General features: G+C 31.5%; 3 protein-coding genes and 1 pseudogene across 4 annotated transcripts; all 4 read right to left on the reverse strand.

Moving 5' to 3' along the window:
- Positions 1–6882: 6882 nt before the first annotated feature.
- On the reverse strand, positions 6883–14041 carry LOC123214247 (annotated as a pseudogene).
- A 2039-nt stretch (positions 14042–16080) lies between these two features.
- Positions 16081–17319, reverse strand: LOC123214673. The gene is made up of 3 exons (XM_044634611.1): positions 17212–17319; positions 16631–17106; positions 16081–16293 (listed from the first exon to the last, which is right to left on the reverse strand). Exons 1-3 carry the CDS (start codon positions 17281–17283, stop codon positions 16251–16253), a joined length of 591 nt encoding a protein of 196 aa, XP_044490546.1. The 5' UTR covers positions 17284–17319; the 3' UTR covers positions 16081–16250.
- A 14353-nt stretch (positions 17320–31672) lies between these two features.
- Positions 31673–35800, reverse strand: LOC123214672 (metacaspase-1-like). The gene is made up of 5 exons (XM_044634610.1): positions 35438–35800; positions 32623–32953; positions 32406–32532; positions 32165–32311; positions 31673–31986 (listed from the first exon to the last, which is right to left on the reverse strand). Exons 1-5 carry the CDS (start codon positions 35757–35759, stop codon positions 31927–31929), a joined length of 987 nt encoding a protein of 328 aa, XP_044490545.1. The 5' UTR covers positions 35760–35800; the 3' UTR covers positions 31673–31926.
- Positions 35801–52926: 17126 nt separating this feature from the next.
- Positions 52927–60126, reverse strand: LOC123214671. Of its 2 annotated transcripts, none has more exons than XM_044634608.1 (4): positions 59172–60126; positions 56944–57082; positions 55785–56876; positions 52927–53507 (listed from the first exon to the last, which is right to left on the reverse strand). In XM_044634608.1, the coding sequence occupies exons 1-4, from the start codon at positions 59930–59932 to the stop codon at positions 53163–53165; spliced, it is 2337 nt and encodes a 778-aa protein (XP_044490543.1). In that variant the 5' UTR covers positions 59933–60126; the 3' UTR covers positions 52927–53162. The 2 variants fall into 2 exon arrangements, with proteins under 2 accessions (XP_044490543.1, XP_044490544.1); XM_044634609.1 differs by having other exon boundaries at positions 55785–56873; positions 59172–60125.
- Positions 60127–72089: the final 11963 nt, after the last annotated feature.

A 72089-nucleotide genomic window follows, 5' to 3' on the forward strand; every position in this document is an offset into this window, starting at 1 on the left:
AAACAACATCTATTTAATCATTTCCAGACCAAAGACTTGGGAACACTTAAATACTTTCTTGGGATAGAAGTTGCTCAGTCTAAGACAGGTATTATTATCTCTCAGAGGAAGTATGCTTTAGATATTTTGGAGGAGACTGGGATGTTGGATTATAAACCTATTGATTCTCCTATGGACCCTAATACTAGACTTGTGCCAGGACAGGGGGAGCCACTTGTAGACCCTGGGAAATATCAGAGGTTAGTAGGTAAACTCAACTATTTGACTATCACAAGACCAGATATCTCTTTTCCAGTTAGTGTTGTCAGTCAATTTCTTCAGTCTCTATGCGATTCTCATTAGGATGCAGCTATTCGGATCCTGAGATACATTAAGAAAGCACCAGTAAAAGGATTACTCTATGAAGATAAAGGTCATACTCAGATTATTAGATATTCTAATGCTGATTGGGCAGGATCTCCGTCTGATAGGCGCTCGACTTCTGGATATTGTATTCTTGTTGGTGGTAACTTGGTTTCATGGAAAAGTAAAAAGCAAGATGTTGTGGCTAGATCAAGTGCAGAGGCAGAATATCGCGCTATGACATTGGCTACCTGTGAGCTTGTATGGTTGAAACAATTGGTTCAAGAGTTAAAATTTACAGATATATCACAAATGAAGCTATTGTGTGATAACCAAACAGCACTTCATATTGCTTCTAATCCAGTATTCCATGAGAGAACGAAACATATAGAAATAGATTGTCATTTCATTCGAGAAAAGATTTTATCAGGGTGTATAACTACCAACCATGTCAGCTCTAATGATTAGCTTGCAGATATCCTTACTAAGTCTCTTAGGAGTCCTCGTATTGAATTCATTTGTAACAAGCTTGGTGCATATGATTTGTATGCTCCAGCTTGAGGGGGAATGTTGAGTTGTATATGAGTTGTATCTTTAAATTAGGAAAGATATAATTAGGGATAATTAAGGATATAGTTAGGGATAATTAAGGAGATTGTATCTTAGTAAAACTAGGAAAGTACATATACTATTTCCTACTCTAGGATTTAGAAATTCACATAAGTATTGATGTAAATTTACTTTTCAATAAAGAATATTTCTCTCAAGGTTATTTCATATGGTGAGATCCTATTAGGTGTGGTAATAATAAATAGAATGTAACAGACGTATTTAAAATCATAAGTTTATAATTGTATTGTAATATAATTACTTGATATAAAACTCTAATACAATATGAAAAAGAATTGGAGAAAGGCTTCAAGAGTTAAATCTTAGCCCAACATCTTACCTTACAACCTATAGGTCTCATCCTAAGACTTGACATAACAAGTATCTTTGCAATCTTTGGTCTTGCTTTTCTCAAATGTCTACCTTGGCATTTTCCAACATATGAACATGGATCTCTGTACAAATTTCTCTTATGAAGGTAATTTATTGTTCAGGGATTCAAAGCATACTGGAAACTAAAAAATGTGGTGTAGTCATGCATGTTTCAATCCACTTACCCATCTGATCTAGAATGCCTACTTTTTGTAAAGCCAAAAGAAGAAAATCCCAACTCACTATGTCAAAGTCTTTACAAATATCACCTTTAAAGCACATTGAGCTAAGGAACCCCAATATGGTAATTACACATAAGCTCTTGAGTCAACAAAATATTATCTAAAATTTGCCTCCTCATAATAAATGTTAACTATGAACTCCTTATTATACAGGCAAGACAATCTTAATCTGAGTAACAATCACCTTAGAAATGAACTTATATATTGTAATAGAAGATCAATCTAAAGTCACTCATGTTCCTTGGACACCCCTCTAGGTAATCTACTGAAGGTTTTATCATCAAGAATAGAGAATAATGCATCTCTAATTTTTACATCTATAATAAGAGCAATCAAACTATCCATCATGTCCACAAAATTATGACTAGAAAAATACCTAGATGCATCGTTAATAAATAGTAATGTTAGGGCTCTAAGTAAACCCTAAAATATTACACAGCCAAATTATCAAACTCTCTTTAATTAGAAATGAGGGAACCACTCTCATCCTTTAGTCTCTTAATCTTATTCTTGATCTACTTTTGAATCAAAGACTTATGAAAACTTTGTATTTCGATCCCCCAAATAAAGCCACTAAATCTTAGACCATTATTTGTAATTAGTCTCCACATCCTCGCAAAGCTCATAGTACTACATAGCAACATACTCAGTAGATAACAAATGTGCATTTAAAATAGTATGTGCCTCAGCTTATTACCTTCAAGCCTTTCTCACCTCAGTTGAAATATTGCTAGAATCCTTTATGTGTAAAGATTTTAGCTCACATTTTAACTTCTTCAATTTCTATGTGAGACATAACATAGGATTACCCTTTACAGTTAACTCCTACACTAATTAAACAATATCCAAAAAATTTTATGATCAACCTTAAAGTTTATAAATTTGAAAGTAATGGGCTTCTTATCATACAAAGGCCCAAATTGAACCACCATAACATGATGATCAAAAACATCTTTGGCCAAAAATTCTGACATTGTATTCGAACATGTCATAAACCATAAGGAGCTACAAACTACCCCATTCTACCTTTTCAAGATTAGTACCATCATCCTATCAGCCATTATGCCAAGCATATCGTAATCTTGTGTAACGAATCTTGACTAGCTCAATATCATGTACATACTGACCAAACTCATCTATAAATCCGTATCATCATATGTCACCCTTACTTTATCATAAGACCAAAGAATAATATTAAAATTCCTATTATAAGCCATGGTGCATAGTCAAATGTCTTAAAAAATGTTTGAAGTAAATCCTATAACTATAGTCAATTACATATATTAGAGGAACCATAAATGAAAGTGATAGCAAATAAAGATGTATCAAGTAACCTTGTAACCCTATAAATGAACTCTTAGAAAAATGCATTAATCTTGTTAACATTGTACATGGTAGGGTCCAAACATACTAGTACTCTATAAGTAACTAAATATAAAACATTAGACAAATACCCCTAAGACAGACATATTGTTGATACTATTGAATCCAAGTGCAATAAATCAACCTTAGTCTCCAAAAGACCAACCAAACCTAACGAGAAATTTAAAATCCATCTCCTCACTACTATTTGGTTTTGGGAAGCTATTAAGGCTCTTAATATTCTAACTTCCTATCTTATGAAAGTGGAATAATCTTTAATCATACTATTTTTGGGGTTGAAACCTAGTACTCCTCTTGCCCTTTTCCTTTAACTTGAGATACAGTAAGAGGTGGGATGACACCCTTAGAACCACTAACTAAAGTAGAAGAGGTAACCTCAGTTAAAGATATTGACTTGTTTAACATGCAACCATTCATACCTAAAATGTGGTCATAATCCTCCTCAATAGCCTTTTAGGTGTTAAAGTCTAAGTTAGATCTTGAAGAAGTCTTGTGATCACCCCAAGTTGCTAATACCAATGTTATAGTATTAACATCTCCTCAAATTAAATGAGAATGCCCCGTAGCATTATGACCTTTATGAAACACCATTTGTACCTCTAGATGTGTTACTAGGTTAATTGCTAAGTTCCCTGACACTTGAAAAGTGTTTGGTTGTGAATTAATTTTATTTCACCTATCTTAAAGACTCCTCTTTTGAAACCTTTATGAAACACCATTTGTAGTCTCTCTTAGTTGCAACCTTTGTCAACTCTGAAACTCTTATTAAAGTTTGACAAAAATTCTCAAAAAAACAGTATTTGAACACCTCTTAAGCTTTTACTTATACTTTATCCTCACCTTAATTGGATCCAGAGATAACTTACACTCTAGCTCAAACCAATATATAAAAGTCATTATACTATTCAATTTAACACATACTCAAGCATAGGAAAGTTAGGTACACTTATAAGTCATCTTGTTGTAAGATAAACATTGACTAACCATGCTAGAAGCCATGCTCAAACCCTTAGCAGTCTATAAAGGAAAAGGAAATCCATGTAACCTAATCTAGACAAGTACCTCAGGGATACGGTTCTTGGTAAAAGTGAAATGTGTGTGCCATTGCTAGAGAATGATTGTTTTGACCCTAAATATCCAAGGCCCATTCTCTAAGATTAAATGGATACCTTACTCATCTCAAAACCTAAATATCAAAACACCAGTGTTTGTTGACAATAAATTCTTAAGTCCAAAATATACTATTTTAGTTATAGATCGAACTGCATAAAACAACATATTATACCTAAGAAGGAACCCCGCAATTCAACTATTTATGTCAGTAATGTTATCATTAATCACATCATCTAGAATATGAAGTTTGTTATTTGAAACTATAAGCTTTACAGAATCTAAAATAAGCCTCATGCTAGAGTTTATATCTTTAACTTTATTCGCCCAAGATCCTTGTGTAGGAGTTGAACTGGCATATCTCTAGTCATAGGCTTCTTGCCTTTAAAAGTAAATGTTGTGGAAATCAGAACATTTTGTAAGTGGTTGGAGATAATTGAAGGCTCTGTTGATCAAGTGGTCATGATGCCTTGCTAGAGACTAATCTTGGTTAATGTTTGGATTCAACCTAAATCTGAATACTATCAACTTAATAGATAGTCTATAAGTCACACATAATAAGAGTTGATCAAATTCCAAAGGAATTGGATTATTTGAGTCAAATGCAGTTCAAATTTTGAATTAAGGGTTTGGATGACTCAAGTTTGGTTTGAACTCAAACACATGAGAAATCATGTTTTGAACCAAACTCTTGTTTAAATTATCTATTGGAATCATGTGTTAATTTAAACTCTAATAATCGTGAGGTATTTGAATAAAACTGAAAGTCTAAAGTGACTACAATATCCATTGGATTAGGATTTACTTTAATTGGATAATGTTCAAATCATATATGGGTTTGACTGAAACTCTAGCTCCCAAAAATTTCGTGCTTCATATGGATTGTAATTATTGGGTGTATAAGTCTTTTCTATATAAATACCATTGTGTTTACAATTTTAAGTACACCTATTTTTACACACTCAAATACCTATCCTCTCTATATAGTGAATTCCTAGTTGGTTTTTGGCATATAGAGCCACCTTCCATTTATGCTTTATGAATACACCAAGGTTCCTCCTTTATATGGATTAAAATGTGATATTCGTGCCATGTAAAGACTGAAAGAGTTGTCCAATGCATTTATATGGTTCTTGAACTTTCTTTGAATGTTTTATTCATCATTCATGAATCATTATTCCTATAATGAGATTTGCCCTAGGTTATTTGGGTTTCAAAAATTTTTGTTTCATCTTCTACTATCCTTGCCAATTTTCAGTGCCTTGAAAACCTAACCAAGTTTTGATTCTCTTAATTGTTGTCTCAGTTTATCTAACTATGAATAATATGATGATTTCTTTTGCAAATATGTCCTTGCAATCGCTAACTTCCTTTTAACCCAATTTTATGAATCTTAGGATGAGTTATCACCCTAACGGGTCAATTCTCTCTTTGTAGTCTAGCTGGCAAGACAGAAACATCCTTTTGTTAATGATAGGAGCAAGAAAAAGGAAGGGGAAGTTACAGGTAGGAAAAAGCCACATAGAAATCTTCCCTTGATGGTTTCCAATAATGGACAAGCCTATACCTTTTTTGCATAACCAGATAAACTCCATTGACATTCTTATTGTTTAATGAGGTATTTATTGCAACATGGTGGGATCTCGAGTAGGGGCAAGGTCCTACTAATCAATTACTACATTACATGTGTCGTAAATGCTCTTTCCCTCCTTTGCTTTCTTTTTGTGTTGCACAGTTGTTTATTCCTTGTTTCCTTTCTTTCAAGTTCTCAATCAAACAACTATCTTTTATAATTTGTTTCTCACTCTTCTTCAATGTGACAATCAAGAAGAGGTTGCTCAACTCAAGGAGTCACTGTCAGAGGTTACAAGCCACAAAGGAAAAGCTTTAGGTTGTAGAAGAAAGTTCACAAGCTACTGTGACTAGAGTTATGGAACATAATCACGCGATGATTATCATTGGATCATGTGGTAACTATTGAAAGTCTTCACTAAGCTATGAGAGAATAGTTAAAAATCTTTATCTCAAATTGGAGGAGAAGACTCTTGAGACGTCAAAACAAAAGAAAGATTTTGAACAAGCAATAAGGCAATGACAAAATTAAGTGGACTTTGAGTCTAGTGTCTAAGAGGGGGTATCAAATTTGGTGAGCTGCATTGTTTATGCACTATAGTATGAGAATCTTGGGCTTAAGTATTCTCATCTTGGAGTGGGATTGTGCTTCAAGAGAGATCAATGAAGTTAAGTAGGGGACAGAGGAAGGATTTTAGGAAAAATTAGGATTTGTTCTTAAGGTAGTTTATGTTCCTTGTAGGGTTCTGGTTCAATTATGAAGTCCAGAGTCCTTTTTGAAGAAGCCCTCAAGGAGCCTTCTCCTCAAGGTCCCCTTTTGCCTTCGCAACCAGGCTGTAGTGATTAATATTTGTTTTTTTGTCATAGCAGACATTGTATTTGTAACCCTCCATGTTAATAAAATTTTGATTTCACAACAGTTTGATGTGAATATTTGTTAATATTTTGTTCATGTTTCTTGCCTTATTTGCTTGTCTTGATCAATCTACATGTTTGATTGCCTTGTTAATATGCTTCATGTGTACCCCCTAGTTTTTTAATCGCTTTCTGAGAAACCAAAAAAAAAAGACGTAATATTGAGTTTCTCAACTTGTTGTTGATAATGTTTTCCTAAGTATTCCAAGCTCATAGCTCGTGGGACTTTTGTTACATCTAATTGCTTCAAATGATATGTTACAGATCGCAACACCTGGACCGTCTAACATAGGCCTTCCCATTTAGGTTTAATTGACCCATCATGCTGCACTTTGCGTTTGGCAAAAACTTTTAGTTTTATTAGACGTTTCCGTTGAAAATGACCGACACTTCGCACGTAAATTGTATACAATAATTTAACAAAGTAGTTCATTAGGTTTCAATAATCTTAGAAATTTAATAATTAATAAAAATCTCACAAATTGACTTATCTTCCAACTATAAATGAAAAAAATTGCTAAAAATGGAAAGCATACTGAATTTCATGGGCTAAGCACTGCCCGGTTCATTAAGCTACCCAGAATCTTTGGCCTTGCAGGTTGGACACATGTAACCAACAGAATCTGATTGCAACTCAGAATCAACACCCTCATTACTAAATTCCATTCCGCACCAAACACATGTAGTAAGTTGTCGGCTTGCCATATTTAACACTACTTCTGATCCAACCGGAACTGAGGAACCATATGACCCTTCCATTCCACCATTACTCGCCATATGTATTGGCACCTCCGCCAGCGAAAAAGATTCTTGTCCTGTCCCAAAATTGAATTGCAGAGCTTCTATATCATCAAACCTCATCTCCTCAAATTTTATGACTACATTGTAATTTGACCGGTTCAAACGGTTCAACTGACCGGTTCAAACAGTTCAATCGGTCTAACCGAAACCAGTATTTAAAACGGTTTTTATCTCGGTCCGGTTTTGAAAACCTCGACTCGACCCTACAAACTTCGCCTTCCCCCTGGCAATGGATATAAGAAACATCAAATTATTTTGCACAACATTCAATTATATTTGAGTACAAATAATCATTTTTATCACAAAAATTACTAGCACGTTAATGAGAAGAAAGCAACAAGAACCCTAGAACTCCATTATCCCCACGATGTGGAACATAAGACTTAACACAAGCAAGCAAGAAGTTCAATTACATACAGAGCTTTTTAAATTCACCTATAAAATTGCAATCAGCCATTGAACTCCAATGTAAACATGTGTATCTTATTTCATCAAAGACGATTTAAGCAAATAGCTGATTCAAAAACCACTAATAGGATATAATGCCAAATACATTGTTCAAGAACAGGAAGTTTAAAAAATAGGGAGTCAGTTTCAAATTGAAAGGATTCAAACATGACAATAGATGGCACATGCAGCTTATGTGGACTGAAATAATATTTATTGTTGAGTTGTATTTTGTTATATTATAAAAGCTATCAGACCATATTAGGATAGAATATAAATTTTAGAGATTTGATTTGATTTATTTCTTTCTATATCTTTCCTATAATTGTATATATTGTAATATTTTGCTCTTTGAATAAAATAAGAAAACAATATTCTAAATTCACATCTATGAAAAGAAGAACAAGAAGCGGAAAATTGATTCAGAGATTTAAAAACCTAAAAATTCAGCAGAGCAAGAAGAATATCAGAGAAGACCATTTCAGGAGGCGAGTTATGAATTTCATCTATTTCCTTTCTACAAACTTCTACAATAATTCCCATACTTACGAGGGGTTGTTGCCAGCACAACTCAACACCCTTTCACTTCTCTCATTACACGGAACTTTCCTCTCTTCTCAATTTGCTACATAAGAACTACATTATTGTTAAATAACGTTGTCATGGGGCTATAGTAATACACGCCTTTCATTAATGTTTCTTCTTCATTCCAAAAGTCATTTTTCTTTATTCCTTCAATTCAGTTTGCAACAACAACCAAGAAATGCACAAAAGAAAATCAATTAGTTTCATCTCCCCCTCTAGAATTTATTTCGTGTTTTCTCACTAGTCTTGAAGTTGTACTCCGGGAATTTCTTTTATAATTTTATTGTCATTTGGCTATTACTGTAAAATAGTAATTATTGCTATTATAAAGTGAAAAACTTTACAGAATTGTACAAAATAATTGTATGCTTCTTGATGTACTCAAAGCATGATGACCTGACATGAAAATCTGAAAGGGAAAGAGAGACAGGATTGCCATAAAATAACTCTAATACTCGTAAGGTTTATGCCCAATTTACTCACACAAATCATGTGTATTCCTACATAAAGCTGACAAGTAGAATGATAGGCTAACGTAATAAGACTAGGGCTGGATCTGAATTGAGCCAACTTGGCTTTGGTTCAGCTTAGTTTGACATTGTTTAATTCAAATTCGAACCGAATGAGTTTGAAGATTCAGCTTGCTTTTGAAACTAAGACAAACTCGAGGTTGAAGATATTTAATTTGATTCTGCTTAAGTTCAATTCAAATTTATTATTCAAATTCATGGTTCAGTCAACTCAAATTCATAGTTTAAATTATTGATTCAAATTTGTTACTCGATTTAGTTTAAATTTATGACTCATAATTAATTGTCTACTATTTGGATAAAACGACATTATTTTGTCAATGAAACACGAACTTGAACCATGAATTCAAACCGAATCAAGTCATGAATTTAAACCATTAATTTGAGCCGAACTCAAACTAAATTGAACCAAATCATTTTTTATTCAAGTCAAACTTAAACCACTTTTATTTTTTGTTCAACGAACTCAAACCAAATCATTTTCTATTCAAATTGAAATTGAGCCAAGGGGTTTTTGAGCTCGACATGGTTCATATCCACCCCTATACATATTTCTTTATGAGAAATACAAAAATATTTAATATAAGAGTTGGAATATATAACATTATTGTTGTATTGGTGAAATTGAAACAGAAGAAAAACAGGAAAAAATAGCAAAGTTGACAGCTTGTCAACATTTTAAATTTAAATAAAACATGGTTGGGAATCTTCCTAAATAAATATGTTGAGGCAATATCCATCCCTCACTTCTGTTGCTAATGGCAAAGATAACAAAATGTACAAGTTCTTCTTCAGAAGCCTATTGAATTTAGATCTAACCATGTAAATGCAAAGAGCTAATGATCATCTTATATGAGCATTGGAAAATTCAGAAACCCTTTTCAAATTAATCATAATTAAACCATGAAAACAAAAAAAGAATACTAATGATAACAATATCACAATACCTTATTTGAGATAGTGTTTGATGTGGAAGACCACCTGATGGTTGCAACAAGGAAATCAAAGACTCGGAATCTCCATACTGAACTAAATTATCTTTCAAACTTGGCAACTCAGAACTTCCATGTTTGCTCCCAAAATCACTTTGTAACCCAATATCATTATTGTTATTCACTTCATTTAGCTCCTTGTGCTCAACTGCATTAGTGCAAACCAAATTCTCATTACTCTCGATAGGTTCAACATTCAAATCACTAGATGCAGTCAGTGTGCGACCCGACAGACTTGTCAATTTCATCAGCGATGAATGACAGACCATCTTTCACACAAAATTTTTCACAGGAATAACCATTTTGCTCAGCAGTAGTTAGGTCACTTGCAAAATCCACGCAGGAATGTATCTTAACATCCATAACATTGCCAGCATCAACATCATCAGCCTCCATCTTTTCATCAGTAATCTTTGGCTTGCTAATTTGTTGATATGATTCTTTGTCCATATTTCTATCATCCATGTCGGGTTCGCTGAAAGCAGAGTCAGAGTTCAGTTCATGGTCAGAAATGGAAGCAACAGGTATGGCAGTAGACCTAGCAGAGGACGTTTCAAGAATAGAATTTTGAGCAATTTCTATCAAAGCATCCATTTTAGAGATCCTTGTAGGAAACTCCTCCCTAGCAGGAGACTCAATTCTTTTCTGAAGAATCGACCGACCAGGGGTATCTTCTATTCCCCTCACATAATTCCTCACATGAATCCCTACATGACCATTGTATCGACGTCTTTCATGGAATACCTTATGACAGAACTGGCATTCAAATTTCCCATCTTTTATTATAACACCATCCCCAACTGAAGAACCAAGTCTGTACCTCCTTGTAGTCCTCTGATGAAATGACAAAAGGTGTTGTAAATATGTATCCTTCTCATCAAATGTCATGTCACATTTATGGCATTCAAAAAGGTCCTGTATTTGAACCTCCGCAAGATTGTCAATACCCAATAATGTTACTTCCTTCTCCTGATCATTAGACTGCCTTTGTTCATTATCCAACTGGGTAGCACCTGCATGCTGCTGGATGACATATATCAAATCGAATTAAAGCTAAATAGACAAAACTGCTTCGCAAATATTTTCTTACATTTCCAGAAGCAACTCTATAATCTTTCTGAACAATGTCAGCCCCATGATCTATTGACAGGTGAGCATCATGAAGTCCAAAATAGGATTGCAAATATTCAGAAACTTCCCCGCATGATAGAAAATGTTGTCCACCAGGGCTGCAAAAATAAGAGAATGGGTAAGGCCAGCATAAAAACACACAAGCATGGGATAAGAGTAAATAAATTATCATCTGCAAAGTCGAACAGACAAGAGACCTCTCCACATTTCATATTAGAGTCCTCTAAAACATGTAACCATACACGAAGAATAAGCAAAGGTGCATTAATTGACCCATTAAACCCCCTCCATCTTCACACACTAATTAAAGCCAACATCTCAACCACTATTTTTAGACTTCCAAAGGGCATTAGGAATGCTGCTTCAATCACCTGACGTGAAGTAGGACAGCCTTGATTTATTTGGAATAAATTCTACTTTCCTATGTTCTATGTTAGAGTTTATTATTTCAAAGGGAGGTTTCACTTTATTTAAATATTAAGGTCTTGCTCTCCTAGTAGTAGGAGACTAAGTAGATAATTTTGACAGACATGATAAATTATTCAACGTGAATTTTGGTTTTCTCCTCTAGTGTTCCCTGTCTTTTTTCAAGTTCTTGTAGATTTTCTGCCCTTTCTGATTCTGCGGTTCAAAGTAAGTCCTGCTCTAATTCTGATTCAATCAGAAAGCTTTACAAATATTACGCCTGGTTCAGTCCCAGTTTCACACCCTAACCCTAAATTGTTAGTCCAAGCACATTACCAACTCAACCCCATTGTCTACAAAAGAAAAAGAAAAAAAAATAAAATCACAACCCATCCTCTTCATACGAAGGCTTCAGTTACCATGTGTGCTATCACCACTAGTTTCCTCTCCAGTCAATCTGTCAATTTCCCCAAAGAGCACCATCCCAAAATACACTGCATAGCACCATGATGCATAGCTGAAACTCATTGCTCTGGCCTCTTTTCTCCATCACTATGCAGTGGATAAAACCAGGCCGCCACCACCACAATAGGACTTCTCCTGTGATCTATTACAACATGGGACAGTCTTCCAACATCTTCTCTGCTTCAGTCTTGCTTTATCAGTCATTTGGCACATCATCAGAGATCATTAACATCAACAGGCAACATATCTATTAGTTATTTGTTTTTAACTTACTGTTCTATGGTTATTTTGCTAATATTGAAGTTTGTATAATTGATCCGTGGCATAATATCATAAAGCTTGGCAAGCATCCATGGTGTATGATCCCTAAGCATGTGAAACAAGATTTGAAACTTCCCAATCTAATAGCAAATTAGATAAACTTATCACCATCAGACACATCTTTGTTTCATCTCTCCACCACCCAATAGATTAGGTATAAAACTTGAAGAGATTCCCACTGAGACAAGCTCAACCCTAAAACTACCTTGTCAAAACTTTCAACCACCCAAGATATCCCCTAGCCTTATGAAACTTCCCCAAACAATTAACTCATCATGTTCTATAAGATTTAATAACTCCAATCCCAAGGATCAAACTTCCCAAAAGTGAAAGGAGACTATGTGTGAATATATAATTAAAATTGAAGATGGAATTCAGTGTGTTTGTACTAAAATCGATAATCATTCTAGTGATGTGGAGCCAAATTCTGAGGACAGTCTTAGCAGACTGCCACATTTCTCAAGCTTATACTAAACAAAATGTTGGTGTTCAGAACAATTTCATAGGTTATGAATCTCTTTTGAAAAATTATTTCCTTGGTCAATGAATCAATTGGACATGAACTATATTATGAGTCTTTGTTTTCATTTTTTTCCAAAAAAGAACAACCAAAGCCTCAAGGGAACATGTTATTGCATGCAAGCACAGTTACAGTGAATTAAAAGGCAAGAGCAAACGATAATGCATTTCAAAGAGAATAACTTGGAAATTCTTTTAGAAGTTCAAAGTGGATGACTTGGACTAACATCTTAATTTCTCCCAATAAAAAAAAGAGAGACTTGGACTAACATCCCCATACAATGAATAAACACACCATACGTAGATTAATATTGTAAGCTGTAACATCAGAAGCACATGATTACGTACAACGCATGAACAAGCATAATGATCTTAAGAAACCCACTTTGAAAGTTCTTATTTAACTTAAAAACATATATAAAAATGTATGTATTGGCTATAACTAACAACATATACAAATAACAATCTCAATATTGCACACAATACACTTAATCATAAAGAAGTTAAGAAAATAACAAGTAAACGAAAAGCATAACCTTATATATCGGCGACAATAAATAGAGGCGCCGCCCTCTCTCCTTCTAAGGCCAAGCAAGAGCTTCCAACCAACAGGCAAAATATCACCGAGCAAATTAGCATCAACAATCTTCCTCTTCTTCCTTCAACTACACCACTGTCCACCCAAATCCCACATAAAACTTAACAATTCCTCTTCACTCCCAATCATTCCTTCAGTTCTTCTCCTCAATTCTTCCCCATAAGGATCCTCCAAACTCCCTAATGCCACAATATCCACCACCCCTCCATTCTTGTTGACAATTTCCAAATTCTCCTCCAATGATTTAACTTTTGTTTTTGGCTTCCTTCCCTTGTTTCTTTTTCTGAAAATCTGATCCTTTTCTCTCGAAAAGCTGAACAAAGACACGACATCGTTAAAGTGAGGGCTTTAGGGAAGGGATTTCCGAAGGGAGTTAAGAATGGAACGGTTTTCTAAATGTTCAGGGTCGAGATGAGGAGGAAGAGAAGATGATTAGGGTAGTTGTTTAGAAGAGGGGAGAAGACCGGCCATGCGGTGGCGGAGATGGTGGTGGTGGTGGTAGGTGGTGTTAGTAGGACAAGAGAAGGTTTGTTTTCGGGAGTCGGCGTTTTCGTTGAATAGGGAATGATCAACGATGAGAATGACGAGGTCGTCAAGGCAGTTGAGATCAAAAGCGGAGGTTGAGCAAAGAGACGAAGTACGAAGTTCAGACTGGGTTAGGGTTGACATGTCTATGAATGGGAGAGAATCGATGGTCCCCATGTTTGAGAGTGAGTGAGTGAGTGAGAGATTTGCTGATAGTTTTGATTTCTTACAAAAATTTGAGAAATTGTGGAGAAAGGGAAGCACAAGTATGGCTATTTGTGACTGGGAACAAGTTCGCAACAGGCTATAACCTTAGAATGGTTATCACAGGCCATAATTATATTGTAACCTTAAATTTTTCATAATCAAAGAAAAACATATTATTGGAGACTGGGATTTCATATAACTGTTTAGGTATGACAGTATGATAACTGTTTTTGTGATCTCAGTATAATATAAGAGTAATTATGCTTAGTTATAGTTGTTAAAATACTTGAAAGTAATTCCAATATAACAAAATATTGCAACTTAATGTTAGTGAGATTGTGAGAGTTCTGGCAGAATAGTAATTCTTGCTTCTTGTTTGTACTTTTTAGATGAAATTGTGCCTTATCCAAGTCTCCTTCTCAAGTTGCTGGTTGGTGTACCGTCTGTTTGCTAGTGGTTGATCTTCTCCACCCACATTATATTCAAGAGTTTGGTTGAAGAGTTTTGATGACACAATAACTGCTTACTAGTTTATGGAGTACTAGTAGATACCCTTCGCCTCTCTTCATGGATGAATGGCATATAGGCAGTTAAGATCTTTTGGTTGCTAATATGATGGTTTGTTTTAAGCATTTACCGTGTCATATATGAGTTGTGTTTCTATCAAGTAGATTCAAACACTCAAAATATCTTATGGGTTGTGTTTCATGCCCATAGAATAAATCAGTGACATGTGTCATCATGATCTCTTATATTAATTTAATTAATTCCTACATTTTCCTGAAATATTTATAAGGAAGCTATTGAATCCATAAGTGGGTTATTAAACTTCAAATATTTTCTTTCCCTTTGCAAAATCCCTAATCAACTTGAGAAAGTTTTCTAATATACGTGTCTAGTTTTGCATTTATCTATATAGGTTTGTTTTAGGGTGAGTTCTTTTGACTTTTTGTTGTGTTTTTATTTTGTGAGTAATGTTTTTTAGGGAAAGTTGGTTAGGGTTTACATTTCAAGTAGTCTCAATGTTCTTCACTCTTTTATTTACAATTGATCTCCTAAGGTCAACTTTAATGGCTTCCCATAAAAATTGGATCAAAAAGTTTTATTAGCATTTCAAAGGCAACTGCAACCTTGACAAGTTACCTGTTATTGCAATTGGTCTTGTCCTTGTTACGATTGTAGTTATGCAACCAATTGAAAAGATTTTTAGTACAACATTTTTTAATATTAATTTTATTCCTTTTTCGCGATGTCATTACACTACACCATAAAAGGTCTAATGTAACAATTAAATTTCGTTGTTAAAAACCCATAAAACTGTAACTTTAGACTTTAGACAACGAAATCATAGCCGCCACAAATGTCTCCGCTGCATTAGGTAAAAGGCAACGGTTTATACCCGTTTAGCCAACAGTAAAAATAACCGTTGCATTAATAATTCAAATGCAACGGTTTTGGTGCAATTTAAGTTAATGATTTGCTTAGTCCCAAATGCAACAGTTTCAATTACTAAAGGCAACAATTATAAAGAACTTTAGACAACGGCTATAAGTTATTTTAAGCAACGGATTGTGTCATTTTTAAGCAACGACTATTTTACTAAAGCAACAATTATTAAAGAGATTAGGTGACGATTATATGCTACTTTAAGTAACAGATTGTATTGTTTTTAAGCAACGGTTATTAAGCTAATGCAACGATTATTAAAAACCATTAAGCAACAGTTTCAAATATTTTAGACGACAGATTGTGTCATGCTTAAGCAACAACTATTTAGTTATTGCAACGATTTGTAATATTGTAAAGACAACAATTTTAATGGTTAAGTAACTGTTATATATTTGTTGTTGCATTAGCTGTATGTATTTAATACAACAGTTTGTGTACATGATGCAATGGTATTTTTATATATATTTTTCCTTTGGACCTATTTTAAATAAATAATATATAACCTAAAGATAATAAACTAAGTAATCAAATAAGAAATAAAAGGATATAACACAAAGTCATGTATTGTAACAAAAGTATTTTTAATTCAAAGTCAAGAAATTCAAATTTGTATAATAAGTACTTAACATAAACACATTTAACATATCTCATCATAATCAATAAAGAGAATTTATGTCCTTAAATAAAAGACGTCCTCAAAAGAAGCCTAAATCACAAGCCTCCTCTGTAATCATAAAATGTTTACTCTTTTTCCAGCATCATCAATCACCATCCTTAAACAAAAAAAAAAACCATTAAATTATTATTTAACCGAATATTAGAATATAAATTAACAAACTATTATATGCTCACATATCACAAAATCTATAACCCACCTTATATCTAAACTAAAAGCTTGTAAATATGATCCACTATGGTCAAATTCCACTACAACAACCAACAAAATTGAGGAAAAAACAATTACATTACAACTTCCCATTAGTAAAAACAAGTTAAATTGCAATTGGAAAAAAAATTATATTAAAGTGTCTAAATAATTGTCAAACAAGTTTATCATAATTATTTTATAAAATAAATGATATTTACTTTTAAAGAAAATAACATTTTTACCTTTTGTTGTTTTGTACAGTTGAACCACCTTGAAGTGAATTAAGTCCTGTAATCAATGAACCAAGTGCATCCACATTCATAGTTGGGTTAACTTGTGCTATTTGATTCACAAGCACTGACAAGATCTGTTGTGCCATTGTTGCACTTTCAGCTTCCATCTTTTCTTTCATTTCAGTAATTTCTTTAGTCATTTTTTCCTTCTCAACTTCTAATTCTTCTTTCATTTGGGCAATTATTGCCCTTTCTACTTCTAACTTCTCCTCTACTTCTTTTTCCAATGTTGATTTTATGGATTCAATGCACTCCTCTGGAAATTTATAGTTATCCTTTGATGGTCCTTTTCCTCTCAAGTCAATTGGTGTAACACCTCTCCCCATTAATAACACACGACCAGGTCGTTCTTGCCCCAATTCAGTTATAACTTCTTCCAACATTTCACCACTTTCTCCTCTGGATTGCAACTCTTCAATTCGAGCCTATAAACCATAAAAAAGTTAAATTGCAAGTGTTATAATAACTTATGTTTGTAAATAAAAAAAAAAAAAGGTTGCTCTAACAATTTTGTTTTATGCTAAACATACTATTTTTTCTCTAATACTGTTATCGTCTTGATATGCACGTCCTTCTTTTCTTTTCCGAGTAACTAGATACATTTCAACTTTGGTAGGAGGTTCTTTGTTCTCCTTGGAATTTTGCTAAGATGTAATAACAAAAACAAGTTACAAGCAACACATTAAAACTCAAATTCAAGTGAATCAATAACAAATTTTACAACACTTACCAAATTATGGTAGATACTAGCAAAACTTTTTGGACCAGTAGTGTGCATATCATGTTGTTTTTTGCGATTTTCAATATTGATGTTAGCTATTTTCTGCATAAAATCTAGGAAGATTCATCCAACTCTTATCTCTTTTATCCGTGCCTTAATAAACTGCAAATATATATAATACACAAAAAATTAACTTTTAATGATCCTATGATAAATAACTCAAACCTATGAAGCAAAAAGTTGTCATGATAAATAATTAAATAAAACCTTTATGAATGAATGCATGTATTTGACCTGTTTTGACTAACAATGATAATATGAATATGAAATATTAATAATGCAACAGTTGTCATGTTTTTCATAATGAAGTAAAAAAGTCTAAGCAACTAATTAGTGCAACATAACTATATGAATGGAGCAAAAAAGTCTAAGTAGTTGTATTTGACATTAAAAAAGATTGATCTAACAATTGTCATGTTTTTTTATGTTTGATATGAAGGGGTCCCTATTGATGGATGTGTTATGATAGTGTTGCTAGAACTTACCAATTAATATAAGGCCAAATAAATTACAATATTTAAAAGAGGAAATAGTGCAGTATGTTAATAAATTACAATATGTTACTTGTTTCAATATAATTTGTCCTTAAGAAAGATATTTTTGCATTATTAAATAATCCAATTACACAAGTGATACAAAAGCATCATCACTTATTGATTGCCAAGATGTGTTTGACCTAGACAATTAATAACATCTACCAAAACAAACTTTTAGTAAATAAGAATTCACAAAAGCATTTTAGAAATTAAACAAAAAAAAAATTAAAAAATGAGAAACTTTATTATTCATAAAGTATATAATAGAAAATTAGAAGTCCTATGAAAAAGAAGCAATGATGTAGAAAATAAGGTAGAAGAGGAGAAAAAGAGAGAGATTCTAGCACAAATTACAAGACAATAGGCAAAGGATTAGCAAGAAGATAGCTAAAAGAGTGATCAAATTTCCAGCATAGTTTCCAGCATAAAATTTACAAATTTCCAGCATAGTATCCTTTGATAGTCCTCAATTTTTAAAGGAACTTTGACAATGTAATGCGACCCAAGTATTATATGACTGAAAACAAAACGCATGTAAAGCTAAGCTGCAAAAAAAGAAAAGCTTTCCCTTTCTACTTGAACCTTGGAGAAAGAGTTGGTTACCATTTATGCTTGAATTGATTTGTTAATTAAGTGAACCTACTATTTAATTTTGCATGTTACTGACACTACCTCTTGAAACAGTTTCACTCTTTTTATCTTTATGAAGTCAGGTCTTCCATTTTTTTTTTTAAATTTGGAGCTCTAGTTTTTTAGGTTTTTCTAGATCTATTTTTCTTTTTTTAAACAATTCATCTGAAGTGGGAAGGGTTTTGGGTAGATATTCAATAGTTTTTTAGCTTTTTTGTTCAGGGAAGAATGGTTACTAGCTAGAATAGGCATTGACTTTACTCCCTTCTTTTTCTTTTTTAATTCTTTGTGGACACTTGGTCTCTGGTTGTATTTCTTTTTTTTTTTAAATTTTATTTTAAAAGAGAGTTTACAATTACTTTGAGCAGATAGTTGTTGCTCTTCTTTTCAGCATAGAATCAATTTCTATATCAAAACATGACTTAAGGCCTATGTGATACATGTCAAGTGCTAAACAGATACAAACTCAAAATCATAATCTAATAAGAAAAGAAATCTTTTCCTAACATGAAAAATAAATACCCCTAAGTTTTTAATTGGAAAATAACTTCAACTCTAAATAATTTCGTGAATCTCAAATAACAAAATCCTTGTAATTTAATATTAAATCTTGATTCCTACATTATGTGGTCCAATAGTGAAAAGAATAATAGAAAGACTAGAGACATTCAAAATAGCATAACCAATCATAGGAGATCTAAACTACAACTACATTAGAAAGAAGCCAATGATAAAAGATATTAAACCAAGAGAAGCAAACACAACTGCAAGCCTATTGGGACCCTCCTCCTTTGTTGTAGATAAATATATGTAAACTAACCCATCAAGTGAATGAAAGCCCACAAACAAATACACAAACCCTATTGTAAAGTTTTGTAATCAATCAAATAAAATTACAAAATATTCATATTTATATTAACAAAATTGATGTTATCTACAGATGTTACTGCAATTGCTATTCTCTTAAACCCATCTTGACCAAGTTTAAGAAAAACCCAGAAAAAATTGAATCAAATAAATAAATTTTGCAAATAAACAAGTGAAAGGTGAGTACCGGAGTGAAGATACGAGCAGCAGCAAGATGAACTTTCCCTTTCACAACCCTTGCACACCATATTGTTAAACGACAGCAAAATCAATTAGAAATATAGAGATTTTTTTTTGGTAAGCTAAGATAATGGTATTTTTTTTTGGTAAGCTGAGATAATGGAATTGTTGTTAAGTTAGGAGATGGCACTTGCGGAATGGTTTCTGAGTGGGTGGCAATGATTTATGAATGGCTTGACAAAATAATTTAGTTTGTTGGCCTGACTTGAAATGGGCCATTCATTTAAGAAATTATGAGCCCTTAAAGAAATGTTAATTGGTATCTAAAAATAGAAGGGTAGCTTCAGTTCTACATACTCAATCAAATTAAAATTGGTTTAGTTTGGGATAGATTTATTATTTAGATTTGTAATTTATGCATAGAACAATGATGCCTTAACAATTGTTTTAAGAGTGGATACGAACTGAATTAAACCCGTAGATCTCTAACTCAAATCAATTCGAATAAAAAATAATTCGATTCGAGTTTTGCTTGAGTTTATCAAATCAAAATTAAAGACGACAATTAATTTGACTCATAAATTTAAGTCAAATAAAAGTCAAGCCAAACATAACACCTTTTAACTTAAGTTTGGTTTAAAAAACGAATCGAATCTTTCAACTTCCTAAAATGTCATAGTTTTGATGTACTATAACATTTTTTATCTAATTAAATTATAGTTAAAATTTTGATATATTAAAACAGTTATTAAAGTCAATGTTTTATATCTCATAATGCTACAGTTTTTTTTCAACTGTAATTTATTGTTAATTTCCTAGTACGACACTACTAATTCGTTGTTTTATATGTCATAATGTCAGTTTCTTTTTCAACCGTTGCTTATTATTAATTTTTTAATACAACACTATTAAATCCGTTATTTTATATCTCATAATACAATGGTTTTTTTGCAACCGTCGCTTATTGTTAATTTTTTAATACAACACTATTAAATTCATTGTTTTATATCCCATAATACAACGGTTTTTTTTCAACCGTTGCTTATTGTTAATTTTTTAATACAACACTATTAAAACCGTTGCTTATTTTATTTTAGACAACGGTTTAAAAAGTGTAGTCAAAATAAGTGTCGCCTTAAGCCCAATATGTGGTTAACATAATGGTTTTATTATGGTGTTGTTATAGTCGAAGCTACCCTTGACTATAGCCTATTAAGATTGGTTTGGGGACAAGTTCTTATTCTAGTCCTTAGGGTATTAGCCTTTCCTTCATAGGCCAATGGGTAAGGTAAAATTGTCCCTTTGCTCATGACATGGGCAATAAGGAAAAGAAGGAAGTCACTAGTGGGAAGAAGCAACAAATGAGTCTCTTTTTGGTGGCTTCAAGCCAAGAGTATACTTATACTTCTTTTGTTCCTTCTCAAAAAGGTGACCTAGTGGTTGGTGTAATTATAGGTCATTTTGCTATGTTTTCCTTGAGGAAGGAAGCTCTTTGAATAATGTGGTAAGACCCTAAGTGTGACTTTGTTGCTTCTAAGTGGGTAGGCGAATTACCTTGGACAAGTTTCGAGTACATCACTCTTTATTGTTGCTTATATCTTATTGAATAGCTATTCAACTTAATAGGTTACTCATGAAGTTTAAGGACAAGTTATTTGCCATGGGGGCTAAACTCTAGGCCAAAAAAGAGAAAGCTTCAGGCTATGAAGGTAAGGTGTCTGGATGCAAAGGCGAGACCTAAGGCTAATGAGTATAGTCACTTTGTAGCTTACAAGAGCCTTCATTGCGAGTTAAAAGGAAAGATACTCAAAGCCTTTAAGTGCAAGAGGGCATTCAAGCTAGCTAAGAAGCATACTTGACAAATGGAAGAGTGTAGGGCTATGTGATAAGCTTATATTTATATACATTTTATATTTCCAATTATGTTATTTTGATTTAATTTTGGTGTAACCTTGATACTACCCTAATTTTGGTTATATGTTGTTTTGTAGGAGAATGGGTAAGATTAAGGTAAAAGCAAGAAAGACGCTCTTTGATTGGATTGATTATAGCAAAAATCGAATGTTTTAGGAGAAATAGGCATTCAAAACTATGATAGTCTTATATGATTATGCCCTTGCTCATAATGATACTAAGGTTACATGTGTTTCTAGATCGGTCACCATATATGCTTGCTTATAAGGTTTTCATGATCACGTTAAATGTTTATCCTCTTATCACAATTTTACCAATCTAAGGGCATGCATCATACATACATGTATACATATATATGTTACAAAAGATGAATAAATGCTACTTTTATTAATAATAAAATATGATGCAATATTTGGAAAAAAAATTATATAATTAGCCTTAAATGATTGGCTTCAGACTCTAGAGCCCTACTCCAACAAAAAATGTCTTTTAATTAAATTAAAATTACCCAAACCCCAATCAACCACTACAATGCGAAGAAGGCAAAGACAACTGAATCTTGTCATCATGCAAAAAATGTGAAAAGGGTTGAAGCTTATTATCACACCCCTTAAATCCAAAGGAGCACAGATACATCAAGTTGGTGCATTGGGCTCGATGATAGACCTTGAAGTGGCATGCCATGACAGTGGAAGAGCAAAGCGATATGAGAAGACTAAGGATTTAAGAAGTTAAGAGAGTTGATTGGAATGTTGTTGGTTGAGATGGATGCCAAAGATAAGACGGGTTGTTAATTTTCACACGAATGTGTGAGCAAGCATATGCGTAAGCGCATAGGAGTTTTGGAGTTGAGCATGTTAGGATGCTAGATTATGATCTTATGCACCTAAAATAAGGTTGGTTAGTGCAATGGGTTGACTAACACAAGAGCTACAAACAATAAGTAAGAATTAGGCAAACTAGGTTTAAGCAACCTATATACATGCCTTACATGAGAGCCATTAATGAATTCAAGCTGACAATAGATGGAGTTAGATTAGCATAAAATATTAGTTAGCTTTATCATCTAACTTGTAGTAATAATGATAGATTTGACTTAATTATGGTTGAGCAAATCATAAAAGCAAATCAAGGGATTAATCAACAATCAAGTTTGAGTGATCTATGGGACTAATTGCCAAGAATGGTGGGATTGAACTACAATCATGTTGGAGTTAATTGTAGGGATTGATTGCCATGATTTGGGGAATTGAAATAAAATGGGGTGGTAGTGATTTGTGGAGCTAATGGTTGGATTTTGAATTTGAAATTGTAGCTTATCCAATTGTAAGCCTTCGTATATAAATTGGGAGCTTTATTCATGTAATTATATGTGTCACCTGTATGAGACATAGGTGTGAGAGATATGAGATCTTACTCAATGTTCTAATCAAAGAAGTAATTGGAACATATGTATCAAACTTCTTCATAGTCTTATATATGATAAATGAATTTTCTAACATTTGACTTCGTACCAATATTAACTTGGCATAACGCAATGGTTGAATAATTGAGAAACGTGATTATTTAGGAATATACATTGCATGCTAAGATTATGCATTGAATTTTTGATAGTAGATCCATAATAAAAAACATGTTTGTGATTATTATAGAAGAAATGAAACAAAAGATACAGTAGAGCTAGGATAATTATTATATAAGGTCCATCCAATACTAGATGTGAAGGCGCATAATAAATTAATATGAACATCATAAGCTATACCACGATAAAACCAACTATTGATGATACCTTTTTCTCTTTCTTCTATAGCCCTATCTCAGAGAAGGAAGAAATAAGAAGGCCTATGAAGAATATGGTAAAAAATCCATAATAAAGTCTAACCACAATGACCGAATTGATTGTCTTCATGCATAACGATACTAGATTACCTAGATTACCGAATTGATTGTATTTTGAACCCCTTAGGTTACTGTTCAAAATACCCTTCCCCTCAGGGTTTCCCTTGTAGTCCCTTGGGGTGTTCACTATTTGAATTTTCACAATTCCCTCCTCTCACATGACGTCGACCCAACTCAGGGGAGCTTCTACCCTCCAAGGTGCATCATCAAGCAAAAATTATCATTTTAGCCTCCTATTTCAATAATAATTGAATCTCAACCTACTATAACACAATATCCCTAAAGAAATTCAATTGAAACAAAGCAAGAATTAACAAATTTTAAGTATTGTTCAAAAAAGAAACCCTAAAACTAATAATGCTTAGAATCTTTAACAAATCGGTAAAATCTAAACAATAAAATGATTGAAACAAGACAAGGGATAATGTACTAACCTTTTGTCGTTGGAAAACTAAAAAAATGCTTAAAAAACCTGAAAAAGTATAGCAAACATTGAATCATAAGAGTCTTGGATTTTCCTCTAAATTCCAATAGTGAATTCAGGGCGATTTGGGTGGTTATGAAAATGTTTTGGTTTATTATAAGTGCATTTTAGTCATTTTAGATAAATGGGGCATTTTTGCTTAATGTTTAAATTTTGGAAAAATTCCATTGAGCCCTAATGTTTAGAGCAATTACTTTAATATCCCTAAAAACTATAATAAAAAAAAGTAGTTAGTCAATATACTATAAAGTGAAATTAGACATGTTTAAACTAACTTATAAAAAAATTTACTTAGAAAACCTAATGGGATGAAACATAGTTGAAGGAAAAAGAGTATAGTGTTTTTTTTATCCAATATATTAATCAACTTAATAATTTTCTCCCCCAATTAATGCTTCAATTTTTAAATAGAATTTTATATAGATTAATTTAGTTAGTTCCTAAGTTGTCGCACGTTGATATTATAGGCGAATTTTTCAAAAGTTGTTGTTAGTAATATTTTAGTGAATATAGTTGATACTTGCCACAAAAATGTATTTGTTTAACAATGGTTGGTTGGTTCTTCTAGCATTCTTGTGTATGGAAGAATTTCAATGATATAACCATGGTTTTATCCCTTTTAATATATCCTCGATTTGAGCATCACATGCTACATTTTTTTTTATGTAGTTTAAGAGTGTCTATGTGAATCTGTGACATAAAAACTAATGGCAGTGTTGTAATTAGGAGCAAAAGTTTGAGCAAAGTTTGGGCTATAGTTATTGTTCAAAGAGAGTTTTGTCTTTGCTTGATTAAGTCTTTTAACTAATGGATATAAACCATTAGTTGGTTTATTGAGAAAGTGAAAAGAAAGGCATTTTTCGTTAGCTATTTCTTAGAAGAAAAATATGGTGCCTTTGGGTGTGAATATATTTTCTCTCTGGTTCCTCATATCTTCTCTGTTGGGGTTTATAAAAAATGCATGAATCCATTATTTTTCTTAGATCTAACTATCTAAACTCTTGAGTCAGTGTATAAGGTCGCTGTGGTGCTCAGGTTTAGGAAGGATTTGAGTCAGCAAGGCTGAATTCATTTTCGTTTGTGTTTGTAATGCTAGATTGGCTTCTGAATTTGTATGTTGTACTATTTTTCTTACTAATTAGTGGATTTGCTAAAGGATTCCTTTGCCTTGGATGTAAGTTTCTAATCTTTTGAATCCGAACTAGGTAAATTTGGTGTGTTGATTTGTGTATAGTTTATTATATGGTTCTTGTGCAATTTTTACTAAAAATCGATCTGAATCTCTGATTAATATTCGAACTCAGTAAAATAAAACATTAACAAGTGGTATCAAAGTACTCTTGAGTTGGATATTGCTATTCTTATTTGAGGAAAATTGTTTGGAGTGTTTCTTGGTTTAAGATTTGTTTATCTTATTGTTCTTTACATTTTGTTATTGTCGTTTTGAAAGAGTTGAATTTATTTGGCTTGCTATTTGTTCTTTGTTTGCCGATTGTGACTATACTGTTCATTTGTTTGATATTTTGTCACTGTGGCTTAAAGAAATTAAAATAAATAAATAACTTACTTTGTTTTCTTTCTATTATTATGGCTTGTAAAGAGCTAGATTAGTAAACACTTGAATAAAAATGGCTCAAATAAAAATTGATGTTGAGAGATTTGATGGGAAAGGTGATTTTAATATGTGGAGAAAGAAAATGTATGTTGTTCTTGTTCATAAAAAATGTGCTAAGGCATTGGGTGATAAATCTACTCTCCCTGAAAATATGGACCCTGATATGAAATCTGAAATTTTAGAAACTGCATATAGTCTTCTTATTTTGCATTTATCTGATAATGTCTTAAGACAAGTTGATAATGAAAGTACTGCTACAAAGATTTGGTTGAAATTAGAGTCACTATATATAACTAAGTCCCTAACTAATAAAATCTACCTGAAGGAACAATTGTTTGGTTTTAAAATGGATTCTACTAAATCTCTTTATGATAATCTAGATGAATTTAATAAAATTGTCTTTAGTTTGGCTAATATAGAAGAGAAGATATTTGATGAAAACCAAGCAATAATCATCTTGAACTCTTTACCTGATTTTTATAAAGATGTTAAAGCTGCAATAAAATATGGTAAGGAGTCTTTGTCTTTAAATGATGTATTGGGTGCCTTAAAATCAAAAGATTTAGAAATTAAATTTGAAAGGAAGGCAATCAATGAAGGGCTTCAGGTTAAAGGTAAGACTGAAAAGAGAAATAATCAAAAAAATAGGAAAACCTATAGATCCAAATCTAAGAGTAAGAAAACTTGTTAACAGTGTCATAAAGAGGGTCATTTTAAGAAGAATTGCCCAGAGGAAAAAAAAATTGTATAATAATAATAACAATTATGAAAACCATGACATAGTAAATTTCCTAGAAGGGTATGAGAGTGCTGAGGTTCTTAAATTAACAGAGAGAATGTTTAGTGAGGAATGGGTTATGGATTCAGACTGCACTTTTCACATGACACCTAAGAAAAATTGGCTAACTGACATTAAATACTTGAATGGAGGTAAAGTATTAGTGGGAAATGATGAGTCATGTGATCTTATTGTTGTTGGTAGTGTCAAATTTAAAATGCATGATGGTTCTATTAAAATTCTTGAAAATGTAGGTTGGTGCCTAAACTAAGGAAGAATTTAATCTCTTTAGGTACATTAGACTCAAATGGATATACTTTTAAATCTAAAAATGGTGTTCTTAAGGTAATGAGAGGGTCCTTAGTAGTCATAAAAGGGAAATTGAATTAGGGGTTGTATATCTTGGAAGGTTCTGTTGTGTCAGATTTTATGAATTTTAATCCTAAATCTGATGAAACTGTTTTGTGGCATAAAAGACTTGGACATATAAGTGTTGTTGGATTGCATGAACTTTGTAAACAGAAATTGATTAATCTTGATAAGATTGGTAATTTAGATTTTTGTGAAAATTGTGTTTTGGGTAAGTCACATAAACTTAGATTTGCCTCTACTACTCAAAGAACTAAGGATGTTTTAGAGTATATACACTCTGATTTGTGGGGATCTCCACAGATCCCCAATTCTTTGCCTAATTCTCATTACTTTATAACCTTTACTAATGATTACCCTAGGAGAGTATGGGTGTATTTTTTAAAACATAAGGATCAAGCTTTTGATTGTTTTAAAGAATGGAAAACACTTGTAGAGAATCAAACTAACAAAAAAATAAAGGTTTTAACAATAGATAATGGATTGGAATTTTGTAATAAACCTTTTTCAGATTTTTGTAAAAAAGCAGGAATACTTAGGCACAGAACATGTACTGAAACACCTCAACAAAATAGGTTAGCTAAAAGAATGAATAGAATCATTATGGATAAAGTTAGGTATATAATGGCAAATTCAGGTTTAAACAAAAGATTTTGGGCAGAGGCAATTGCCACTACATGTTATTTGATTAATAGATCACTTTCATCTGCATTGAATTTTAAAACACCTATGGAACTTTGGAATAAAAAACCACCATCATTAAGCCATTTGAAACCCTTTGAATGTCTTGCATATGTTTATGTAAATCAGGGAAAATTAAATCCTAGGGCTTTAAAGGCTATTTTTTAAGATTGTCCTACAGGCACAAAAGGCTATAAATTATGGTTGATTGATGATAAAAAATGTGTGATAAATAGGGATATAGCCTTTAATGAATCAAAATTTTATGAAGACTTATTTGTTAGTAGTTAGTTAGGACAGGTTCAAATTGAGATGGAGACACCACAGTCTAGTTTTCATAGGCAGTCTCAAGAGTCTAGTGGTGGACCTAAATTGGGTTTGGATTCAATTCGTGCTTCAAAGTACGAAATCTCAGACTTGAATCAACAACTACCACTACTGAGTTAAGAAGAAAGTCTTCAATCTGATAGTAGTCCTAATTTGTCCAATTATTAGCTTGCTAGAGATAGGTTTAGAAGGGAAATTAGATTACCTTCTAGGTATGCACATGCAAATCTCATTTCATATGCATTACAGATAGGTGATGTGATAGAAATGGATGAACCTATTAATTTCAAGTGTGTAAAAGTAAATACAGGGATGATTGGATGAAAGCTATGGAGACTGAGATGGCTTCTCTACAGAAAAATCATACATGGTCACTTGTAGATAGACCCAAGGGTAAAAAGGTAATTGGATGTAAATGGGTCTTCAAAAGAAAACCCGATATACCTAGTGTTGAACAAGCAAGATTTAAAGCAAAAGTTGTTGCTAAAGACTTCTCACAAAGAGAAGATATTGATTATAATAAGGTTTTTTCTCTTATGGTAAAACATACATCTATTAGACTAATGTTATCTGCTGTTGTTATGTTTGATTTAGAATTATAACAAATTAATATTACTACTGCCTTTTTACATGAAAAATTAAAAGAACAAATATACATGAAACAGCTTGAAGGTTTATGAAACCTAGTAATGAAAATAAGGTTTATTTACTTCATAAATCTCAGTATGGTCTTAAATAGTCACCTAGACAATGGTACAAAAGATTTGATGATTTTGTCCTTTCAATTGGATTTTTCAGATGCTGTTATGATCACTATGTTTATTTTAAGAAAATTAAAAATGACAGCTTTATATATTTGCTTATTTATGTGGATAACATGCTTATAGCTTCTAAGGATATGAATGTTTTATTTGATTTGAAATATATGCTAAATTTTGAATTTGAAATGAAGGACTTAGGTCCTACGAAGAGAATACTAGGTATGGATATAAGTAGGAATAGATTGAAACAATGTTTGACTTTGTCTCAATCTGCTTATATTAGAAAAGTACTTGAACTATATCATATGATCAATGCAAAGAGTGTGAATGTTCCTATAGGTGCTTATTTTAAATTAAAATCTATTGGATTGTTGTCTTCTAATGAATCTGATTTCATGAATAATATACCATATTCTAATGTGGTAAGAAGTCTAATGTATGCAGTGATAGATATTAGACCTAATATAACATATGCAATTAGTCTTGTTAGCATATTTATGAGTAATCCAAGTAAAGAACATTGGAATGCAAGAAAATGGTTATTGAGGTATTTGAAGGGTACATCTAATTATGACTTGTGTTATACTGCTGATGCTACTAACCTATTTTCTGTGAAAGGATTTTTTGATTTAGATTTTGTAGTTGATCTTGATAAAAGGAGATCCCTTACTGGTTATATTTTCACCTTTGGTGTAAATGTTGTAAGCTAGAAGTGTAATTTGCAACACATTATGACACTTTCAACAACTGAGGCTAAATATATAGTATTAACTGAAGCAGTTAAAGAAGCACTATAGTTGAAGGGAATTATTTCTGAGTTGGGGCTGAATATTGATGTTCTAGAAGTCTTCAGTGATTCACAGAGTGCTTTTCACTTGTCCAGAAACTCTACATTTCATAAGAGGACTAAACACATTGATGTAAGGCTACATTTCATCAAAGTTGTGTTGGCTGCTGGTAAAATTAATGTGAAGAAAATATTAACAGATGTCAATCCAACTAACATCTTAACAAAACCTGTGCCATTGAGTAAGTTTAAGGATGCCCTGAATTTGCTCAAAATTTGTTCAGTGTAAATGTGTTGTGGTCTGAAGAAGAGTCCTTAGATATGTTAGTTTTTTGTCAAGGTGGAGCTTTGTGAATCTATGACATAAAAACTAATGGCAGTATTGTAATTAGGAGCAAAAGTTTGAGCAAAGTTTGGGCTATAGTTATTGTCTAGGGGCAGTTTTGTCTTTGTTTGATTAAGTCTTTTAACTAATGGATATAAACTATTAGTTGGTTTATTGAGAAAGTGAAAAGAAAGACATTTTTCGTTGGCTATTTCTTAGAAGAAAAATAAGGTGCCTTTGGGTGTGAATATATTTTCTCTCTAGTTCCTCGTATCTTCTCTGCAACGGTTTATAAAAAATGCATGAATCCACTATTTTTCTTAAATCTAACTGTCTAAACTCTTAAGTTAGTGTACAAGGCCGCTATGCTGCTCGGGTTTAGGAAGGATTTGAGTCGACAAGGCTGGATTTGTTTCCGTTTGTGTCTATAATGCTAGATTGACTTCTGAATCTGTAAGTTGTACTATTTTTCTTACTAATTAGTGGATTTGCTAAAGGATTTCTCTGCCTTAAATGTAGGGTTCTAATCTTTTGAATGCGAACAAAGTAAATTTGGTGTGCTGATTTGTATATAGTTTATTATATGGTTCTTGTGTAATTCTTGACTGAAAATCGATCTGAATCTCTGATTAATATTCAAACTCGATAAAATAAAATATTAACAGTCTATTATAGAAAAAAGTTTACATGTATCTCAAATATACTAGATGATATATCATAACTATATACATTTTTAGTTAGTTTCATAAAGAGCAAAAGTCTATGAATGATTGGAAGATAACGAAACCAAAGTTTATGTTTTGGATAACCATAACAATATTGTACTGTTACAAATAAAGGTATATCCTTTCTAGGTCAAAAAGGCACACAACAATTTTGTATCCAACCAAATTAACATTATTAATGGACTTATTTGAATAAAGTAATTCTTAAGTTTTAGTTCCCCTTGGGTAATGAAATGTATACTTTATTTCATTTTATTGTCATCATATTGGTTCAGAAACAAATCTTACAAGTACGTTGACTGTAAAAGCTATATCTAATCTAGAGCATTAAGCTAAATAAAATAAAATGTAAATTGCATTAAAATACAATACGTTTGGACCATGTGTCTTTTCATAAAAAACTCGAAGGTAGACGGGATATGGCTAGTAGGTTAGATGATTTCCATGCTAAATCTCATTTTTTTTCCACAAAAATTCACATCGTAATATTTCCTAAATCAAATTTCCATCAATATTAAAGCAATTTTCTCAAAAAAATAAAAAAAAACCCAACTGTCCATTGTAATTTCTAGATACATACCCCAAAGGTGAAACACAGTAAACATCAACAATTTAACACTTTATATTAAGCTTCAAACCCTTTTACAAAAAGTTTTAATTTATAAAATGGTGATTTTTTATCAGAATTTCTTCCTTTATCAGACATATGGGTTAAATATGATCGCGCTTGCTACAAAAAATTCTTACACAGAGATCAAATCATCCATCCCTATTCGAATAGCTATATTTGTATAATCCCTAAACCATTTGTTAACATCGTATAGACCTGTTAATTTAATATATTAAATGTTTTTTATTTAAGCCACATAAAATGTCTTCGTCAGCCCATTATTAATATAAATTTACAATTAAATTATATATATATACACTTTTGACTATATGATAGACTATAAAAATAAGATATCATCATATAATTAAGTGATTTTAAATTAAAGATAAAATAATATTTAATCACATGATAATATAATATTTGTATATCAAATTATTTATTTAAAAATATATATGCATAATATTGCTCATAAATTTAACTAAAAAATTATTTGTCAATTTGTCATATAATAAAATTATACATACACAGTTTTGTTATAAAATATGAATATATACATGATATATCATCATATGATTAAATGATTTTAATTAAAGATAAAATAATATTTAATCACATATGATATATTATCTATATACTTAAATTATGTATCAAATATGCATACATAGTATTGTTTTTGATAGGGTGAAATAACACCACCGAAGAAAGCCTGATACCACTGCTACTTATTTAATAATAGTTTTTATTCAGTAAAATAAAAACATAACAGTACAATAGTCCCAATGGCACCCCCATTGATTATTTTATGGATTCAGAAACAGGTAACTGGCTAGGCATAGCCTCATAGAGATTAAAAACATAGCGTTACAATAGTCCCAATGGTAGCCTTATTGGTTATTTATGGATTCAGAAACAGGGACTGACTAGGAATAGAGATATATGGAGCCCAGCACACACACTAATGAGAAACGAAAACATATTACAGTTCAAATTTCTTTGAATAAAGGTCAAATTGCTTAGATGATGACAAGAGAGGCACCTGCAAACCACCAACTACCCTTGTTAAGGCTTCATTAGAAAAAAAATAGCAATTCAAATGCTTTATCAATATAATTACCGCTACAAGTTTTAATTAACTACATTGTAAAGATTTAGTCCGAGTTTCAAAATAAATATGATTAACTAACACTGAAATTATGAGTAAAATGACAAAATACCTGATCCGGCAGATTATTTTTCGGATTATTTTTCCGTAAGGAAGAGCGCATAGCATTAAGCAAGTGACCGTATGTTAAACCAGGATTCTTGTAGACAGTCTGGGTGAAGCTAAAAGTCAAGGCACCTGCCATTGTGCCGGTGAAAGTCTGCATATTTATATATTATTTGAGCTCATTAAGTAGAGATAGATATAATTAAATCATCCACATATCATAAAAATTAATGAAGGTGATTACTCACAAGAGGTCGCCCTGCGCCTTCGTCATCATCACAAGCACTAAAGGAGACGGCCAGGCCACCCCTTGTTCCTTTGAAAGTACGTACTGGTGCTCCATGTGTCTGATTTTCCCAATCATAGAATCCTTCACTGTTAAAATCACAGAAATAAAATTAATAGATACTCTCTTTTCGCAATTACAAATAATAATAACAACAATAAAATCGTTTACTAGACCACCTTTTCATCCTGCAAATATGTGGTAGGTCAAGAACAGTTCCACTATGGGAAGCATCGACAATAGCATGAAGTTTGGCCCCATGGGGCAGCGGCCTTACGATTGTTTCGTTGATTTCATCATCAACAAGTGCTCCTTCAGTGGCGTGATCAACAGGCAACAGCGCTTCATCGAACCCATCAGCTTCGTCTCCGTTGCTGTCGAGCTGCCTTTGGCCATGGCCTACGAAATAAAACACTAGGGAGTCTCCAGCCTGACAATTTTGCACTAGCCATCGCAAGGCTGTCCGGATATTCTGCAGTGTGGGAATCTTCGTGGGATCTGCCTCCTCTTCTGTACGATTTTTTCCATGTTGTATATTAGCATGTATATAATTGGAGAAGACAGAGAGCTCATATGTGTCAAGATATATTCACAAGTAATATATATTACTTGGCATCTTTACAGACTTTCAGAAAAAATAAACAATCTTTTCCCCAAACAAATTCAAGTCTTGGTGTATATATGGGTAAGAATCAAGCTAGCTCTAACCATCACAAAATCCCTTTTTTTCTTATTTCCTTCTTGAATATTCATATTCTTTCTTTTTTTCCTCTTGTTTTTATCAAAACTAATTTTCTTACCAAATTGCATAGAGATGATGCAACTTAGTTGGAATCACACATCTCAATGTAATTTTACTTTTTTTCGACTAAATGACACCTATAATGATACAATTTAGTTAGAATCTTGTATCTCTATATGATCCCAGCCAATCGGACAACTCCAACCAAATTGCGACATTAATACTATTAGCAAAGAAAGGAAACATTTTTACTACCAATACTAGCCTCTAACTTTACCGGAAAAGCATGTTCTTTGACTTGTGAAACTTACGAAAACCCTCATGGAAGAAACCTGTGTTGTCTAGTTCAGTGAAACGGAATCCACAAGTGTAAGAGTTCAAGCTGAGAGGCCCCACGAACCACCCAAACCCAATTTCCAGTTTTTAGATCACCCTAAGTTTATCACCCAAACATCACAAAACGGAAAAACTTGCATGTCGTTTGAAAGATACGAAGAAAGATGAGAATCATACACAAGGGACATATTTTTGCTCTCCGTCAAATTATGTGCTTCCTACTTCCGTGCCCACGGAGATATTGGTGTTGAGTTCGATGGCGATTTATGTGAATGAGCCAAGTGTGAGGAGGGACTTAGAGGCTTTTGGTAAAGTAAGAGGTTTCAAGATGGATAGAGCGGAGAAGAATGTGAAGGGTTGGTTTGTTATGGAGTTTAGTGGCGAGTGATGTGAGTGTGTAAGTGTGAGGATGGACTTGGAGGTATTTGGTGAAGACTGAAGGCGGAGAAGATAAAAGAGAGGAGAAAAAAAAAAGAAAAAGCAAAAAATGAAGAAAAAATTTATTTTAAAAAAATAATACAATTATAGTTATAGGAGGATAAAATAGTTAATTACATAAATTGGTCAACCAAATGATGAGGGTATTTTTATTATTGTACTCACAAAGGGTAAAACACTAAAATAAACAAAATTTACTGCCAAATAAGTGAATGGTGGGACAAAAAATAAACTTCTTAAATTTAAAAATCTGAAATTATCATTTCACTAAAGTATGGGTGGAGAACAATCATTTAGATATATATATATATATATAAATGTTATTTTACCTTTAATTTAAAATTAACATAAAATGATATTTATTTCTAATATGCATAGTTTTATAATTATAACCTTTTAAAAGGGGTTAAATTATAAATGATATAATTTAAGATAGATTTGAAATTTTAATAATTTTATTCAATTGAATAATGGATATAAATTTATAAATTGTAGAAATTGATTAGGATATAATTCAAATTAATAAAACTTTGTGGATTTTTTTTTAAAGTTCAGGAGGGTCCTGGTCCGTCCAGGGCTAGTTTTGGCTCTGCCGCTAATTATATACTGCTCGTAAGAAGCAGATATTGATAGCTCAAGATTTAATTTTAAAAAATCCGTATTTTTTTGGTATAAGCTTATAAATATGATAATATATAATATGAAAATAAAATTATTTATATAAATAATAACATATTATTATATGATTAAATATTATTTTATCTCTAATTTAAAATATTCTAATCTCATATAAAAAAGATATAACATTATTTAAAAAATATATATCACTGTAGACAATTTTAATTAAATAATAAAATTCCTATGGTTCCCTTTTTCACATAAATGAATTGTTTTGTTTGTTATTGATATAAAAGGGTGTTGAATTTATGACATCATATATCATGTTTTAGTATTTTATCATATATCAATTACTTAAATGATATTTTATAATAATAATTAAAAAGCTGTGTAATAATCATTAGCCAATGATATTTCTTAATCTTAAAATGATTATATGATGACTGTACTTTATTACTATTGGATATATCAATTCTATAATACTTATTTGATTGTTCTCCGTTCGGGAAATTTCGATAATTGATAAACATTTTTGCATGAAGACACATTTGTGAAACTCAAAAGCAAATTTTGATTATTTTTCTTCCCGCAGAGAGAGTATGAGAATTTTTCATTATCCTTATATCAAAGAAAATAGAAAACAGAAATCAGAAATCTCCTATAAGAACGAGAACAAAGATAGAGATTAAAATATTTGGCCTCTACTTGTCTCATTGCTTACACTATACTTATGGATATATAGTCTTATAATAATACCTTAGTAATACTATGCTAGTACCATAGACTTTATAGACGTGAAAAACTTGGCCTGTGTATGCAAACTTATAAATGAAAAGGTTTAGAGACATGTATAAATTTACCTGTAAGCGTGAGTACGCACTCGCTAGGTAACTTCAATTTGTCAACGAGAAGATACCTCATGCGCTTAACATCATCGGTGGCTCCTTTGAGCTTGTAAGTAGTTTGAAGATAGCTCACTCCGCATAGCACAGCCCTTTTCTTCCCATGAGCCGGAGGGGCTGGCAACACAGAAGGAGGTGCGTGATAAGTTTGTGGCGGAGGAGCATCATATGATCCAACCCATGTGTTGGCCTGGCATGCAGGGCAATGGAAGAACTGAAGGTGTTGTGGTATCTGAAGATACACCATACATCGGCCGCATTGTTGGATTCTGCTTGCCATTGCTTGTGGGTTAGCTTGTTTGTGTTATGTGGTAAGATGGGTTGGATTTCTGGTTATTCAGTCCCATGTATATATAGTTGATCAGCAAGTGGAGAAGAAGCAGATTCGCTACTTTTTGGACCGAGAAACATTATTTTAATCGGAAAGATGTAAAAACGATTCCCATGTGCGTGATACATAACACCACTAAACTTCTGGCTTTTCGTGAATTCAAAGCTAAGCATTGAGGAGACTTATTATATAATAAAATTATATGTATAATTTTATACATAAATAATGATATATTATTACGTAATTAAATATTATTTTATTTTTAATTTATAATTTTCTAATCATACATTGATATACTATTATTTATATATAAAATTATACATATTATTTATCTACATAACCCTGCTTCTTCTTATTTTAATGGGAAAGGTATAGAATAATATTGAGGGACCACATGATTAATGTTAAGTGTCATAAATTTACAATCAATTCAAAAATAGTTTCTTTTATACATCCGTGCATTGAATATAATTCATAATTGTTAATTTAATATTATTGATGAAATAATTCGTAATACCAAATCTATAAATTGTTATTGCTGGTGATGAAATTTTTATCAATGAAAAATATACTGAACTGCCTCCATGTCTAGTTATGGCACAAGTTATCCATCGCTGGGTATGCTGCAACATTGGAAAACGCATAGCGCAAAGTGATTAGTGCCGAAAGGATACAAAAATTATATTAGAAGAGAAAAAAAAATTATTATGAATGCTTTTATATGTTATGGACTAGCTTATAGGAAAGTTTATGGCACATGTTCATAAAATATTCAATGGCTATGTAAAATTTTGTCCAAATTTTATTGCTCTCCAGACATATCACAAAACTTCAAAATCCTCTCTTGTTGACTAATTTACAAACTTGGTTTTAGCCGTTGAACTGCAAGAGAGTAAAACATGATGGTTGCCATAGTCAATTAAAGTAAAAGACAAAATCCCTAGCACCTATTTTACATAACTTTTGAATTTCCCCGTAAATCTTTTACTATTTGTTTGAATAAAAAATAAAATATGAGAGCCTACACTATAAATGTGGCTAGTGTTTCTTAAAAATGTGAATTTATATCGTAACCCTATTTGCTTCTTTATATACTTCACCCCTATTTGAAATTTTGGACCAATCCCTAAATTTATATTAATTAGGCTCTTAAATATTATTAATATTTATTTCTAAGTATTACAATAGATTTTCAGAGACATCAAAATTTGCCAACTTTGGGATAACCTGATGTGACTCATTTTTTGTGCATTAAACTCCAATCTTTTAAGTCATAGCAAACAACCTTTTATGTATATGATTCATAGGTTCTCTAATAAGTTGGAAGTAAATAAAATCGTTATTAATCTATAATTAATTATTTCTTTATTAACAACTTGTAAGCGGCCTCTAACAAGATAATATAGCCATCTAACATATGGAGAATCAACGTTAACTAATAAAACATTTCAATAATATGGTTATTGTGCAATCACATGCTTTTATTATTATGATATTTCATCAAGATTAGGGTACATAAATAATAACTACCTCAATTTCCTTGACTTCTTAATTGAATTTTGAGTCAACAATTGGGTATTGTTGGATTTGGGCATTGACTCTAATCCTTACTATAGCCACAAATTTCATTAGTCGTAGTCATCTATTATATAGCACCGTGAGATACCTTTCTCATAAACCTGGGAGTCATTAATCCTTTGTTGATTCACAATAATCAAACTACACTTCTTGATATATTCAACCACTATTATATTGATAGCTTTACGAAAAAGATTACATTAGGCTAATGTCAAATTAGACCAATTGGTGTATGAAACGTATAAGTAATCTCAAACATAAAGATCACATACACCACTATCCATTAAAAGATCTATTTCACAGACATTAGGGTTACCACTATATGCAATCCTTTTGGCAAGTTAGTCTAAGGGACATACAATCAACATATATCCATGGGTTACACAAGGTTGATATCATCAACCTTGACATGTGATATCTATCATTACCTTTTGATAGGTTCATTCAATACTACTATGCTAATCTTACCATATTATTTGTGCCTTTAGTTAGAATAATATTGAGGCTATGAACGTTTTTAGATCAGCCATCATATATGCTTATAAGGTTTGCACAATCAAGTTACACGTTCATCCCTTCATCATTGTTCTACCAATTCAAAGACATTCAACAAACATACATAAATACATATGAATAACAAATTAATAGTTGTCATTTTATTAATGATACAATACAATATAACTTAGGATGAAATTACTTAAATGACCTCAATTGATTGGCTCTAAAGCACCTGTTCTAACATCTTCTTCATAACATAAAGATTTACGAGCTTCTAGACTATAGACTCACCAACCCTTATGAAAAAGTATTATATATAGCCTAAAGATACATTGATAGGCATTTGAAAGTAATTGGAAAAAAGCAACTACTCGCAAGTCAATCACCTCTTATACAAATGAGTGTAAAAGTAAGAGTCACTCCATACCTCAGAACAACATCATATAAAGTGTGTCCATCCTTCAAAATGATCACTGTAAGGGTATGCAACTCAATGGAAAGGCCATAAGTCTCTTTTATGTAGGCTAATTCTATTGTAGTAAGAGGTGACAACATTATGTTACCGTTCAATTTAGGAAGATGCATTGAAGAAACACCTACCTCTATCTATTTCATTAGAACAACCTCACTAAGTTGAGGCCTCTTAGTAAGAGGTTTTAAGACCCTTTATCTAGATGTCCTCCTTTTTTATAAACCAAAGAAGGTGCATCCTTAGAAGACAAGCCTTTTGCCTCAACAACATGGTTGTCATTAGAACTTTTTGAAGACATATAAAAGATATATAAGTTCTTTTCAACAAAAGCTATAGAAGTTGAGGCCTTAAAGAAAAACATCAGTTTAGAAAAAAAATCTTACCGTTTTTTATTTTGTTAACCAAGGAACCCTACCCCGTGTTGATTGGAGTGGTAAACTTCAAGACATAATGATCAAATTCACAACCATTGCACCAAGTAAGTCAATATTTAATAAGCATGATAAAAGCTTAAACCTAAACCTTCTTTCTGGAAGTTCTAATATTTCATCAATTTTATTAACCTCTAAGATAAAAAAAAAATCTTACCTTGATAAAAGTGAATGAAGAATGCATGATGTGAGAAGATGTTTGGTTTGAAAAATTAGGGTTTCTTCAAAGAACATATAAGGAAAACTTTATGACTTAAAAACTAGGCAACTCATTTATAAACAAATAAGGAAAAACCAAGGGAACATATATATATGCACCATTCGAAATCACACCTGGACACATGTCGAACATCTATTCAAATGGAAAAGCATTGATCCTGAAGACATTACGACTTCTAAAGTCACTCAATTTGCACATGACTCATAAATGCGATGCATTAAATGCTTACCATCTGTTGTAATCCAATTAGCTAAAATCATGACCAACGACATGATATTTATTTGTGCAAGAGAGAAAAGTTTCTACAATGCTATTTAAACTCTTGAAATTGGGTACAATTGTTATATTGTCACAAATCCTCCCTAAAATCAACTCTCAAAGATGACTACAAATAGTAGCTAGTAGATAACGACCGATAGATAACAACTGCATAAAACAACTAAGGAAACACTTCAAGAATCAAGGCTTGTGTGGAATTAGTTATCTTCTAGAAGCCTTATAGTGAAATATCAGAGCCACATACACCATGACCTCAATGATGATTTGTCATCAATGAGATGTTTCTTATTACCAAGGAATTAACCTCATAAAAAATCATCAACAATCAATCAAATGCAGTTATTCTACCTACCGTTTTGGAAGTCACTCCTATAGTGTTATTCTCCATTACTATATTTACTTAAATGTAACTTCTTTACAATAAATATGAACGGTAAGAGGTGACAAATAAGATCTCATAAAAAAAATAGAGACATGTGAGATATAGTCATTCTAATAACAAACTAACTTGTAATACATTTTGATCAACTACCATGAATGTAGGCTCTTAAAGTTTTTTGGTATGTCTCTTTTTTATATTAAAAAAACTATATTTACACATTTTGAATATACAAAATGTATCATCATATAATTGGATAATTTTAAATTAAAGATAAAATAACATTCAATCATATGATAACACATAATTTATGTATCTAAAATATGTATATATAGTATTATTATTTTTATATCTCACTAATTCTGTATAATTCTCGTTGGAACAAATTTATACACCAACTCTCAAATACCTCACTTAAACTTAAAAGTATTAATTGTTACAAAAAAATTAAAAACTTGTGCTAAAGAAAATAACGTTGACATAAAACAACAAGTTTTTTCTTGCGTGGATGAAAATTGTAACAAAAAAAATTCGTGAAGGAAATTTTTATTAAATATTTTTTGCAAAGCCAATTTTAGAAATGGTTTAGGTGTCTGAGCAAATATGACAGAAAAACTGTTTTACAGTTGACATGCATTTTTTTATAATGTAAACTTCAAATATTTAAAATAAAAAAGATAAAAACAAGTATTAATGAATAACCCTCCAAATATCGATATTTACTGATAAAATAATTGGTGTATTTATTTCAATTTTTTAAATGATTTTATTGGTTATTATCAAATTGGAAGACACATTTTTAAATACAAGAAAAATATTATAAATTATATTGTATCAATAAATCTTGTGTGACCTCAGTTCTTTAATAATAATAATAATAATAATAATAATATATTAATGCTTAATTGAATAACATATTATATTAAATCTTAATTGAAAAATCCTAACACATATTTCTATTCTTCACATGACATACAGATGTAGCATAAAGAAGCTTTTTTAAAAATCCTAACACAATTTATAGGTGCATTTTCGTTCCGTAGTACTGGAGGTTGAAATTTTGATTGAAAACTGGTTGTTATTAAATTAATATAGATTTTAGATTCAACAGAAAAAATGGTATCCGAAACTTTGGTGATTTGTGAGTGGGAAGAGAAGATATATAAGAACAGAAATTTATTTCTAATTTATTAAGAAAGTAAATCGAATTGTCAAATGTTGTTGATATTAGAAAGCATACAGATAAGGTAGGGTCGGTGATGGGTGGAATCTCGAAAGTAATATCCAGTCACATAATGACATATATAAATATGTATATATTTATATATTCAAAGTAAATATTCATAATATTATGTTAGATAAAAATGGTAAAAAAAAAATTCATAAATGAAATGTTTATTAAGATAATTTTTGCAACGCCAATTTTAGAACTGGTTTAGGCGTCTGAGTAAATATGACACACTTTAAATATGACATGCATTTTCTCACAATGTAAACTTAAAATATTTAAAATAAAAGAGATAAAAACAAGCTTCAATGAATAACCTACCCAATATCGATATATACCAATACAAAATAGTTGGTGTATTTATTTCAATTTTTTTAAATAACTTTATTGGTTATTATCAATTGGAAGACATATTTAAAAAAAAAAAAAAAAGTAAATTTTATTTGTATCAATAACTCTTATTATGTGACCCACCCCAGTGCTTTAATAATAAATATATAAATACTTAATTGAATAACCTCAAAACATTTTTCTAATCTTTGCTAATATTTATATTAATTCTTAATTGAATAATCCTAACACATATTTTTAAAAACAATTTTGTACTTTTCGTGCTGGAAAGAGTTGTTTGTGCATTTCCGTGATTTGTATGTGGGAAGTGAAGATATATAACATAAATATATATATATATATATATATAAGTATTTTATTTCTAATTTACTAAGAAAAAATCCTTTCACAAATTTTATCCTATTCCTTTTTAAATTAAAAAAAAAAACAAAGAGTTTGGGTCAAAAGGGGCATCCAGATAGAATTCGAATTGTGAAAAGGGCCATCTTGAATACTTTTATTCTCATAAAAAAAGATCAGATAATTTTGCCCCTTTGGCTTGACTCGATAAATCCGAATATGTATTAGATTCCTTGTTCACCACTAATCAATGCTGTACGATGCAGCGAAATTAAAATATTCGATTACTGTCATTATCGTATCAGATTCTAGTGACCTTTCCATTCCAATAATGAAATGTAATACGTGAGATAACTTTAGACTCTCATTTTTTAATTGAAATAATAAATTATACGAAAGATTTTTAAAAAAAAAAAAATATTAAAAACAAGGTGATAATTAAAAAATAATTTATTTTATTTTTTTTATAATTTAACAAAATAAAAAAAAAATTCTAATATATTATAATCATAAAGAGAATCTTACTAAAAATATAGTAAATATTTTAATATAATACGTGTTAGTTTAACTAAACATAATATTAATCCATATCTAGTATCAGAATATATTGTATCTATAAGTGTAAAAATCGAAACTTATGTTACACAAAATTAATTAATTTATGTTAAAGTTCAACACATCACACTTATATATCACTGACTTTACTCACTTTTATTATATGTGAAGCTATTTTCTTTTAGTTTTCAATACCGTCTCTCAAGTGCAACTATCATAAGCTCTTAGGTTAGCCATTTAGTTGAGTTTGTTTTGGATGGGTGTGTTATCACTAATATTCAAGAATACTTTAGGTTATCAACTCTGTCATCTGGTTTTGTGATCTGATCCCATATCGGAATATACTGAGCCTATAAGTGTGGAGATCAAAACTCATATTACATAAAACTAATTAGTTTATGTTAAAATTCAATCTATCACACTTATGTATCATTCATATTTTACGGGTATTTAAGAAAATAATATATTAGCATTTGTTTATTACTTTCAACAAAAAACAATAATTATTTATACATACCAGTTTTACCAAACATAATAATTTATATATAATAATCTTGTAATTAATCTATTTTTGTAGTAATATTTCATTTTTAATAATAAAAGATGTAGGTAATTTATATTTATATGTATCTATTTTGAGTATATATATAGATACATACTCAATGTATCTCATCATATGATTAGATAATTTTGAATCAAAAATAAAGTAATGTTTAATTATATAATAAAAAATATAAATATATACTTATTTATATATTCAAAATAAATATTCTTAATATTATTCTAAAAAATAGTTGAATCAAATGCATCTTAAATAGTATTACTTCCAAGAACTATGACAGTCTAGCGATGATAGCATCTGGCTTCGGGCCGATATTTAAAAAAAATTTACTACTCATTATAGGATAACTACACTTAAGAAGGTACTAAATTATTAAATTATTTGAGTTTAATTAAGGAGATTGAATTTTGATTTTTCTATTGAAGTTATAGAACTTTAATATTTCTCTATTGAATGGAGTGAATTTTTATATTCCTTTATTGAGGGAACCTAAATTTTAGATTTTTTTACTAAAGAAATTAGTTTTCAATATTTCTCATTAAATATATTAAACAAACACAATTAAAATTATTCTTTTGTTTTGTTTTTTAAAGCAAAGTTATGAATTCAGTATTTTTAATATGAAATAGTGAAGTTTTAATCATTTTAATAGAAAATTATAAAAGTTTAGTCTTTTCAATAAAATAACGTAAAAACTTGACCATTTCAATGAAAAAAAAACAAAATTCGATACTTTTAATAGAAAAAAAGTAACAATTCGATACTCTCAATGTTTTTATCCCACTAATTATTTATATCTACTGAATAATTCACTATGATTTCCTAGACCTTGTTTTTCGATTTTACATACACAATGAATTGTTCTTCATTAATTTGTGTTCTTGATGTTATAAGTATAAGTGGCTAAATTCTTTTTTATTAAGGATTAAAAGGATCTATTGATCTCCACAGCTATATAATAATTTTTATATTTGTTTAATGAAACTTTGATGATATTTTTTATTCAACAACTGTGAATTAATAGCTTATGTTGTAATAGGGCCAAATATCATGTATACGTATAGGTTGATGTAATCTATCGTGAGATGGTGCACAATTAGTTTGTGCCTTTGTTAACTTCAGAGATTCTATATAGAGATTAATATGAAGTTCTTGTGAAGTCATTGATTATCATAGAATGTAATGGGATTATATTAACCACATACCTTGAGAATAAGTATTCATTTAATTTTTACACGTTTAGTTAGTCTAAAAAGAGGAATTAGGTAAAATATAATAATCAACTATCAAAGCTTATCGAATTTATCATGGAATAAACTACATAAACTGCTAGTTATATGAGATTGATTGTGAAATCTTAACCTTAAGTTATTTACATTGATAGTAAACGTTCAGTGGTTAGTACAAGTAATTTCAATAATTAAGGTTAATTTATTTAATTAGGTTTAGATTAAATAATTCCAACTGCATTAAATTTGGTTTCCCTAACAAACATAGATTACAAAATGAACTAGTAGTTAAAAACACAATCTTTGTGAGATTGAAATCTTTCTATGTTACTTGACTGAATCATTCACTTGCAAGCAAGACACAACAACTATCACAACTAAGAATGCCTATAAGGGCTTAACCGTGTATAAGAGAGAAATAAGCATGATAATGCACCTGATTGTGCACAGTCTTGCTCTAAAGAAAATAAGAAGGGCGATAAGTTGAGCATTGCAATGAAAAGTTATGAGTAAACCCCGAAGGATAGCAAAAGCGTGAATGAGATACCACACTATTAGAATCCAACCTATATTGCTTAGGCCATGTGAAGAAAAGGAATATAAGTAAAGTAGGGTGAAGGTTGCTTACTGGCCCATAGTTAGGTGGCTCTAGGTGTATGCTTGCATACCCATGACCATGAGACCAATTTCACTCATGAGTCAATATGTGTTATAAAGTTTGTTATGAGAGGACACTTGTGAGTTACTTTCTACAACGCCCATAATAGGTCGTAATAGTTTGTAATAGGACCTAGCCACCCATAGTAAGGTTTAGTGGATTGTAATAGGCTTGAGCTATGATTTCGTATTACAATAATGTGTGTTGGGAAAGGACAACATAATATGGGAACTAACATGGCTAAGGTGACAAATCCCTATAATGACCAGGTTTGATTAGCATAAAGATTGAGTTATAGTTTATAGTAGGGGTATGTACAATCTCATTTGATGTGACTCGAGAGATTTTTCAAACCAAATTGAAAAAAATGGTTTGAAGAATTTCTAAAACTAACTAAACCAATTTAAGTTTCAAACCAAACTGAAAAAATGCGATTTGATCTTGTTTGGATTATGGTTATCAATATCCTATGACATACAATACATATTTTACAATATAATGTAAATGGAAAACTATACGTATTATAAGATGTATCAAATTAATACAATACAATAATCATATCCTATGATGTGATACATATTACCGATATGGATCGATACGTTTTTTTAAAGAAAATAATGGTACAGTAAGGATATTTATAAAAAATTTAAAATATTAAACGTGTTTGTGATATTTTTCAAAATGATGATGTGTCAATTATATTTTTTTATTATTTCATTTTTTAAAAGACGTATCATACGATACGATATATAATACATGATATGAAAAATTAGATTATTACTGATACAAATCGATACATATTTTTAGAAAAAATGATGGTACAGTATGAGTGTTTATGAAAATTTTTCAAATATTAAAAGTATTTGTGATATTTTTCAAAATGATGATATATCAATTATAATTTTTTATTATTTTATTTTTTAAAAGGCGTATCATACAATACAATACACAATACATGATATAAAAAATTAGATTTTTTATACACGATTTAATTACTATGGTTTGAATCTTTTAAAATTTTATATATATATGTATGAATGTATGTATAAAATTTAATAAAATTAATTGAATTATAGTTTTCTAAAACATAATATAAACATATAAAATAAATATGAAATATATAATATACATTTAGAAAATGACCAAACAAGTTATATACCTAATTGTGTATTGAAAAATTCGGTCATATATATACATATATATTTAAAGAAATATAATTTATAGTTTGGTTCGGTTTAAAATTTACCCAAATTGTAACCTAAACTGAAAAAAACAGTTTAGAAAATTTTCAACCCAAGCTAAACTAAACCAAATTGCAATTTTTTACTGGTTTGGTACGATTTTACAATTTAAATCAAATTATGCACATCTCTAATTTGTAGTCATGTATGAGTTTTCACTTAAATATCGAGGATTAAAGAGTTATCCCAATTTAGGATCACAAGGGATTATTAGATGACCGTGGATAAATTTAGGTTTCTTGAGGCAAGTCTAAGGGACTGAAGTAGATTTTGAGCTAAAAGTGTAAGTAATATGGTCCATATCATCCAAGTTAAGTAAAAGAAGTACTTCAAATAACAAAGTTAAGGTGGATCAAGTCCAAGGGCAAAATAGAAATTAAGTAAAAATTTAATTAAAGTCTCCTACTTATTGAGTGATTATCACTCATTCCTCAATTTCTTATGATTGACAAGTAACAAGTGATTATAAAGGTTGCAAGGCAAAAAGGTCAGTTGGCATAGGTAAATGTGAGGGGCATTTTTGTCAATTCTAATAAATATGATTTTATGATGTATTTATGAGATTTAGTTTTTTGTATAGACATTGTTATGCCTTAGTTTTATTTGAGTTCATAGTTTTTAGTTACTGTGACATCCTTTGGAACATTTCCATTGGATTTTATTGATAAATGTTATGATTGAATTTTATTATTATTCTTATCAAATAGATGAATGTTTGAGATTGATGAATTATTAAATGAATGCATGTTCTGCTAGTTTAGTATGGATGCATTACTTTACGAAGGGCAACACTTTTAAAAAGGGTCTTACATTGACGGTGTATTAATTTATGTCATCAGTCAAGTGTGTTCACCCAAACTCATACCATTTATCACAATCATGTAGACCAAGAACTCATGCTAAGGGGATGGAAAACCAAAATAAGCAAACAAAAGCTTAAAATTTGTTTCACAATTCACAATAGTAATTAACTTCCATTGGTCACTCTTATAAGCCCAAGGTCAGTAGCTCTACAAGCACATTGCCTAAAAATAGGATCATATTAAGCCTTATTGCCACCTAGATGATCGTAGGCTTCTAATAAGCCTTGTTATTGTCTATAGGTGAAACATTACCCATTAAGAAGATTTTCCTTTAAAAAACCTTTTATATATACTACCTATTATGACAACATTGCATAATCAAGATTTGCGGGCATCATGGCCTCCTCATGGTCACTGTCTAAGTCCTAGCTTTCTTAAACACTGGAATCACATTATTTACATTTAAAATTATTAATTCTCTTTTATTCCTAACCATTGATCACTAAAAGTGTATGTCAAGATCCTATTAGGTGTGGTAACAATAAATAGAATGCAACAAAAGTATTTAAAATCATAAGTTTATAATTGTATTGCAATATAATTACATGCTCTAAAACTCTAATACAATATGAAAAGGAATTGGAAAAAGGCTTCAAGAGTTAAATCTTAGCCCAACATCTTACCTTACAACCTACAGGTCTCATCCTAAGACTTGACATAACAAGTATCTTTGCAATCTTTGGTCTTCTTTTTCTCAAATGTCTACCTTGGCATTTTCCAACATATGAACATGGATCTTTATACAAATTTCTCTTATGAAGGTAATATATTGTTCAGGGATTCAAAGCATAGTGGGAACTAAAAAATGTGGTGTAGTTATGCATGTTTCAATCCACTTACCCATCTGATCTAGAATGACTACTTTTTGTAAAGCCAAAAGAATAAAATCCCAACTTACTATGTCAAAGTCTTTACAAATGTCACCTTTAAAGCACATTGAGCTAAGGAACCCCAATATGGTAATTACACATAAGCTCCTAAGTCAACAAAATATTATCTAAAATTTGCCTCCTCATAACAAATGTTAACTATGAACTCCCTATTATACAGGTAAGACAATCTTAAACCAACTAACAATCACCTTAGAAATGAACTTAGATATTGTAATAGAAGATCAATCTAAAGTCACTCATGTTCCTTGGACACCCCTCTAGGTAATCTATTGAAGGTTTTATCATCAATAATAGAGAATAATGCATCTCTAATCTTTACATTTGTAATAGGAGCAATCAAACTATCCATCATGTCCACAAAATTATGACTAGAAAACTACCTAGATACATCATTAATAAATAGTCATGTTAAGGCACTAAGTAAACCCTAAAAAATTACACAGCCAAATTATGAAACTCTCTCTAATCAGAAATAAGGGAACCACTCTCATCCTTTAGTCTCTTAATATTATTCTTGATCTGTTTTTGAATCAAAGACTTATGAAAACTTTGTATTTCGATCCCTCAAATAAAGCCACTAAATCCTAGACCATTATTTGTAATTAGCCTTCATATCCTCGCAAAGCCCATATTACTACAAAACAACATACTCAGTAGATAGCAAATGTGCATCTAAAATGGTATGTGTCTCAGCCCATTGCCTTCTAGCCAGTCTCACCTTAGTTGAAATATTGCTAGAATCCCTTATGTGTAAAGATTTTAGCTCATATTTCAACTTCTTCAATTTCTATGTGAGACAGAACATAGGATTACCCTTTACAGGTGACTTCTACACTAACTGAACAATATCCAAAAAATTTTTATTATCAACCTAGAAGTTTATAAATTTTAATGTAATAGGTGTCTTATTATACAAAGGCCCAAACTGAACCACCATAGCATGATGATCAAAAACATCTTTGGCCAAAAATTTTGACATTGTATTCGAACATGTAATAAACCATAAGGAGTTACAAAATACCCATTCTACCTTTTGAAGATTAGTACCATCATCTTATCAGCCATTATGCCAAGCATATCGTAATCTTGTGTAAGGAATCTTGACTAGCTCAATATCATGTACATACTGAACAAACTCATCTATAAATCCATATCATCATATGTCACCCCTACTTTATCATAAGACTAAAGAATAATATTAAAATTCCTATTATAAGCCACGGTGCACAACCAAATGTCTTCAACGATGTTTGAAGTAAATCCCATAACTATAGTCAATTACCTATATTAGAGGAACCATAAATAAATGTGACAACAAATGAAGATGTATCAGGTAACCTTGTAACCCTATAAGTGATCTCTTAGAAAAATGCATGAATCTCGTTAACATTGTACATGGTAGGGTCCAAACATACCAGTACTCTATAAGTAACTAAATATAAAACATTAGACAAATACCCCTAAGACAGAAATATTGTTGATACCATTGAATCCAAGTGCAATAAATCAACCTTAGTCTCTAAAAGACCAACCAAACCTAAAGAGAAATTTGAAATCCAACTCCTCACTACTATTTGGTTTTGGGAAGCTATTAAGGCTCTTAATATTCTAACCTTCTATCTTATGAAAGTGGAATAATCTTCAATCATACTATTTTTGGGGTTGAAACCCAGTACTCCTCTTGCCCTTTTCCTTTAATTTGAGATACAGTAAGAGGTGGGATGACACCCTTAGAACCACTAACTGAAGTAGAATAGGTAACCTTAGTTAAAGATGCTGACTTGTTCAACATGCAACCTTTCATACCCAAAATGTGGTCATGATCCTCCTCAATAACCCTTTAAATGTTAAAGTCCAAGTTAGATCTTGAAGAAGTCTTATGATCACCCCAAGTTGCTAATACCAATGCTAAAGTATCAACATCTCCTCAAATTAAATGAGAATGCCCCGTAGCATCCAAATCAATAGTCGAACTCGTAAGCACCTCAGGTACCTCTAGATATGTCATTAGGTCAATTGCTAAGTTCCCCGACACTTGAAAAGTGTTTGGTTGTGAATCAATTTTATTTCACCTATTTTAAGGACTCCTCTTTTGAAACCTTTATGAAACACCATTTGTAGTTACTCTCTTAGTTGCAACCTTTGTCAACTCTGAAACTCTTATTAAAGTCTGACAAAAATGCCCAAAAAAATAGTATTTGAACACCTCTTAAGCTTCTACTTATACTTTATCCTCACCTTAATTGGATCCAGAGATAACCTACACTTTAGCTCAAGCCAATATATAAAAGTCGTTGTAGCATTCAATTTAACACATACTCAAGCATAGGAAAGTTATGTACACTTATAAGTCATTTTGTTGCAAGATAAACATCAAATAACCATGCTAGAAGTCATGCTCAAACCCTTAGCAGTCTATAAAGGAAAAGGTAATCCATGTAACCTAATCTAGACAAGTACCTCAGGGATATGGTTCTTGTTAAAATTGAAATGTGCATGCCATTGCTGGAGAATGATTGTTTTGACCCTAACTATCCAAGGCCCATTCTCTAAGATTAAATGGACACCCTACTCATCTCAAAACCTAAATATCAAAAAATCGGTGTTTGTTGACATTAAATTCTTAAGTCCAAAATATATTATTTTAGCAATAGATCAAACTGCATAAAACAACATATTATACCTAAGAAGAAACCCTGTAATGCACCTATTTCTGTCAGTAATGTTATCATTAATCATATCATCTAGAATATGAAGTTTGTTATTTGAAACTATAGGCTTTATAGAATCTAAAATAAACCTCATGCTAGAGTTTGTATCTTTAACTTTATTTGCCCAAGATCCTTGTATAGGAGTTGAACTCACATTTCTCTAGTCATAGGCTTCTTGCCCTTAAAAGTATATGTTGTAGAGATCGAAAAATTTTGTTAAGTGGCCGAAGATAACTAAACGCTCTATTGATCAAATGGTCATGATGCCTTGCTAGAGACTAATCTTGGTTAGTGTTTGGATTCAACATAAATCTAGATACTATCAACTTAATAGATAGTCTATAAGTTACACATAATAAGAGTTGATCAAATTTCAAAGGCATTGGATTATTTGAGTCAAATTCAATTCGGATTTTGAATTGAGGGTTTGGAGGACTCAAGTTTGGTTTGAACTCAAACACATGAGAAATCATGTTTTGAACCAAACTCTTGTTTAAATTATATATAGGAATCAAGTGTTAATTTAAACTTTGATAATCGTAAGGTATTTAGATAAAACTGAAAGTCTAAAGTGACTACAATATCCATTGGATTAGGATTTACTTTCATTGGATAATGTTCAAATCATATATGGGTTTGACTGAAACTCTAGCTCCTAAAAATTTCGTGCTTCATATGGATTGTAATTATTGGGTGTATAAGTCTTTTTTATATAAATACCATTGTGTTTTCAATTTTAATTACACCTATTTTTACACACTCAAATACCTATCCTCTCTATATCGTGAATTCCTAGACGTTTTTTGGGCATATAGAGCCACCTTCCATTTATGCTTTGTCAATACACCAAGGTTCCTCCTTTTTATGGATTGAAATGTGATATTCTTGCCATGTAAAGACTAAAAGAGTTGTCCAATGCATTTATATGGTTCTTGAACTTTCTTTGAATGTTTTATGCATCATTCATGAATCTTTATTCCTAGAACGAGATTTGCCCTAGGTTTTTTGGGTTTCAAAAATTTTAGTTTCATCTTCTGCTATCCTTGCCAATTTTCAGTGCCTTGAAAACCCAACCAAGTTTTGCTTCTCTTAATTGTTGTCTCAGTTTATCTAACTATGAATAATATGATGATTTCTTTTGCAATTATGTCCCTGCAATTGCTAACTTCCTTTTAGCCCAATTTTATCAATCTTAGGATGAGTTATCACCCTAACGGGTCAATTCTCTCTTTGTAGTCTAGCTGGCAAGACAGAAACATCCTTTTGTTAATGATAGGAGCAAGAAAAAGGAAGGGGAAGTTACAGGTAGGAAAAAGCCACATAGAAGTCTTCCCTTGATGGTTTCCAATAATGGACAAGCCTACACCTTTTTTGCATGACCAGAGAAAGTCCAATGACCTTCGTATTATTTAATGAGGCAATTATTACAACATGGTGGGATCCCGAGTAGGGGCAGGGTCGTACTAATCAATTACTACATTACATGTGTGGTAAATGTTCTTTCCCTCATTTGCTTCCTTTTTGTGTTGCACTATTGTTTATTCCTTGTTTCCTTTCTTTCAAGTTCTCGATCAAACGACTATCTTTTATAATTTGTTTCTCACTCTTCTTCAATGTGACAATCAAGAAGAGGTTGCTCAACTCAAGGAGTCACCCTCAGAGGTTACAAGCCATAAAGGAAAAGCTTTAGGCTGTAGAAGAAAGTTCACAAGCTACTGAGGGGAAGACTAGAGTTATGGAACATAATCACGCGATGATTATCATTGGATCATGTGGTAACTATTGAAAGTCTTCACTAAGCTATGAGAGAATGGTTAAAAATCTTTATCTCAAATTGGAGGAGAAGACTCTTGAGACGTCAAAACACAAGAAAGATTTTGAACAAGCAATAAGGCAATGACAAAATTAAGTGGACTTTGAGTCTAGTGTCCAAGAGAGGGTACCAAATTTGGTGAGCTGCATTGTTCATGCACTATAGTACGAGAATCTTGGGCTCAAGTATTCTTATCTTGGAGTGGGATCGTGCTTCAAGAGCGATCAATGAAGTTAAGCAGGGGATAAAGGAAGGATTTTAGGAAAAATTAGGATTTGTTCCTAAGGTAGTTTATGTTCCTTGTAGGGTTCTGGTTCAATTATGAAGTCCAGAGTCCTTTTTGAAGAAGCCCTCAAGGAGCCTTCTCCTCAAGGTCCCTTTTTGCCTTCGTAACCAGGCTGTAGTGATTAATATTTGTTTTTCTGTCATAGCAGACATTGTATTTGTAACCCTCCATGTTAATAAAATTTTGATTTCACAATAGTTTGATGTGAATGTTTGTTAATATTTTGTTCATGTTGCTTGCCTTATTTGCTTGTCTTGATCAATCTACATGTTTGCTTGCCTTGTTAATATGCTCCATGTGTGCCCCCTAGTTTTTTAATCACTTTCTGAGAAACGAAAAAAAAAAAACGTAATATTGAGTTTCTCAACCTATTATTGATAATGTTTTCCTTAAGTATTCCGTGCTCATAGCTCGTGAGACTTTTGTTACATCTAATTGCTTCGGATGGCACGTTACAGATCGCAACACCTGGGCCGTCTAACATAGGCCTTTCCATTTAGGTTAATTGACCCATCATGCTGCACTTTGCGTTTGACAAAAATTTTTAGTTTTATTAGACGTTTCCGTTGAAAAAGACCGACACTTCGCACGTAAACTGTATACAATAATTTAACGAAGTGGCTCATTAGGTTTCAGTAATCTCAGAAATTTAATAATTAATACAAATCTCATAAATTGACTTATCTTCCAACTATAAATGAAAAAAATTGCTAAAAATGGAAAGCATACTGAATTTCATGGGCTAAGCACTGCCTGGTTCATTAAGCTACCCAGAGACTTTGGCCTTGCAGGTTGGACACATGTAACCAACAGAATCTGATTGCAACTCAGAATCAACACCCTCATCACTAAATTCCATTTCGCACCAAACACATGTAGTAAGTTGTCTGCTTGCCATATTTAACACTACTGATCCAACCGGAACTGAGGAACCATATGACCCTTCCATTCCACCATTACTCGCCATATGTATTGGCACCTCCGCCAGCGAAATAGATTCTTGTCCTGTCCCAAAATTGAATTGCAGAGTTTCTATATCATCAAACCTCATCTCCTCAAATCCTGTTTCGTTATCCTGTCTCTGGTTGACCCTACAAACTTCGCCTTCCCCCTGGCAATGGATATAAGAAACATCAAATTATTTTGCACAACATTCAATTATATTTGAGTACAAATAATCATTTTTATCACAAAAATTACTAGCACATTAATGAGAAGAAAGCAACAAGAGTCCTAGAACTCCATTATCCCCACGATGTGGAACATAAGACTTAACACAAGCAAGCAAGAAGTTCAATTACATACAGAGCTTTTTAAATTCACCTATAAAATTGCAATCAGCCATTGAACTCCAATGTAAACATGTGTATCTTATTTCATCAAAGACGATTTAAGCAAATAGCTGATTCAAAAACCACTAATAGGATATAATGCTAAATACATTGTTCAAGAACAAGAAGTTTAAAAAATAGGGAGTCAGTTTCAAATTGAAAGGATTCAAACATGACAATAGATGGCACATGCAGCTTATGTGGACTGAAATAATATTTATTGTTGAGTTGTATTTTGTTATATTAGGAAGACTATCAAACCATATTAGGATAGAATATAAATTTTAGAGATTTGATTTGATTTATTTCTTTCTATATCTTCCCTGTAATTGTATATATTGTAACATTTTGCTCTCTGAATAAAATAAGAAAACAATATTATAAATTCACATCTATGAAAAGAAGAACAAGAAGCGGAAAATTGATTCAGAGATTTAAAAACTTAAAAATTCAGCAGAGCAAGAAGAATATCAGAGAAGACCATTTCAGGAGGCGAGTTATGAATTTGATCTATTTCCTTTCTACAATAATTCCCATACTTACAAGGGGTTGTTGCCAGCACAACTCAACACCCTTTCACTCCTCTCACTACACGGAACTTTTCTCTCTTCTAAATTTGCTACATAAGAACTATATTATTGTTAAATAACATTGTCATGGGGCTATAGTAATACACGCCTTTCATTAATGTTTCTTCTTCATTCCAAAAGTCATTGTTCTTTGTTCCTTCAATTCAGTTTGCAACAACAACCAAGAAATGCACAAAAGAAAATCAGTTAGTTTCATCTCCCCCTCTAGAATTTATCTCGTGTTTTCTCACTAGTCTTGAAGTTGTACTCCGGGAATTTCTTTTACAATTTTATTGTCATTTGGCTATTACTGTAAAATAGTAATTATTGCTATTATAAAGTGAAAAACTTTACAGAATTGTACAAAATAATTGTATGCTTCTTGATGTACTCAAAGCATGATGACCTGACATGAAAATCTGAAAGGGAAAGAGAGACAGGATTGTCATAAAATAATTCTAATAATCGTAAGGTTTATGCCCAATTTACTCACCACAAATCATGTGTATTCCTACGTAAAGCTGACAAGTAAAATGACAGGCTAATGTAATAAGACTAGGGCTGGATCTGAACTGAGCCAACTTGGTCTTGGTTCAGCTTACTTTGACATTGTTTAATTCAAATTCGAACCGAATGAGTTTGAAGATTCAGCTTGCTTTTGAAACCAAGCCAAACTCGAGGTTGAAGATGTTTAACTTGATTCTGCTTGAGTTCAGTTCGAATTTATAATTCAAATTCATGGTTTAGTTCAACTCAAATTTATAGTTTGAATTATTGATTCAAATTTGTGGCTCGATTCAGTTCAAATTTATGACTCATAATTAGTTGTCTATTATTTGGACAAAACGACATTATTTTGTCAATGAAACACGAACTTGAACCATAAATTCAAACCGAATCGAGTCATGAATTTAGACCACTGATTTGAGCCGAAATCAAACTGAATTGAACCAAATCATTTTTCATTTAAGTCAAACTTAAACCACCTTTATTTTTTGTTCAACGAACTCGAACCAAATCATTTTCTATTCAAACTGAAATTGAGCCAAGGGGTTTTTGAGCTCGACATGGTTCATATCCACCCCTATACATATTTCTTTATGAGAAATTCAAATATTTAATATAAGAGTTGGAATATATAACATTATTGTTGTATTGGTGAAATTGAAACAGAAGAAAAACAGGACAAAATAGCAAAGTTGACAGCTTGTCAACATTTTAAATTTAAATAAAACATGGTTGGGAATCTTCCTAAATAAATATGTTGAGGCAATATCCTTCCCTCACTTCTGTTGCTAATGGCAAAGATAACAAAATGTACAAGTTCTTGTTCAGAAGCCTATTGAATTTAGATCTAACCATGTAAATGCAAAGAGCTAATGATCATCTTATATGAGCATTGGAAAATTCAGAAAACCTTTTCAAATTAATCATAATTAAACCATGAAAACAAAAAAAAGAATAATAATGATAACAATATCACAATACCTTATTTGAGATAGTGTTTGATGTTGGAAGACCACCTGATGGTTGCAACAAGGAAATCAAAGACTCGGAATCTCCATACTGAACTAAATTATCTTTCAAACTTGGCAACTCAGAACTTCCATGTTTGCTCCCAAAATCACTTTGTAACTCAATATCATTATTGTTATTCACTTCATTTAGCTCCTTATGCTCAACTGCATTAGTGCAAACCAAATTCTCATTACTCTCAATAGGTTCAACATTCAAATCACTAGATGCAGTCAGTGTGTGACCCATAGAGACTCTTTCCTGCTCAGTGACAGACTTGTCAATTTCATCAGCAATGAATGACAGACCATCTTTCACACAAAATTTTTCACAGGAATAACCATTTTGCTCAGCAGAAGTTAGATCACTTGCAAAATCCACGCAGGAATGTATCTTAACATCCATAACATTGCCAGCATCAACATCATCAGCCTCCATCTTTTCATCAGTAATCTTTGGCTTGCTAATTTGTTGATATGATTCTTTGTCCATATTTCTATCATCCATGTCGGGTTCGCTGAAAGCAGAGTCAGAGTTCAGTTCATGGTCAGAAATGGAAGCAACAGGTATGGCAGTAGACCTAGCAGAGGACGTTTCAAGAATAGAATTTTGAGCAATTTCTATCAAAGCATCCATTTTAGAGATCCTTGTAGGAAACTCCTCCCTAGCAGGAGACAGAATTCTTTTCTGAAGAGTCGACCGACCAGGGGTATCTTCTATTCCCCTCACATAATTCCTCACATGAATCCCTACATGACCATTGTATCGACGTCTTTCATGGAATACCTTATGACAGAACTGGCATTCAAATTTCCCATCTTTTATTATAACACCATCCCCAACTGAAGAACCAAGTCTGTACCTCCTTGTAGTCCTCTGATGAAATGACAAAAGGTGTTGTAAATATGTATCCTTCTCATCAAATGTCATGTCACATTTATGGCATTCAAAAAGGTCCTGTATTTGAACCTCCGCAAGATTGTCAATACCCAATAAAGTTACTTCCTTCTCCTGATCATTAGACTGCCTTTGTTCATTATCCATCTGGGTAGCACCTGCATACTGCTGGATGACATATATCAAATCGAATTAAAGCTAAATAGACAAAACTGCTTTGCAAATATTTTCTTACATTTCCAGAAGCAACTCTATAATCTTTCTGAACAATGTCAGCCCCATGATCTATTGACAGGTGAGCATCATGAAGTCCAAAATAGGATTGCAAATATTCAGAAACTTCCCTGCATGATAAAAAATGTTGTCCACCAGGGCTGCAAAAATAAGAGAATGGGTAAGGCCAGCATAAAAACACACAAGCATGGGATAAGAGTAAATAAATTATCATCTGCAAAGTTGAACAGACAAGAGACCTCTCCACATTTCACATTACAGTCCTCTCAAACATGTAACCATACACGAAGAATAAGCAAAGGTGCATTAATTGACCCATTAAACCCACTCCATCTTCACACATTAATTAAAGCCAACATCTCAACCACTATTTTTCGACTTCCAAAGGGCATTAGGAATGCTGCTTCAATCACCTGACGTGAAGTAGGACAGCATTGATTTATTTGGAATAAATTCTACTTTCCTATGTTCTATGTTAGAGTTTATTACTTCAAAGGGAGGTTTCACTTTATTTAAATATTAAGGTCTTGTTCTCCTAGTAGTAGGAGACTAAGTAGATAATTTTGACAGACATGATAAATTATTCAACATGAATTTTGGTTTTCTCTTCTGGTGTTCCTTGTCTTTTTTCAAGTTCTTGTAGATTTTCTGCCCTTTCTGATTCTGCGGTTCAAAGTAAGTCCTGCTCTAATTCTGATTCAATCAGAAAGCTTTACAAATATTACACCTGGTTCAGTCCCAGTTTCACACCCTAACCCTAAATTGTTAGTCCAAGCACATTACCAACTCAACCCCATTGTCTACAAAAGAAAAAGAAAAAAATAAAATCACAACCCATCCTCTTCATACGAAGGCTTCAGTTACCATGTGTGCTATCACCACTAGTTTCCTCTTCAGTCAATCTGTCAATTTCCCCAAAGAGCACCATCCCAAAACACACTGCATAGCACCATGATGCATAGCTGAAACTCATTGCCCTGGCCTCTTTTCTCCATCACTATAAAGTGGCATATAAAACCAGGCCACCACCACAATAGGACTTCTCCTGTGATCTATTACAACATGGGACAGTCTTCCAACATCTTCTCTGCTTCAGTCTTGCTTTATCAGTCATTTGGCACATCATCAGAGATCATTACCATCAACAGGCAACATATCTATTAGTTATTTGTTTTTAACTTACTGTTCTATGGTTATTTTGCTAATATTGAAGTTTGTATAATTGATCCGTGGCATAATATCATAAAGCTTGGCAAGCATCCATGGTGTATGATCCCTAAGCATGTGACACATCTTTGTTTCATCTCTCCACCACCCAATAGATTAGGTATAAAACTTGATGAGATTCCCACTGAGACAAGCTCAACCCTAAAACTACCCTGTCAAAACTTTCAACCACCCAAGATATCCCCTAGCCTTAAGAAACTTCCCAAACAATTAACTCATCATGTTCTATAAGATTTAATAACTCCAATCTCAAGGATCAAACTTCCCAAAAGTGAAAAGGAGACTATGTGTGAACATATAATTAAAATTGAAGATGGAATTGAGTGTGTTTGTACTAAAATCGATAATCATTCTAGTGATGTGAAGCCAAAAATCTGAGGACAGTCTTAGCAGACTGCCACATTTCTCAAGCTTATACTAAACAAAATGTTGGTGTTCAGAACAATTTCATAGGTTATGAATCTCTTTTGAAAAATTATTTCCTTGGTCAATGAATCAATTGAACATGAACTATATTATGAGTCTCTGTTTTCATTTTTTTCCAAAAATGAACAACCAAAGCCTCAAGGGAACATGTTATTGCATGCAAGCACAGTTACAGTGAATTAAAAGGCAAGAGCAAACGATAATGCATTTCAGAGAGAATAACTTGGAAATTCTTTTAGAAGTTCAAAGTGGATGACTTGGACTAACATCTTAATTTCTCCCAATAAAAAAAAAGAGACTTGGACTAACATCCCCATACAATGAATAAACACACCATACGTAGATTAATTTTGTAAGCTGTAACATCAGAAGCACATGATTAAGCACAACGCATGAACAAGCATAATGATCTTAAGAAACCCACTTTGAAAGTTCTTATTTAACTTAAAAACATATATAAAAATGTATGTGTTGGCTATAACTAACAACATATACAACTAACAATCTCAATATTGCACACAATACACTTAATCATAAAGAAGTTAAGAAAATAAACAAGTAAATGAAAAGCATAACCTTATATATCGGCGGCAATAAATAGAGGCACGGCCCTCTCTCCTTCTAAGGCCAAGCAAGAGCTTCCACCCAACAGGCAAAATATCACCAAGCAAATTAGCATCAACAATCTTCCTCTTCTTCCTTCTACTACACCACTGTCCACCCAAATCCCTCATAAAACTTAACAATTCCTCTTCACTCCCAATCATTCCTTCAGTTCTTCCCCTCAATTCTTCCCCATAAGGATCCTCCAAACTCCCCAATGCCACAATATCCACCACCCCTCCATTCTTGTTGACAATCTCCAAATTCTCCTCCAATGATTTAACTTTTGTTTTCGGCTTCCTTCCCCTCTTTCTTTTTCTGAAAATCTGATCCTTTTCTCCCGAAACGCTGAACAAAGACACGACATCGTTAAAGTGAGGGCTTTGGGAAAGGGATTTCCGAAGGGAGTTAAGAATGGAACGGTTTTCTAAATGTTCAGGGTCGAGATGAGAAGGAAGAGAAGACGATGAGGGTAGTTGTTTGGAAGAGGGGAGAAGGCCGGCCATGCGGTGGCGGAGATGGTGGTGGTGGTAGGTGGTGTTAGTAGGACGAGAGAAGGTTTGTTTTCGGGAGCCGGCGCTTTCGTTGAATAGGGAACGATCGATGATGGGAATGACGAGGTCGTCAAGGCGGTTGAGATCGAAAGCGGAGGTTGAGCAGAGAGACAAAGTACGAAGTTCAGACTGGGTTAGGGTTGACATGTCTATGAATGGGAGAGAATCGATGGTCCCCATGTTTGAGAGTGAGCGAGTGAGTGAGTAAGAGATTTGCTGATAGTTTTGATTTCTTACAAAAATTTGAGAAATTGTGGAGAAAGGGAAGCGCAGGTATGGCTATTTGTCACTGGGAACAAGTTCGCAGTAGGCTATAACCTTAGAATGGTTATCACAGGGTAAAAACTGAGTACCGCAGGCAACCTTAAATTTTTCATAATCAAGGAAAAACATATTAGTAATAATTTAATTTTGTGGAGACTAGGATTTCATATAACTGTTTAGGTATAATTGTTAAAATACTTGAAAGTAATTCCAATATAACAAAATATTGCAACTTAATGTTAGTGAGATTGTGAGAGTTGTGGCAGAATAGTAATTCTTGCTTCTTTTTTGTACTTTTTAGATGAAATTGTGCCTTATCCAAGTCTCCTGCTCAAGTTGCTGGTTGGTGTACCGTCTGTTTGCTAGTGGTTGATCTTCTCCACCCACATTATATTCAAGAGTTTGGTTGAAGAGTTTTGATCACACAATAATTCCTCACTAGTTTATGGAGTACTAGCAACAATATAGATACCCTTCACCTCTCTTCATAGATGAATGGCATGTAGACAATTAAGATCTGTTGGTTGTTAATATGATGGTTTGTTTTTAGCATTTACCGTGTCATATATGAGTTGTGTTCTTATCAGGTCAATTCAAACACTCATGATGTCTTATGGGTTGTGTTTCATGCCCATAGAATGAATCAGTGACATGTGTCATCATGATCTCTTATATTAATTAGATTAATTCCTACATTTTCTTGAAATATTTATAAGGAAGCTATTGAATCCATAAGTGGGTTGTACAACTTCAAATATTTTCTTTCCTTTTCTAAAACCCTAATCAACTTGAGAAAGTTTTCTAATATACGTGTCTAGTTTTGCATTTATCTCTATAGGTTTGTTTTAGGTTGAGTTCTTTCGACTTTTTGTTGTGTCTTTATTTTGTGAGTAAGGTTTTTTAGGGGAAGTTGGTTAGGGTTTACATTTCAAGTAGTCTCAATGTTCTTCGCTCTTTTATTTACAACTGATCTCCTAAGGTCAACTTTAATGGCTTCCCATAAAAGTTGGATCAAAAAGTTGTATTAGTGTTTCAAAGGCAACTACAACCTTGACAAGTTACCTGCTATTGTAAATCTTCAAACAATTAGTCTTGTCCCTGTTACGATTGTAGTTGTGCAACCAATTGAAAAGTTTTTTAGTATAACATTTTTTAATATTAAATTTATTCCTTTTTCGCAATGTCATTAACTTAATGGTTTTATTATGGTGTTGTTATAATCGAAGCTACCTTTGACTATAGCCTATTAAGATTGGTTTGGGGACAAGTTCTTATTCTAGTCCTTAGGGTATGAGCCTTTCCTTCATAGGCCAATGGGTAAGGTAAAATTCTCCCTTTGTTTATAACATGGGCAATAGGGAAAGAAGGAAGTCACTAGTGGGAAGAAGCAACAAATGAGTCTCTCTTTGGTGGCTTCAAGCCAAGAGTATGCTTATGCTTCTTTTGTTCCTTCTAAAAAAGGTGACCTAGTGGTTGGTGTAATTACAGGTCATTTTGCTATGTTTTCCTTGAGGAAGGAAGCTCTTTAAATAATATGGTAGGACCTTAAGTGTAACTTTGTCGCTTTTAAGTGGGTAAGTGAATTACCTTGGACAAGTTTCGAGTACATCACCTCTTTGTTGTTGCTTGTATCTTATTGGATAGCTATTTAACCTTGGTCATTTTTCCTAACTCGTAAGCCAACAAACTCTCCTTTACAGTTAATCTCTTATCCTACTTCAAAGTGACAGTAAGCAAGAGATTATTCAACTCAAGAGGTTACTCATGAAGTTTAAGGACAAGTTATTGGCCATGGAGGCTAAACTTTAGGCCAAAAAAGAGAAAGCTTCAGGCTATGAAGGTAAGGTGTCTGGATGCAAAGGAGAGACCTAAGGCTAATTAGTATAGTCACTTTGTAGCTTACAAAAGCCTTCATTCCTAGTTAAAAGGAAAGATACTCAAAGCCTTTAAGTGCAAGAGGGCATTCAAGCTAGCTAAGAAGCATATTTGTCAAATGGAAGAGTGTAGGGCTATGTGATAAGCTTATATTTATATACATTTTATATTTCCAGTTATGTTATTTTGATTTAATTTTGGTGTAACCTCGATACTACCCTAATTTTAGTTATATGTTGTTTTATAGGAGAATAGGTAAGATTAAGGTAAAAGCAAGAAAAATGCTCTTTGATTGGATTGATTATAGCAAAAATCGAATGTTTTAGGAGTAATAGACATTCAAAACTGTGATAGTCTTATATGATCATGCCCTTGGTCATAATGATACTAAGGTTACATGTGTTTCTAGATCGGTCACCATATATGCTTGCTTATAAGGTTTTCATGATCATGCTACATGTTTATCCTGTTGTCACAATTTTACCAATCTAAAGGCATTCATCATACATACATGTATACATATATATGTTACAAAAGATGAATAAATGCTACTTTATTAATAATAAAATATGATGCAATATTTAGAAAAAAAAAATATATGATTAGCCTTAAATAATTGGCTTCAGACTCTAGAGTCCTTACTCCAACAAAAATTGTCTTTCAATTAAATTAAAATTACCCACACCCCAACCAATCATCACAATGCAAAGAAGGCAAAGACAATTGAATCTTGTCATCATGCAAAAAATGTGAAAAGGGTTGAAGCTTATTATCATACCCCTTAAATCCAAAGGAGCACAGATACATCAAGTTGGTGCATTGGGCTCAATGATAGACCTTGAAGCAACATCCCATGATTGTGTAAGAGCGAAGTGGTATGAGAAGACCAAGGATTCAAGAAGTTGTGAAAGTTGATTGGAATGTTGTTGGCTGAGATGGATGCCAAAGATAAGACGGGTTGTTAATTTTCACACGAATGTGCAAGCAAGCATATGCGTAAGCGTATAGGAGTTTTGGAGTTGAGCATGTCAGGATGCTAAATTATGATCTTATGCACCTAAAATAAGGTTGGTTAGCACAATGGGTTGACTAACACAAGAGCTACAAACGATAAGTAAGAATTGGGCAAACTAGGTTTGAGCAACCTATATACATGGCTTACATGGGAGCCATTAATGAATTCAAGTTGACAATAGATAGAGTTGGATTAGCATAAAAGATGAGTTAGCTTTATCATCTAACTTGTAGTAATAGTGATAGATTTGACATAATTATGGTTGAGCAAATCATAAAAGCAAATCAAAGGATTAGTCAACAATCAAGTTTGAGTGATCTATGAGACTAATTGCCAAGAATGGTAGGATTGAACTACAATCATGTTGGAGTTAATTGTGGGGATTGATTGCCATGATTTGGGGAATTGAACTAAAATGGGGTGGTAGTGATTTGTGGAGCTAATGGCTGGATTTTGAATTTGAAATTATAGCTTATCCAATTGTAAGCCTTTGTATATAAATTGGGAGCTTTATTCATGTAATTATATGTGTGACATGTATGAGACATAGGTGTGAGAGATATGAGACCTTACTCAATGATCTAATCAGAGGAATAATTGGAACATATGTATCAAACTTCTTCATAGTCTTATCTATGATAAATGAATTTTCTAGCATTTGACTTCATACCAATATTAACTTGGCATAACGCAATGGTTGAATAATTGAAAAACGTGATTATTTTGGAATACACATTGCATGCTAAGATTATGCATTGAATTTTTGATAGTAAATCCATAATAAAAAACGTGTTTGTGATTATTACATAAGAAATGAAACAAAAGATACAGTAGAGCTAGGATAATTATTATATAAGGTCTATCCAATACTAGATGTAAAGACGCATAATAGATTGATATGAACATCATAAGCTATCCCACAATAAAACCAACTGTTGATGATACCTTTCTCTCGGTTCCTTTTTCTCTTTCTTCCATAACCCTATCTTCGAGAAGGAAGAGATAAGAAGGCCCTATGAAGAATGTGGTAAAAAATCAATAATAAAGTCTAACCACAATGACCGAATTGATTGTCTCTATGCATAAGGATACTAGATTACCTAGTACAAAATATTCAAAAGATTGAAAAATCATCACAAACCTTGCCTTTTTCTTTTCTATTTCAATTTCTACTTTATTATATGATGATTTTTTAAGATAATTTATCTTTATGGTAACTTTTTAGTATTGATAATAAAATATTACTCGAACCAAATGCAATAGTACTTTGGGATAATAAACAATTAGAATCATGTTTTGCTACTCAATATACCAAGGCTAGTGTTTGTTTATCAGGATTCCAGTTTGAATAGTATTATAAAGAAAGGAATAACTTAAAAAAAAAAAAAAAAAGAGGTGAAGCTCAAATTAGTCAACTCATTCTACTTATTGAAACTACTTAATTGTCAAGAGTTAGGATTGGAGTCCATAATTAAGGATGACAAATGAATAGATTAGGATGAGGTAAGACCCAACTTAGAATGACAATTTTTAATACAACCTATTAACCTAACACGAATGACACAAAAAAATCATGTTAAAGTTTTGTTCTTTTATATGAAATTTAGTTTGGGTCCAACCCAACATGAGTTAAAACTAGATTTCATCATGTTCAAATTAACACAAAAGTAACTTGAACTTACTTAAATATTTACATAAATATTACTATAGTAGAATTAGTTAGAAAGTAGATTGAAAAAATATTAAAGGACAAGTATCAACAACAACTGAAATTCGTACATATTTTATATAGTTATATTGCTATATAGTTGCGATTACTTCAACTATTCTTAATTTTTTAATTTGATTTTATTTTTCTATAGTGAGAATGAGATTTGGATATTAAAATTATTAACGAATTTTAAAGGGTCTTGATACGTAATATATTAATCAATTTGTAAATAAAGTAAAGTTTTGTATGTTTTATTAATATTAGATCGATATGATTTTAGGAAGAATTTAAAATGCTTGAAATATGTAGAAGAATGACAAATTCAGATCAATTTAAATTGTGTCAAGTTAACTTGAACATAGTTTGGGTTAGACTAACATTCAATATTTTCAACATAATTTTAAGTCAAATTTAGTTTATGTTCAAGATCTTTGACTTGAAATTCGAACCATCATAATGTTAATGCAATTTAATGATATGAATTACAAGGTCTAGATCCAACCTAATTAAAACAATTAAACCAATCCCCCAATTTAGAAAATGGATTAGATTAGGGTGAGTTTTGGTTATCCATTCAACCCCACCTCTTTTTTATCCTTATAAAATTTATTAAAATATATCAATAATTTTATTTTTAATTAATATAATTTAGGTTAAGCCAAGGGACTTATTTTGACTCTAGTTTTGATACATTTTCAAAAGTATATCGAGGGATTTGAAAAACTTAAAATTTCACCTATAAGTAAATTGCCATTAAAATTTTCTATTAAAGATAAAGATAAAATTACTATTTTACTAATAATATTAAAAATATAAAATTTATTATATTTTCTCTTTAACTTTTAAAAATTAACAACTTTACCAATACGTAAAAGTTTTTAACTTTGAAAAGTCATAATTTCTCCTCACAAACAAGAGGTTTTTCTTTACCCCTCCAACCATCATCTTCGATGCCAATAACCTCTCATTTTCACCATAGAACGTTGGCCGATGCATGATAGGGCACGATAACCTCTCCTCTTTAGACCATCAGCTCAAGTATATTTTAATATTAGTTATCTTTTAATTATATTGTTATTTTGTTTGTATATTGCAAATATGGATATCTTTATTATGATATTATCCAGTTGGCAAAATACAAACTATAAATATTTTAATTTCTCCTATTCATCAATTTAATTTTTTATTTATAATTATACCTTATTTGCAGATTGAAGTTTATAAAATTATGAATCTACACCCAAAGTCTTGAATATCATAAATCTAGACTTGAAATCTTAAACATCATTTGTAACTTGAAGTTTACAAAATCATGAATTTAGACTTAAAGTCATGAATATCATGTGTAACCTGAAGTTTACAAAAACATGAATATGGGTTAGAAGTTTTGAATATTATTTGAATATTTATTTTTATTATAATAATTTTATCCAAAGTTTGTAAAATCATGATATATATATATATATATATATATATATATATATATATATATATATATATATAGGTCAGAAGTCTTAAGTTTCATCAAAATATTTATTTTATAATAACTATATCACATTTCCAACTTAAAGTTTGTATAAATTATAAAAAATATATACTTGAAGTCCAAAATATAATTAAAATTAAAGTTTTAAATACTATAATATTATGAATATTAATTACAAATTAGAAGTTTTGTAAATATAAGATAATAAATTAACCTGAAGCTTCCAAAAATTAATCTTAATATTTCCTTTACAAAGCCAGCTGTTTTGTAAATATAGGATAATATATGAACATGAAGTTTTAAAGATTAATTCATATATATTGTCTACAAAACCAGAAGTTTTGTGAATATGATAATATTTGAACCTGAAATTTCTAAAATTGGATGGATAATATTAAATGAGTTTTTACACGACTCTCTACCTCAAATATATGAGCATTGAAAATTTAATTAAATAAAATGTCTTAAAAAGATAATTACAAGACTACTATTTTTTTGGTGTCACAACCCTAAAGGATTGCAAGCCGAATATGTGGAAATTATGATAAATTCACTAGATTCGTGGAAAAATTTAAAAAATAAATTTGAACATCAGATTCAATAATATTCCCAATGACTCTGTAATTTAGTACAACTTTGCAATATTCAAAATTTTTTCCTGATTGAGATAATGTGGAAGAAAAAATATTCTCCATCTTTCATTTTATAATATGCTCCTATAGTAGCAATTTTGGGAAAAGAAATTCAAAATTAATATTTTTTTGTTAATGAAAAACCATCAAATTAGCCTCACAAGTATTGCATCGTTCCCTGAAGTGAACGTAACTATCATAAGTAGTTATCATGGATGTGCATAAGATCATAGATGAAATAATTTTCAATTCGAAGATGGTTATAATAGAAAATCTTAGTCATACTATTAGAAGTGGACTAAGACTGAAATGAACTAAAGAATAATGTAGAGTTTTTTAAAAAACAATAATGTAGTCATAAATATGTACTTCTAATATACACAAATATTGGGTGAATCGATATTAAATATCCATAAGAATTAAATTTTTGATAATTTAGATTTTGTTGATCTAATGAATCTTGATGTATCAAAATTTCTCTCAAGAATAAAAATATAGGCTACTTTAATGGTGACATGAATGTCCAAGATTTTTATAGTTAAAATCAATTATATATCTTTATTTTGGAGTCATGAATATTATTTTGTGTTTTACGATCATATTCTCCTTTCTTTCAATATTTTGTGTACGTTATAACTTACATAATTTTTAAATGAAAGGATATAGACTTCAAAATTAAAGCGTTGACTTCAAAAGCTAATGATAGAGACGTGTTTGGTGAATAGTGCAATAAAACACACAAATCTCAAGGAAAAAAAAATTTTCTTAATTGTAGCATTCAATTGAAGCTAAAATAAATACTATATCAAGATCAATAAATCTGATTGAAAGCTCTCGAAGAGCCCCAATTTTGTTGAAAAATAAGACTAAATTAAACATCAATTATACAGTATATTCAAGTAGATCTAGAAAAAAATTTACTTAGTTTTAAAGACATAAGAAATAATAGTTATTACATTGAAACCATAAGTGAAAATGGTACATAATTTATCTGTATAACTAGTAATACCTCTGGAAGAAGGTTTATACTAGAAAAATTGTATGTTTTATCATTTAGATTGTATCATATAATCATAAAGGCAATTAAAACATATATAGTATCGAACTAAAAATTCTCTAATCCAAAAGTATTTATGCTTTGACATAACAGTTTCGATAACTCAGGATTTACAATGATGCGTAAGATTGTTGAAAAATCACATGGATATGAATTAAATAATCAAAAGATTTTATTGTACAATGAAAAATTTTGTACCACTTGTTCTCAAGGCAAATTTGTAATATGACCATCTCCCTCCAATATTGAAGTTGAATCTCCATCATTCCTACAAAAGATTCAAAGAGATATATGTGGACTCATTTATCTACTAAATAGGTCATTTTGTTAATTTATGATCTTAATTGATATATCTGTATGATGGTCTAATATTTGTTTATTATCAACTCAAATTGTTATATTTGCTAAACTGTTAACACAAATTATCAAATTAAACACACATTTCACAAATTATTTGATCAGGTCAATATAGTTAGATAATGTTGGTGAATTTATATCTAAGATATTTGATAATTATTGTGTGTCTATAGGGATTGATATTGAACATTTAGTCCTGTATATCCACAGTTAGAATGGATTAGTTGAGTCTTTTATTAAATGACTCTAGTTAATTACACGTACCTTATTACTAATAACTCAATTACTTACTTCTATGTGGGGATATATTATATTACATACTGCAACATTAATTCACTTGTGACTTTTCTCTTATCATCAAAATTCTCCCTTACAATTGGTTCTTGGTCATCAACCTAATATATCTTATTTGAGGATATTTTGTTATGTTGTATATGTTTTTATTGTATTTCTTCAATGCACAAAAATTGGATCCCAATGTCATTTGAGAATTTATATTGGATATAATTCATCATCCATTATCAGCTATTTGGAACCATTAACATGTGATTTTTTTATTGCATGATTTGTACATTGTCACTTTGATGAGATAACATTTCTGCTTATAGGGGAAAAGAAAACGCCTCCTGAAGTCAGACATGAAGTTACTTGATACGTACCTACTATGTCTCATCTAGATCATCGCACATCCCAAAGTGAAAATGAAATGTAGAGGATAGTACATTTACAAATTATTGTCAACCAAATATCTAATATATTTGTAAATACGACAAAAGTGACAAGATCACATATTTCAGCAGCAAAAATTAATGTGACTACTAAATAGTTTATTCGAGCCACGACTGATCAATCTACTGCATACCAAAGACATGATAGAGCTGTTGAATTGAAAGACACTATCTTTCAAAAAAGAAAAACAAATAATTAAATAGATATCAATCATAATGATTCTAAAATGAATGAAAAATCTACACTCTCTAATATTCCTCTAGAAAAAGTTATGGTTACTAAAAAGACTTAAACCTTTGAAGTGGCACAAACCTCTAAAATGGTATAAAATCCTAAAAAACATGAAAATGAGAATATGTCTTTATTGTATCTCTTCAATGCACAAAAATAGGACCCCAATGTCGTTTAGAAATTTATATTGGATATAATTTACCATTCAATATCAACTATTTGAAACCATTAACAGATGATCTTTTTTCTACACGTCACTTTGATGAGACAATATTCCTACTTATAAGGGAAAACATCTCTTGAAGTAAGACATAAACTTACTTGGTATGTACCTACCATGTCTTATATAGATCCTCGCACATCTCAAAATGAAAATAAAGTGTAGAGGATAGTGCATCTAAAATTATTACTAACCAAATGTCTAATGCATTTGTAGATACGATAAAAGTGACAAGATCATATATTTCAGTTGCCAATGCATCAATAAAAATTAATGTGACTGCTGAACAATCCATTCGAGTTGCAACTGATCAATATACTACACACTAGAAACATGATAGACCTGTTGGATCGAAAGACACTATCCCTAAAAAAAGAACGATAAATAATTAAATAGATATCAGTCATGATGATCTTAAAATGAATGAAAAATCTACACTATCTAATATTCCTCTAGAAGAGGTTATGGTTTTTGAATAGATTCAAACTCCTAAAATGGCGCAAATCCTTTAAGTGGTACAAAATCCTAAAGAATATGAAAACGAGAATACTGAAGTATCTTTAAATTATGCTTATACACAAGAGATGTGGAACCATGAAATGGTTAACATTGATGATATTCTCATTTGCAGTAGCTACTAAAATTATAAATGATGATAATTTTGAACCATGTACTATAGCTGAGTGTAGACAAAGAAATGATTGGCCTAAATGGGAAGAAGTCATTTGAACAGAATTAGCTTCTCTAGCAAAATGTCAAATATTTAGGCTTGTAGTTCCAACACCTAAGGATGTATAACCCGTTGGATATTTATGAGAAAGAAATGAAAAAATGGATTGTTAGATTTAAAACCATACTTATAGCACAAAGTTTTTCCCAAAGGCCAGGTATAGACTTTGATGAAATATATGGAACTGTGATGGATATAATTATATTCAGATATTTAATTAATTTAATAGTTTGAAGGACTGGATTTGAGTCTAATGACGTTGTTACTATTTATTTGTATAAAAATTTGTATACTGAAATTTATATGAAACTTCTTGAAGGATTTAAATTGCCTAAAGTAAAAAGGGTCAATTTAAAAGACATGCACTCAATTAAATTACAAAGATTATTATATGGATTAAAACAATCCAGAAGAATGTGGCATAATCACCTAAGTAAATATTTGAAAAAAAATGGGCTATATAAATGACCTTATATGCCCATGTCTCTTTATCAAAAGGTCAGAATTAGGATTTGTCATTATAGTAATTTATGTTGATGATATGAATTTAATTAAGACTCTTGAAAAGCTCTCAAAAACTGCTGAATATTTGAAAAAATAATTTGAGATGAAAGATTTGATGAAAACAAAATATTGTCTCGCTCTACAGATTAAACACAATTCAAATAGAATATTTATCCATCAATGAACATGTATTGAAAAATTATTAAAACACTTTAATATGGATAATGCTTATCCTTTGAGCATCGCAATGGTTGTTGGATCTCTCGATCTAAAAAAAGACTCATTTCATCCTAAAGAAGAAGACGAAAAGATAGTCAGTCCTAAAGTATCGTATCTTAATACCATTAGAGCCATATTATATTTGACCCAATCCACTGGACCAGATATATCCTTTGCAGTCAATTATTTTGTCGATTTAGCTCTACACCAACTCTTCATCACTAGAATGGAATCAAACATATATTTCATTACCTATATGGGACTAAAGATTTGAGATTATTCTATTATGTCGAATTCTCTAAAAATTCTAGTTTGGTTAGATATACAGATGTTGGTTATCTTTCTAACCTTCATAGGGCCTACTCATAGATGAGATATGTTTTTACTTATAATGACATAACGATATCCTGGTACTCCACCAAATAGATTTTGGTTGCAACGTTTTCAAATCATTCATAGATTCTACCTCTCGATGAAGTCAACCAAGATATGGTTTATCATCAATCATATCCAGAATACATGCAGTTTCCTTTTACAACAGATCCTTCTTCTATATTATATGAAGATAATACAACATGTATTGCCCGAATTAGAGGTGGATACATCAAAGGAGATATAACTAAACATGTCTCACCGATGTTTTTTTACACTCACAAACTCCAAGAGAATCAAAAGATTGATCCCAGACAAATATGATCCAGTGACAACCTTACAAATTTGTTCATCAAGACATTACTGATATCAACATTTGAAAAGTTAGTGTATTACATCATTATACAACAACTTAACAAGCAACGAAATTAATTTCACTACAAAAAGAGGGAGCATTCATCAAGAGGAGCATTTATCAGGAGAAACAAATTTTTGAAATTTGTCACATATTGAACAAAATATGTACTATACTTTTTTTCCTTTCACTAAGTTTTATCCCATTATATTTTTCTAGTAAGGTTTTTAATAAAATAGCTTAAACACGTCCAACACCATTTGTTTTGGTTTTATAAAACATTAAATAATATACAACGACTCAACAAGCAACGAAATTAATTTCACTACAAAAAGATGGAGCATTTATCAGGAGAAACAAATTTTTGAAGTTTATCATATATTGAACAAAATGTACCATAGGAACAGTCAGCTAAAATAGGATGAGGCGACAGAGGCTTGAATGGTCGACCTCAGGATCACTCCACAGCCATGAGATCTACGCGCTAGCCAACTGCGCCACGAACCCAGTCATTGATGGCTACAAAACCTTATTAAAGTTACTGAAAGTTCAAACAGTTAGTAAATAAACATATTTTTGC

The sequence above is a fragment of the Mangifera indica genome, chromosome 4, assembly GCF_011075055.1.
Source record: "Mangifera indica cultivar Alphonso chromosome 4, CATAS_Mindica_2.1, whole genome shotgun sequence".
Classification (NCBI taxonomy): domain Eukaryota; kingdom Viridiplantae; phylum Streptophyta; class Magnoliopsida; order Sapindales; family Anacardiaceae; genus Mangifera; species Mangifera indica.

Bases quoted from the DNA above. Each gene is read 5' to 3' on its own strand.
- LOC123214673 (XM_044634611.1), bottom strand. From the start codon at position 17,283: ATGTATCTAGTTACTCGGAAAAGAAAAGAAGGACGTGCATATCAAGAC. The intron at 17,107-17,211 runs GTATGTTTAGCA...TATGGTTTATAG, and splicing joins ACAGTATTAGAGAAAAAATA to GCTCGAATTGAAGAGTTGCA. The intron at 16,294-16,630 runs GTAAAAATGTTA...TTTTTGTTTAAG, and splicing joins ACTGTACAAAACAACAAAAG to GATGGTGATTGATGATGCTG.
- LOC123214672 (XM_044634610.1), bottom strand. From the start codon at position 35,759: ATGGCAAGCAGAATCCAACAATGCGGCCGATGTATGGTGTATCTTCAG. The intron at 32,954-35,437 runs GTAAATTTATAC...AAAATCGTACAG, and splicing joins GTGCGTACTCACGCTTACAG to AAGAGGAGGCAGATCCCACG. The intron at 32,533-32,622 runs GTGGTCTAGTAA...TGATTTTAACAG, and splicing joins CATATTTGCAGGATGAAAAG to TGAAGGATTCTATGATTGGG.
- LOC123214671 (XM_044634608.1), bottom strand. From the start codon at position 59,932: ATGGGGACCATCGATTCTCTCCCATTCATAGACATGTCAACCCTAACC. The intron at 56,877-56,943 runs GTAAGAAAATAT...TATGTCATCCAG, and splicing joins ATAGAGTTGCTTCTGGAAAT to CAGTATGCAGGTGCTACCCA. The intron at 53,508-55,784 runs GTATTGTGATAT...ATCCATTGCCAG, and splicing joins CAAACACTATCTCAAATAAG to GGGGAAGGCGAAGTTTGTAG.